Consider the following 72,089-nt stretch of genomic DNA (forward strand, 5'->3'; position numbering starts at 1 on the left):
AAAGGCTAATTTTACATGCCTAAGGCAGCTGCCTTCCAAACCTTAAGGAGCATTTTACTAGTTGGAATATGTTTCTGGCAGGTTCTCAGTTCCATCTTGAATTAGGGGAGGAAACTAGCCATAAGATCAGCATTAGGCCATACAGCAAGGATGTATGAGGGTCACCAATGAGGGTATGGTCTGCATTTTCTCTGGCTCAAAGGTAAGAAATTCAGGAAAGATTTGGGCCAGAACAACAGGGGAAAGATTCTCCCCTAGCCCTTTTTCCCATCAATGTTGACCAGTGCAGGAGAAGCAGGTGACAATCCTGGAGTGGCCTGGCATTGTGGCATAACCTCTTCTAGTTCAACCTTTATCTCTGGTAAAGGCTGCCTTTCCCATTCACCCTGGAGAGAAAGAGAAAAAAAAATGGAGATCCATGAAAACAAGTTGGTTAGACATTCTATCACCAGTTCATTTAATTCAGTATATGTATGTGGATGCTCTTGAGGAATTCCCCTATGACTCTTGGGACTGAATTTGAGAAAGATTATCTAGTGAAAAGAACAGTGACTAAAGAGTTCTATCACTGATTCACTTCATCATTATTATGGGTCTTAGTTTCCTTCTCTACAAAATGGATGAATTGGATTAGACCATCTCTAAGGTTCCTTCCTTCCATCTCTAAAATTCCATACTCTATGACCCCTTCTGTTTCTGCCATTTCATGTTCTAAGATCTCTTCCAAATCTAATATTCTTTTATTCTAATTCTTATTTTGCAAGCTTCCAAAGACTCTCTTGAAGTGAGCTCATGGTCTTTATAAGTGTCAACCTCCTTCTGTCTAATGAATTTAAATAATATGGGTTGAATATAATCAAATTTTGATCATCTTTTTCAAGGCAGGACAAATGAAGAAGATCGTAGTCTAAGCTTACACAGTTTCTTAGTATCAGAGCCTGGAACCTTGTCTTCCAGTATACTTTCCACTACAAAATACAGGATCAGCTGAAATGTTTGGAATAAGCTCACCCACAGTAAATATGCCCCTTTTTTTAGCAGCCTCCCCCACCCAGACATTAAGTTCCTCATCCTCCCCAACATTTTACTTCAGCACAGGTCACCTGAGGCTGTCCCTCACAAAAGCAATCCCTCCAAGCTGGAAACTTTGGATTTAGCATTAAATAGCTGAGCTCACAGAATGCTTCAGGAAAAGTAGCAGGCTTTAGAATCACCAGGCTATAAAAATCTATGTGACTAATAAGAACTAAGCTCTGTTTTCTTGACAGGCTGGATTGGGATTTGGCTGGTGAATGCATTAAATGTCTCTAAATCTCATTTGGTCTCCAATGGTGGGGAGTGGGGGTAGGGAATCAAACTGAGGCACACACTTTCAGAATAGTTTTTCCTCTTCCTTCTCCCTCCTCCGTCTCCCCCTTACCCCATTCCCCATCCTTATTTTTAGTGTCTGAGGGAAGTGTTTAGGAGCTCAGCACATACCATATGAGTTTCTTAGGAACTGGTGATGATTTTGAGTTGTTGTGGGTTGTGATACTTGAGAAAATGTGAACAGAGAAGACTGTAGTATCTCCTTCCCTAGAGACAATGTTAAACCTCCCTTCTATTCCTCCACAGTGCATCCTTTTGTACTTAGAGTCATCTGGGTACAACTTTTTTTATTGTTTCATCTGGATTATCTATGTAGACCCTAAGGACAGGACTCTCATCTCATACTTTTGCTGAGTACTCTTTGGTGAACAGCATAGGAAAGGTACAAAGTAAAGGAGGCACTTGATAAATATTTTTTACCATGAATTGGAAACAATAGCTACTAACTTTCAAGAGGAGTGAAATAATTTTCACAGAGATCTTTAAGACTTGAAATTTGTGGTTTAGATTTACCAAGAAATATGAAATCAGAACCTCTTGCCCTTCATGTCTGCCACCAAATAGTAACCCCTGTTCTCCTAACCCCCGCTTTTCTCTTGATAAAATGTGAATTGAGAACAATGGCTCAGATTGACAAAATCTTTAGAATTCTAGAAAACGAATTAAGGACTATCACCAAGTGCTGGGAAAGCTGAACTTTCATTTGTTATACTAGGTTAGTTTGTTATACTAGGTTTGTTAGCTAGGTTAGTCTTAGTCTTCACAAAAGAAGATACTAGATTGCACCCAGGCCACTCCCTTTCCTTCAGCAAGTTATCTGCCCAATTCAACAAGCATTCAATAAGCATTTGCTGTGTTCCAGGCACTGTACACTAGGGTTACATAGAAAAAGACAGAATAGCCCTTGCCCTCAAGCTTATGCTTTACTTGGGGAAACATCACAGACACAGATAAATAAATGTAAAACACATCCAGAGTAATTTCTGGATGAGGAGCACTAGCAACCAGAGGATACCAGGATGAACTTCATGCAGGAGGTAACATATAAACCAATTCTCTAAGGAAGTTATGGATTCTTGAAAGCAAGGGGAGGAAAGAGAACATTCTAGGCATGGGGGAATATTTTTTAGGAGGCTTGTCTCTGAGCTTCCATCTCTTCATTTGTCAAAGAGAAGCTGTACTAGGTCAGCTCTAGGATGCCCTCCACTTCCCTCAGGATATTAGTTTATAATAGCTTTTTTTTTTTTTGACAAGACCTCTGACTTTACTGGCATAAGGAATTCCCAATGAAGTAATTTCCTCTACAAATGAAGCTTGGTTATAGCTCTCTAATTCTAGTGAACTGCCTAAAGAGGACACTGAAAAGATAAGGGTCTCCCAGCCAGGATGTGGCAGAGGCAAGACTCTAAACCAGGCCTTCTTGACTCAAAAGCTATCTCTCTATCTACTCAACAATCCTACTTATAAAGAGTTTTTAAGACTGATAAAGTATGTTTTATAACATTGGACACAAGGTACTTTATGATAGCACTCATAAGATATCACAGGACTATCTGTGATGTGTAAGCACAAGATACATGTTGAGTAGTGAGTATTGATGATGACTTCAGAGACCCATCCCAAATTCCCAAGACAAATCCTTGTGGGGTTCTTAGTTTTGTGGGAGTGGAGAACTTGTTTGTCACTTAATGACAGGATTTTAAGGGGAAAGAAATACCCGATCTATATATCCTAGTCTCACCTTGGCTATTGTACCTAACATGATGTCCTTCTTCAAACTATGCATGATCCCTGATGAAACCTCATCAGACCAAAAACTGAGTACAACAACTGCTAGTCCCTAGAGTTGGGGAAGTAAGAACTCATTTGCTTTTCAACTTACTTTTTCATCTACTAGCTCATTCTTTTTAAGTCTGTTTCTCTTGAGTATATTTCCCCAGATTGAAACAGAGCAATGCCCTTTCTAACTCTTGGATTGGGGACTAAGCTAAAGAATGGACTTTTTAATTAAGTTTCTCTACCTTATTCTATTTGGATCCCACCCTTCCTGAGACTTACTGGAAATTGGACAGCAGAGGATTTGTTGCAGTGCATGGAGATGGGGGCAAAGTCATATAGTGACTTGAGCACATTCCGGTTGAAAGAGTTCCAAGGGACAGAAGCAAATTGCTCTTTGACAGAAGACTTGGGGCAGGTGCAGATATCTTCATTGTTAAACCTGGTGGAATGGAGGAAAATCACTGTCAACTGGAAGAACACATTATAGCATTTTCTCCTTATTCAGGGAGAAGGGGGAAAATAGCTATCTAATTTTGCCTTGTAGAATAAGGTCATTAAGAAGAGGGATAGTACTCTGCCATATATCTTTGATCAATGTCAGAGAAGACTCAGGAATAGTTATACTGAATCCTAGGGCACCTAGGTAGCAAAAAGGATAGATCATTGGATGAGGAAGAGCTGAGTTCAAATCCAGCCTCAAGCACTTACTAGCTGTGTGATCCTGGGCAAGAAACTTACCCTTTACTTACCTCAGTTTCCTCAACCATAAAAATGAACTAGAGAAAGAAATGTCAAACCATAACAGATTGAAGAGTCAAATATGGCTGAAATATTGAATAAAACACTGAATTCTTTCTTGTGAAATGGCTTTTCCAAGATAGAGCATCTTTTTTTTTATTATCTCCAGACCAATGATAGTGGGAAGAACACTAGAGTAAGAGAAGAGCTGGTGAGTCCTGATGCTACTACTTACTAGTTGTGTAATTTGAAGCAGAGTCTATTTCCTCCCCTGGAATGGGGAGAGGTGAAGGTGGGAATAACCTGTCCTGATTTCCTCAGAGGGATTTTGGGAGGACCAAAGTAGGTGATGTATGTGATAGTTCAAGGTGAGCTCTAATTAGAATAGTAATAGTCTACCAAAAGTTTCTCCAGGAAAAAAAATGTTTTTGTCTAACCCAGCTCTCTAAACTGAAGTCCTTAACTGATTTTCCCTTTAAATGACTACGCTGAATTTGAATAGAGTTGTAAATTCACCTATTGTTAATCTAACAGATGAAATCAAAGAGGGGAGATAAATGGACCCTGCCCCCAACCACTACTACCATCACAAATTCCACTTTGAGTAATTTTTTTTGCTTTATGATAACCTACTCTGCTCTCAACCAGCATTTGCCCTGCCTTTCTCAATTACCTGAATCTGTAAAATTGGCTAGTAGTGTATATTTCCACCTCCACAAGTTGGAGACCATGAAGATTTGCCAACTATCATATTATGGTGAAATTCAGATAAATTAAAATACATTCTAATTCTAAAATACAATCTAATGGGGTGGGGATGGAGGCAGAAGAATTACCTGTTAACAAGATGAAAATATTTCTGTAAATAGCCAGGGTCCACAGCACTTTTACATAATTCCAACTGTGTCTGTGGGTAGTAGTGTATGTAATTCACACACATTTCTTCTGTGATGCTAAACCCACCCTGGAAGGTTAAAAAAATAAACTAATAATTATAACTCCATTGTATGCAGGGTAATCTTAGATTTTCAAAGCAGGTTCACAAATGTTATCTCATTTGGTCTTCAAAAACAATCCTGTGAGGTTGACAGAGCAGTTATTTGCAGGTTAGAAATCTCATTTGTAAGAAGGTCATATCCTGTGAAATGGTCAGGAAGGTCATTAGCAGCTCTAAGAGCCACTAGTTCTATGGCTCAGACTAGCCTTAAGGACATAAAGACTTCAAGACAACAAGATTCCCCATCTCCTGCCAGGCATTTTAAAGGATAATATAATTAGATGAAGACAGAAATCCTCCCTCAATCAACTCAGACATGAGTTGGGGAGACTTCACTCAGACACATGAAACAATCAGAGAATTAGTCAAAATTTTATGTCATAAAATATTTTACTGCATGTGGTGAAGTTTCCAAAGTTGAGGAGAGAGAGAAAAAGAGACAGAGGAAGAAAGAGAAATGGAGAGGAGAGATCCAATTCACATTAACTCACCACAGTTGCCAGCTCTCTGTATTCTGTGTTGTATGTACAAGAAGTAATGAGCACATCACCCTGTGTAATAAGCAAACAGTCACATTAACACATGTGTCCTGGGGCTGATGCATTTGGACCGGATGTGATGAACATAACTTCCTCAAGTAATCTAAAAATAATGGGCACCCACCAATAAATGCACTGGGCTGAATCAGGAGACCTGGATTATACAATTCTGCCACTGACAATTGGTCTAATGACAAGTCTTTTCCCCAGTCTGGGTCTCAAACCATAGAATCTTGGAACTGAATGCATCTTCAGAGACCAATTCCCTCAGTCTAAAGAGGGCAAAATCATGTTTTAATATGCTATATTTTCAGATGTTTTTCCTTCTCTAACATTCTGTGTTCTAAAGCTGCTTCCAAATCTAAGTATGTTTGATGGTTGAACATTTTTAACTTTAAAATCCAGACCAACTCTAATATCCCATCTTTGGTTTACCATTCTGCTTGCTGAGTTGCCTTATAGCTCCAATATTCTATGATCTAGCATTCTACATTTATCCTTTATAGCTTATAAAAAAAAATCTGGATTCTATTATTTTATGTCTTTTCACTTGGTTTTTGTGGTTGTAACTGAAAGATCTCTATAGAGTCAAGCTGTACTACCCATTTATTAACAGGTCTAACTGTCATATATATGCTGAAAATGGCATTTGAAATCAAACTGCAACATCCTAAGGTATTTGATGAGACTCAACTCCAGCTACCCTCTGTCACTTTCCCCCTCTATCTCCTTCCATAGAAAAATTTAACATTCTACTTCCCTGAATGGTTTAGAGTTTGGAAATGAGATAAAGTGATACCACAGGAAAAACAAAGACTTAACTGACTTAACTAGTTTTTCTAGCTAACAATTTGTAAGTTTTCTCATTTGATACTCACTGGGAGAACAGACACAATTTTCTTTAGCATTCGGATCTCCTAGAAGATGAAAGAGAAGGAAAAAGGAAGGGAAAATGATTAAAGAAGCTGTTCAAGAAAGGCTTCAGTCACTATTTTGGATAACTATTTGGAATTATCACCCAAGAAGACTATAAAAACTGTGCATATCTTTTGACCCAACAATACCAATACTAGGTCTATATCTCAAAGAGATCAAAGAAATAGGAAAATAATCTTTTTATACTAAACTATTCATAGTAGCTCTTTTTGTAGTGACACAAAGAATTGAAAGTTAGGGGATACCCATCAGTTCAGGTATGGCTGAACAAGTTGTGAAATATAACTGTGATGGCATGTTATTGTGCCATAAGACATGGGGGGATAGTTTCAGAAAAACCTGGAAAGACTTATATGAATTTCTGCAAAGTGCAATAAGTAGAACTAGGAGAACATTGTACACAGTAACAGCAATTTCACATTAATTATGAAAGACTTAGCTGCTCTAATCAATACAGTGATCTAAGGGAATTCCAAAGGACTATTAATAAAAATGCTATCCACTTCCAGAAAGAGAACTGGTTGACTCTGAGTCAACAGATCAAAGCATATGCAGATCAAAGCATAATTTATTCACTTTATTTTTTTGCTTTCTTTTGGCAACATGACAAATATAGAAATATGTTTTGCATGACTTCACATGTATAATTGATATCATATTGTTTGCCTTCTCAATGAGTTGGGGAGGGACTGGAGAGAGGGAGAAAATTTGGAAGTCATTTTTTTAAAAGAATGTTAAAATAAATAAAGTATAATTAATGTTTTTCAAAAATAAAGAAAACCTTGATTTTAAAATTTTATAATTTATATATGGCTCTCAAACTTTATTCTGGCACGATTTGGAGTCAGAGGGAAAGATATTTGGTGAGATGGACACAGACAAGATGCTTAATGTCTCCTTTTCTCCTTAGTCTTGTGTTATTTTTAAATCCTTTAAAAGATACTTTAATGCAAGTACCTTTTCTCTGATAATTATCTTCTATCCTGTCTATTTTTTTTTGTATAAAGTTGTTTTTATTGGGCCTAACCATTAGATTGTAAGTTTCTCTTTTTTTATTTATTTTTGAATTTTATAATTTCACCCAATCTTGTTTCCCTACCCCACCCCACCCCCACAAAAGGCAGTCTGATAGTCTTTACATTTTTTCCTTGCTATACTTTGATCTAAATTGAATGGGTTGAGAGAGAAATCATATGCTTAAGAAAAAAAAATAAAATATAAGAAATAGCAAAATTACATTATAAGATAATGTGGGTTTTTTCCCAAATTAAAGATAATAGTCTTTGATCTTTGTTCAAACTCCACAATTCTTTCTCTGGCTACAGATAGTATTCTCCATTCTCCATCACATATATCTCCAAAATTGTCTATGATTGTTGCATTGATGGAATGAGTAAGTCCATTAAGATTGATCATCAACCCCATATTACTGTTAGGGTATACAGTGTATTTCTGGTTCTGCTCATATCACTCAGCATCAGTTCATGCAGAACCTTCCAGGCTTCTCTGAATTACCACCCCTCTTGGTTTCTAATAACATAACATACATATACCACAATTTGTTCAACCATTCCTCAGCTGATGAACATTCACTCAATTTTCAATTCTTTACCACCACAAACAGAGCTGCTATGAATATTCTTGTATAAGTGATGTTTTTACCTTTTTTCATGATCTCTTCAGGGTATAGACCCAGTAGTGTTATTGCTGGATCAAAGGGTATGCACATTTTTATTGCCCTTTGGGAGTGTAGATTGTAAGTTTCTTGAAGACAGGAACTGTCTTTTGTCTTTCTTTGTGTCCCCACAGTGCTTAGCTCAGAGGCTGTGTTTAATAAATACTTCATAATTAACTAACAGATTTTTAAGACATAAGTTCCAGAGTTATGGTAATGTTCCTATATCAGTAAGAGAGAGGAAAAAATATGATCTTTAAACTATTTTAAAGAAATCTGTATATAGAGGAAGCTGGTGTTCAAAGTAGGAAATGTATGTTAACAGGTGCTTTTCTTCCCCTCATACTTCAATACAAAAAGTAACCCCACCAGCCTAATACATACTGTAATTTCCACCACTTCTTGGGTTTAGGTGCTAAAGACTGTGATATTGCTTCTAGAAACTGGTTATTCAAATATGCATATTCCTTCAGGTCTCTCCTTTTACCATACTTAATAAGATATAAGACCCTAGAGGGCAAGGGCCATTTTGGATTTTGTGTTTAGATCACCAGCACCTAACAGATGTCCTTATATATGACAAGCACTTAACAAATGTTTGTTGAATGACTTTTTTCAATTTATCCATTTGATATCAGATATTCAGGACAGCTACAGAATAAGGAAGTCTCTAAGGTGATAAAGGGATGTTGAGCAACAGAAAACCCCAATTAGTAAGGTAAGTATAGGGAAATTTTCTATCAAGAATAGGGGAAACCCAAAATGACAGAACACTGATCATGGATGCCTTGTTAGAATATAGAAGGTCAGGGTTTGGGCCAATCATTCATACCTGGAAATGGGGGCTGTAGTGGTCATCCCTATTCACCACCTCTGTCACACTCCCTTCTCGGGCTATGACCGTGATCACCTTCCTCCCTGTGAGGTGAGTGTGGAGCTGGGAAGCAAAGATGTGAATCCCAGACTGTGGTAAAGCCTAGAAAATCATAGTAGAGAGAAAAAAAGGGTTCAGTTCAATAGTTTAATAAATTGTTTTTGGTTTAAAGCTGCATTTTAGAGGATTCCCAGAATTTTGATATCTAGCTAAATGGAGTATTACTGATCTTGATTACAGAATAATGGGCTTTATTCTTTGTTTCATCAGGAAACATTTAGATCAAGTAAACCTTGTTAATGCTATTTTCATAGCACTGAGTGGGCTTTTAAATGGGAGTGACCAGACTGTGTGGGGGACTCAGAGAGAGCATGCAGGCTACACCATTACCACTTTTAATAAGAACTCCCCGTTTGAATAGAAAAATAAGAGTAAATTTGATCCTTGTTGTTACTATGCTGCTAAAAGACAGCTCACTTCTATTTTGAGAGTTTGGCATGAGAATGGTGGCAGCATTTTCATACAGGCGGATGGTGAAAGGCATTTCAAGGCAGTAGATCCGGTAGATGAGTAGCAAAGGGAATTAGTTCCCCAATGGGTGTAGCATTTTCCAGAGCATCCAGGAAATGTAATTTGTTTTCTCTTTCTTTCCCAGACTGGATGATTCAGTAATGAGATTTTTTTCCTTCAGTGGTGACAGTAGCAGCTATCCGAAGAGACCCTTTTCTCACTCAGCTCACCTAGGGACCTTTTGTGGTAATAATGGGATACTCTACATAAAACAGTAAGAGACTTATTCTAGAGGTTTTTGATCATATTCCACTTATCCAGCATCATCTAGGGATGCACTGTGCCTTACAAGTGAACATTCCAAATAATTGAACCTTATCTCTTTAGGGGAAAGAATTAGACAAAGACTTAGGACACTTGGTGGGGTCCTACCTCTGATACCAGCCTGCTGTGTGACCTTGAACAGTTTGTGCCTCAATTTCCCTATCTTTCAGCTCTTACATTATGTTTTCTTTATCCAAGATCCTTTCAGTCACTGACAAACTGTGTTCTGTTCTCCAGGATCCTTCTGACTGACATTGTGTTCTCTGTTATAAAGTCTCTTCTGATTATAATATTCTGTAATTTTATGACCTCTCAATAGTATCATTCTATAGTGGAATCTGACTTACTAAATGAAGGAGACTTAGATCAGAGTATTCTAATTCTTTGGTGTCAACTCAACAAAAACTATCCCAAGAAATAGCAAAAAAACTAAACCCCATAAGGATCCTTGCAGGTCAAACAAAATTACTTAGAAAACCACATATTAACTTTATCTACATTCTACTATATTTACTTTTTGTTAAACATTTTCCAATTAGACTTTAATCTGATCCAGTCATATTGGTCAGTGTTTCATAATGTTTGAGGGCTCCATATTTGACAGCTCTTTTATACAGCATTCCTTCCCTTTTCCATACAGAAACTTTCCATTGATTTGCCTACCTACCAGATAGAGGGGAAAAATTCTGGGAGACCACATTCAGGGATTGCCACCTTTACTTTAGAGCTGAATCCCTTATAAATCTTTGTTCCACTGGAAGAGAATTTGTTCCTAAAAGTCCAAATGACTGTTAATTAAATAATCTCTGTTATCAACCCCACAGCATAGATTTATATCTAGGCTCAAGTTGGAAAGAGGGAGATTAGTAATTATCTTGTCCATTTAAGACAAAACAAGAGGAAGGTAGATTAAAGTACACAGGAAAGATTTAGGTTGAATCCAAGGGAGACCTTTTCAGTAATATCATAGTTGTAGAATTTGTTCTGATAAGATCTTTAAAAAGCAAAACAAATACATGTTTGTCCCTGAAGTGATCTTTCAAGAAAGAGGAGGTCAGGGAGTCATAAAGAGGTCTGGTATAGCACATATGAATTTGTTCCAACTGTGTTATTTTTCTGCGAGATGCAGGTAATAATGCCTTTGGGTCTTCATCATTCTGAGAGTATCTAAATTGCATTCACCAGTCTGCTGCTCTAGAAAGCCAGGCTTCCTTTGCCAGTTTTGATTGAATATGAAAAGCATCTTGGGCTAGTCACCTTACTTCTCCATTCCTTAATGCTTCCATTTGTAAACTAGACACAAGGTTATTTTTCTCACAGGATTATTATGAGGAAAGTGATTTGCAATTACTTTTTTTTTTTTGCAAGGCAAACAGGGTTAAGTGGCTTGCCCAAAGCTTGCAATTACTTTTTAAAAAATATTTTACTTATTTATTTTTCCCAACTGCATGCAGAGACAGTTTTCAACAACCACTCTTTTTCAAGGTTTTGAGTTTCACATTTTTTCCCTTCCTCCCTTCCCTCTCCCTTCCCCTCTTCCCCCAACAGAAAGCAATCTAATATAGATTATATGTGTATAAGAATGTTGGATATGTATCCATATTAATCATGAGCACTTTGCAATTCTTATAGCACAATATAAATGTTTGTTAATAATGTTTTTTCATCTACTATCCCAAGGAATAGCAAGAACTATAACACACATACCTCAGGTCATTTCTCCTAAATTAGGGATTTCCAACCTGGGGATATTAGAAACTTCTCAAAGGGGTACAGGGAAGATTTGACAAATAACTATATTAAACTTTATAGCATATATGAAACTATAGAATTTATTTCCTTCCATACTAAATAAAGGATTTGGGAAGGTCTATGGAAAGGCAAGAGGTATGAGGATCAAAAAAATATTGTGAATCTCCACCCTAAACAATTTATGCCTTATTTATTCATTTGTTTCTTTGCTTCTAAAACTGCCTCATTAAGCTCTCTTGCAGCTTTTAACACTGCTGATTCTTCTGTATAATCTGCCCTCCCTGGTTTTTCATAACACTACTCTCTTTTTTTCTCTCTCTTTCTCTCCTTCTCCCTCCTTCCTTTTCCTTTTCAGGAATTCTTTGCTAGATCACACTCAAATACTGCCCCTTTCCCTCTCTACTCACCCCTTGCACTGCCCCTATGTATGTGACAATAACCTAGTATTCCACCCTTGATCCTCTCTCTCTCTCTCCCTCTCCCTCTCTCCCTCTCCCTCTCTCTCTCTCTCTCTCTCTCTCTCTCTCTCTCTCTCTCTCTCTCTCTCTCTCCCTCTCTCTCTATCTCTCTATCTCTCTCATACACACACACACACACACACACACACACACACACACACACACAAACACACACCAGCTCCCATGCAGATAATTCTCAGATCTGCACATCTAGCCTTCATTTCTATCCAGAACTTCATGCCCATATCCTCTAGTTACCTTTTGAAAATCTCCCTCTGTATATCCTATAGAAATCTTAAACTCAACCTGTCTACAATCAAATTTGTTGTTGTTCTCCCTAAACCTATTTTCCCTTCTAACTTCCCTATTTATATTGAGGGTACCACCATCTTCTAGTTCCCTAGATTTTCAAGCTTTGAGTCATTCTCATCTCTTACTCTCTTTCATTCTTGCCCCATATTCAACCAATTGCCAAATTTTGTCTCTCTTACATCTTCAACATCTCTTCTATCCATCTCCTCCTTTTCTCCATTCATATATCACAATCAGCCCCTTCTTCAGGCCCCCATCACCTCTTGCCTGAACTATTGCAATAACCTCCTAACTTTACTTTCTGCATCCAGTCTCTGCCTCTTCAATCTAACCAAACAGAAAAGCCAATTTGCTCTTCTTAAAGCTTGATGATGTTTCTCCTCAAGTTAAGAAGCTTCAGTGACTCCCTATTGCCTAAGAAATACCATGCAAACACCACAATTTGTCATTTGCAGCCTTCATAATTTGGCTTCAATCTGCTTTATCTAAACTCCTTACACATTACTCTCCACTAAGCACTCTATTCTCTAGACAAACTGATCTACATTCTGCCTCCCACTTAGTTGAGATGGATAAATGTTGCCAACTTGGAGTAAAAACCTTCCCAGACTCAAATTCAAGCCTATTTTTTTTTGTTCATATCTTGCCCATATCCAAATCAGCTCATGAGAACCAGGGTCAAAAAAGGCAAGAATCCAGAAATACTCACCAGTTGAGTACATTTATCAGTGCAATATCCAGTCAAGATAAAGTCAGTCTCTTTGGGAGGAATAGCCATCATGGGGGTGTATACGAGGCCCAGTTCCATGATTCCAGCATCAAATGGCCTCAGTGTAGCTGTGTAATATAAGCGGAGGCCTGAGGAGTCATGGCGGCCTAAGACAGGGAAGGCACATCCTTAGTTTAAAACTTCAACAGAAGCAAGCACCATGCAAGGAAGGGGAAAAAATAAAAAAATAAAATGAAATGAAATAAAATAAATAAATAAATTAGCTCCCCAGTTCTTCATGTCAAAGAAATAGCTCAATTTTTTTATTTGCTGGTTGACTGGGTTTTTTTCTTTTCTAAACATATTTTATTACTTCTAAATCCTCTTATGTTCCCCAGCTGCAACAAACAGAAGCAAATGTCTATGAGCAGCAGTCTTATTGCCAAGGATTTGAAGATATTGGGATCATAGAGATTTTAGAGTAGAAGGGGCCTTAGAGGCCTAGGGCCAACGGCTAAACAAGTAGTATAAACAGCCAGTGCTCTGAGGTCTCAGTAGATTAGAATGACTTTATGGAGGCTATAAAGCCATGACAAGTAGGTAGGATTGTAATGTTTGAGGAGGGTGAGGAAATGTTCTATGGGGGATGCTAAGAAATGGGGAATGAAGTGAAAATAAAGACAGGAATGTGCAAAGTGTGATAAAGGGATGGAGGAAAAATCCAACCTGGCTGGAGAAGAGGGTTCCAGAGAACCCTTGGAAAGGTAGCTTGGGGATGGCTTGTGAAGAACTTTAAATGATAGTTCAAATGGGGTTTAAGGTATGATCTCCCAAAGGACCCTGTGGAAATGTGAAAGTATTATCTGGAATAGGATGATGGGACAAGGGTTATACTGACATGAGTGAATTTATCATATAGAGAACCAAGGGTAAAAGGTAAGAAGAGTTCTGAACAAAGGTTCAACTGAGCAGACCTTAATTGGGATATTATGAGTTGTAACTAGGGTGGAGCAGCCCAAGATATTTAGAGAGTATCAAATTCAAAAGGATTGTGCCAAAGGCAAGTTCCCTATTGAGAATTTAGAGGGATTGGCTATAGGTCCATACCCGATAATAAGAATGACAGGAGATTGGAGTTCCAACATCATCATCCAACATGACCATAATCCCTTTTCCACTCATTGTGGCAAGACCCTCAGTAATGGAGAACTCTTTTGGCAAATGCTATTCACTTGTTCTTTCATCGAGGGCTGGGGGGAGTCAGAACCAGGTATACTCTCTTTTTATAGACTTTCTCCCATGTCAGTGACCTAGCTAGGAAAAGGTCTTGTGGTTGAGAACAGCACACAACCCTCAAATATTTAAACCTCTACTCAGGAACATGAGGGTGCATCATTGCTGTAGATTCTTACCAACCCCAGCCCAGGAGTGTCCCAGTCCTTTCCCTTTGTGGCTAAGCATCTCTAAAGAAAAGAAGAAAACAAGGGCCCAGGGCTTACCATAAGGTCATGGAGGGCTCTATGGGTTCACTCTCTCTTCCTCTACCACTGATAGCCCAGTAACAACTTCCTTCCTTTTCATTCACATGGTCAGTTTGAGACCATGCAGGAACATGTCCACCCTCAGGGATCAGGAATATTTCAGTAAACTCCCACTGGGTAGATCTTCTGGAGGATCCTGGATTTCTTCCCCTCCCCATCTAGGCTAAGCCTTCCAGGTATCAGTAATAAGAGGGGTAAATGGATGTCCAGAGACTAGGCCAGTAAGAGAGAGGAGGGTGGATGGAGAAGGATGGTGGCCTTTCCCTGTCATCTTCATTCCTGGAGAGGTCACAGGATGCCCACCTGACAACAGGTTAGTAAGAATATCCAGATTCTCAAATGGATCTGTGATCTCATTAATTCAAGAAAATTTTCTAAGAATATTGATCACAGTTCTGGCAACTCACAAACAAAATAATTAGTTAAATTAGGAAACTAGCAGATGGTCAGATGGTCTGCTGGGCTAAGGCCCCTCCCTCCCCCAATTTCTCAGCCTATCTCTCACATCAGTGTTCTGGTTTTTCTGCTTCTCCACTCCTATGCCCTACACAATTAAAGGTGCCTTTCCTGCCTCATATCCCAGGAGTAAAAATTTCTAGTTCTAGCCTTGCTGCAAAGAACGATCTGAAGGAACAGTATACCTGGGGCTCTGATGAGATAATATTTAGAAAGTACTTATCACAGTACCTTGAATATATTAGGTGCTTAATAAAGGTTTATTCCCTCCTTCTCTCCCTGGGGGAAAAAAGTGCATCATCTCATCATGGGATTTGCTCTCTCCAAAGGAGAAAGTTCACCAACTTCACAGTATTTTTAGGTCTAGAACAAGATCAACTGAATAAGGTATCTAGAGAAAGAAGATCCATAGAGCATAGAGCAGCTAGGTGGTGCAGTGAATAGAACACTGGCCATGGAGTCAGGAGGATGAGAGTTCGAATCCCACCTCAGATACTTGACATTTACTAGCTGTGTAACCTTGGGCAAGTCATTGAATCTTGATTGCTTCACATCCAGGGCCATTTTCAGTCATCTTGATTCAATTCTGACCACTGGACCTAGATGGCGCTGAAGAAGAAAGTGAGACTGGTGACTTAGCATGTCACCTCCTCACTCAAATCCAATCCATGTGCTTGTCATGGCATCAGATGATGTCATAGTCTTCTTTGAGAAAAATACAAACATCATCATCCATTGAGAATGAGACATCCATAGAGAATATGGACCCCTGAAAGATATTAACTAACATATATATAGTATTTTATAGGACTTTAAAAATTCAAAAATTCTTTGAATATATGATCTCTTTTAAACCTTGAAATAACCCTGAAATTAAGAATTATCATTCCCATTTCACAGATGTAGAACCTAAGACTCAATGAGGCTAAGTGACTAGCTTATTATCACACAATTAATGTGTGTAAGAGGCAGAATTCAGACCCAGGTCCCTTCTGACTCCAAACCCAGAGTTCTTCACATTGCACTGCACTATAGTAATAAGTACTAAGGAGACAGGATATTTTCTTTGTCCTCTTAGTATATACCCAGTGAAGAAATATGAGACAAAGCTAAGAAAAGTCCATTTCTTATATCCCCTGGACTTATTTAATCAAATTAATGGAATTACAGATCCATTTGAGTATGCAATGAATTGACCAAGTCAGGACCCAGAGTATATAGGAGAAAGTACACCATTTTCCTTCTTGGCAGAAATGGGAGATGATAAGTATAAAATACTCCTTATACATCAGATTCGATTGTTACATTGCTTAGTTTTACTTGAGCTGTTTGTTTTATTCTCTTTCATTCTTTGTTACAAGGATGATTCCACAAGGAAGAGAAGGGTATGTTCTGAAATGAAGGAATGGAAAATCCAAATATATCAATATTTTTTAAAAAAATTAATCTGAAAAAATATTTAAAAAATTAATCTTCATGAACTAGAAAGAAAGTTGCATACTGGAGAGGTGGGTTGATAGTGGTGGTGAAAGCAAGTATACAGTTACTTCTTATAACCCTGTCCCTAAGCCATCTTCCCACCAGCAGCTTAAGTAAAATCAGAGCTTTTTAAATCTGAAAGGGATCATAAAGATCATATCATCCAACTGGCTCCTTTTTCAAGAGAGTAAACTGAAATCCAAGGTTGAATAGCTGACTAAAAGCAGAGCAATGTCCAGAAATTGATATTCCTGGCTAATTTCTCTGCCTTATAATTTATCCCCTTTAGGGGACATCTAGTTCATTTGTCCAACTCACCCCATATTGGCTTGCTAAAATGAGAAAGGGTTAGCTATGTTGAATGGAGTTGTGTCCTCATTTGATGCTCCCTACTAAATCATCCTTTCTGTCAGCCAGGATATTCCTAGGGCAAACTCCAGGTATGCCTCAGAGGGAAAAAGAAACTCACACTTTCCTCCCCTCCCTTCATTCAAACTCTTTTTAAAAAAAAAGTCCAAATTCAACCATCTCCAGTATTTCCATGTTAATTACATCAGATGGATAATAATAAAAAAGATATAATTGGTTTAAATTCAGAAGAGAATTAAATAATGAAATAATTGCTAGATTTTTATATTTATAGCAAAGTAGCACATTTTGAGATTTGCAAAATGACATGATCTTCCCTATATGTGGCAATAGATCCATAAATACACCCAGATAGCATGAAGAAGCAGGCTTTCCTGTAGACCTAAGGAATTGGGAATTTTTAAAAAGCATCTTTCCCTTTTGATTTTAATTGAACAAGATGCACAGAATCGTTTTTTTGGTCAAGTTGGCTCATAATCTACTTGTGGGCTGTAAGATTGCTTATTAATGTCAAGTGAATACAGATGGAAAAGGATTTGGGGGCTCATCGAATCCATATATTCAACCTCATATCAGTGACTAACACTCTTGTCCCCTCTTCCACTTAGGTTATAGTCTCTTGGAGATTAGGCATCATTTCTTATTCATCTCTGTATCATCCCCCTAACCCTCCATTGCTTGGAATTATGTGTCATAGATAACGGTTTAAATAGGAAAGAGGGAAGTCTTCAGGCTCCCATCACTACCCATGTCATACCTTCCTACAAAACAAGTTCCATAGACAAGGTGCCTAACCTGAAGAAGACAACACAAATACCAACAGTCCTAGGAAAAGGAAGAAAGTTGAAGAAACACCAAATCAACACAAAAATAACTATTCTTTGAATCACAATTCTGCCATTTAATTCCTGGATATCATTAGTCAAGTCACTTGTTGCTCTTTGTTTCAGTTTTCCTCAATGTAAAACGAGTGGACTGAGCTAGACAGTATCTAGAATACATTCTAAGGCTAATGTTCTATATTCCAAGACCCTATCTAACCCTTACATCCATTGTTCTTGTGCCCCTTCTAGTTCTGATATTCTATGCACAATGTAGACCTGATATCCTATAGTCAAATGTCCTTTCCCAATTTTGTTAACTCTTCTATTACTTAACTGCATAAAATCCCCACTACCAACAACTGATGGTTTGGATCCCAGAAACCACTATTGTAATACAGCTACCTCCAGGAGAGAACCTAAGGGTTGAATTATCTGTCAAACTTGGTAATACCAGCAAGCTCCTTGGGGAGATTTCTTTAGTATAGTCATCTTTTTTCAGAGCTCTTCTTTGTGTTATCATTTTCTTTCTTATGTCCTCTTCATATTTGTATGTCCCATATTCTTCTATTAAATTATAATCTCTTTTAAAAGCAGAGACTCTTTTAAAAAAGTCTTTGCAATACCAGAGCTAAGCATAATGTCTAGCACATGGTAGATCTTTAATAAGTTGAAGCAGAAAGACTGGAAAGGGATATAAAGAAAAATTAGATCAGTCCCTCTCCTTAAAGAACTTAGAGTCCAGTAAAGTGATGACAGCTACATAAGAATACACAACAGATCATGATGACTGCCATAAGAGAGCAAGAGGTATGATAAAGAGAGAGAGCATCCACTTAGTTTTAGAGGGAGACAGGAAAGATCATGATTTCGTGGATAAATTGTCATTTAAACTGGTCTTTGAAATAATAGATAAGATTTCAAATTAAAGCATCTCTGAGATATACTTCATACCTCTCAGACTGGCCAATATGACCAGAAAGAACAATGATCAATGTTGGAAAGGTTGTGGGAAATCTGGGACATTAATATATTGTTGGTGGAGCTGTGAACTCATCCAACCTTTCTGGAGAGCAATTTGGGATTATGCCCAAAGGGCAACAAAAATGTGCATACCCTTTGATTCAGCAGTACCACTACTGGGTCTATACCCTGAAGAGATGATAAAAAAGGGTAAAAATATCACTTGTACAAAAATATTTATAGCAGCTCTGTGGTGGCAAAAAATTGGAAATTAAGTGAATGTCCTTCAATCGGGGAATGGCTTGACAAACTGTGGTATACATATGTCATGGAACACTATTGTTTTATTAGAAACCAGGAGGGATGGGAATTCAGGGAAGCCTGGAAAGATTTGCATGAACTGATGCTGAGCAAGATAAGCAGAACCAGAAAAACATTGTACACCCTAACAACAACATGGGGGTGATGATCAAACATGATGGACTTGCTCATCTCTTCAGTACAATAACCAGGGACAATTTTGAGCTATCTGCAATGGAGAATACCATCTGTATCCAGAGAAAGAATTATGGACTTTGAACAAAGACCAAAGACTATTACCATCAAATTAGGGAAAAAAGCATTATATTATTAAGTAATTTTACTATCTCATACTTTATATTTCTTCCTTAAGGATATTATTTCTCTGTCATCACATTCAACTGAGATCAATGTATAACATGGAACCAATGTAAAGACTAACAGAATACCTTCTGTGGGGGATGGGGGGAGGGAAGCAAGAATGTGGGGGAATTGTAAAACTCAAAATAAAATCTTTCTTTAAAAAAAAGAAATAATGGATAAGATTTCATCAGGTATAGAGACAGAGGGAAAACATTCTAAGCAGGAGGGACATCTTGAATAAAGACACAGAATTGGGAAAGTATGAAGCATGTTTGTTGAAAACTGGTAGTTTAGTTTGACTGGAAGCAATGAGCTGGTGAGGTGGATAGAGTGCCAGTCCTGCAGTGCCAGGATAGAGTGCCAGCTCTGGAGTCAGAAAGACTCCTCTTCCTGAGTTCAAATCTGATCTTAGACATTTACTAACTGTGTGACCCTGGTCAAGCCACTTAATCCTGTTTTTCTGAGTTTCCACTCTTTAGAATGAGTTAGAGAAGGAAATGGCAAGCAACTTTATCATCTTTGCCAAGAAAACCACAAATGGAGACACAGAGAGTCAAACACCACTGAAAAACAAAAACAAATAAGTCCAAACAGGGAAGTAGCAGAAGATAACTTACTAATTCAAAGCAGCAAATAAGACTGAAAAAACAAATTAGAGTCAGCTTGTAGTAGATCTTAAATGTCAGTTTGACAGTTTAGATTTTTATCTTGTCAACAATGGAAAATCATTGAAGATCTTTGAGAAAAGGAGGAACATGATCTGTGTGCAAGAGAAATTGGAGTCATAAAATCAGGGTGTTGGACTAAAGGTCCTTTCCAACTCTAGTGTCCATTGAGTCTGTGAATGAGAAGTGAAGGAGGTGGCATACATATGCAATTGGGAATAGGAAGAACTTGCAAATTCTTTTTTCCAAAACCATGGATACCAGATTTGGAAATGTTGTTTCCTATGGTTAGAGCAAGATACTTAGCAGGGATTGCACATACATTCTGCTGTTGACTGTGACCACTGACTGGTCCTGGTATTACATCATCTCTGAGAACACCACATTTCTCCATTATCTATATATGGATATATTGAAACCATAGCAAGTGGGTGTTTATAGGAAAAACACAGTTGGTGCTGCTGAAGTCCACTGTTATGTTAGGACTAACATCCCACTTCAAAACTAGTCTTCTAGTGTTGACAGTTTATATTGCAATCCTGTTGTATCACAGATGTTTTGTGCCTTTCAGAGCATTTTCTGAACTTTTTTTTACAAATAATAACCTAAAGATAGCTTAGAGTTCTGGCTGATGCCATAAAGTGAAAAAAAAGGGGGGAAAGTGTTAGGGGTTGACTTTGTTTTTAGTATGGATCAAAATTTAAAGGGGAAAATTAAGTCTTGAAATGGCCAATTATGGATCAGCTCTGACTTTCCCTGTCATCCATCTGTAAGAGAAAGTGAGGGAGAAAATATATTGATTCAATATGCTTAACCAAAAGGATAACATTTGAGAATAAGAAAACAGGGTACTGGAAGGCACAAGTTCTGTAAAAAGAATAGAACCAAACACTGACCTTTTATCTCAAGAGGGTTGTGATAGTGAACCTCCAGGCGTAGATATTTTGAAGAACCTGGGCCTCCGAAAGCAAGACCAGCTTCCTCTGGGTAGTAAAATGCCTATAAGATTAAGAAGACAAAGGGAGGATGAATATAATGAGAAATGATGAACAAATAGATTCACATGTAATTACCAAGAATCCCAGAATTAGGTCCATAAGTCATCCTACTCTGTTTAGCTTCTGAAATCTACAGTCTATAAAGGCACAGGAGGAGTGAGAATTGAGGGAGTTGTCTGAAAATGGGGTGATTTCTACCCACATTGAACAACAGTTCTGTTACCCATTCCAAGCCTAGATAGAAATTTGGACACAAGAACATGGAGACCATAATGAGTCTTCCCTCTAGAAGTCCACCTTCCCATACCCCTATACAGGGCAATTTCAGCTAAATTGCTAAGTAGGCAATTTGCTGTTACTTCTCCCATTTGGTCTCATATATGTGACTAGGCTGTCATATTTATGGCACTATGATCCACAGTACTATGGGGAATATTGAGATGAAGAAGACATAGTCTCTGCTCTCAGGTACCCAATAACCCATTTGTTTTTCCTATTCATTTGCTCAACAAGCACCACCCAGGTGCTTAGCACTGTACTAGCCCTTAATGTGGGACATAAACACATATCAAATAAAGTCCCCACAAGACTAATTCACATGAAACAGTAAAAGTAAAAAAGAGAAGCAAGAAAAGCTGCATTTTTAAAGGACCCTTGAAGACCAAGGGCTCCATGAACCAAAGGAATGGTGAAATTAGAAGCACACAAACTAGTGAAACAGATATTTGAGATACCTTTTGATATCTTTTGAGTTTCTTCCAAATTTCATCCTTTTCTCCCCTTCCCCTAAAATATAATTTCCTTGAGAGCTGAGAGTGTTTCATTCTTTGAATTTTTACCCAGCACAGTTGCCCCCAGGAAGGTCAGGTGTTTAAAAAATGCTTGTTGATTTACTACACATTACCATTTGTGTTTCCTTTACTTTGTGGGTCTATTCTCTCACTTGCTTGTTAGGCCTACCCTTCCCCTTACTGTTGGGCCCACCCTCTCCCTTACTTGAAGTAAAACAAACAAACAAAAAGACCTGAATTCAAATTCTACCTCTGCCTCTTAGTAACAGTGATTATGTGTGAGCCACTGGTTTTGATGTTGGGATATTTAAGTTCAAATCTCATCGCTGTCATTTACTACCTGTGTCACTTTAGAAAAACCATTAAAGATCTCCCAAGGTCCTTTTTAATTCTGTTCTCAGGTACACTAAGTCTTTCTGTGTCTAGATTATTCATTTGAAAAATAAAATAAAATAAATTAAGTTTAATAAGCACTTCACCCAGTGCTTTGCAATGGCAAATGTTTAATAAAAACCTTTTCACTGATTGATTTATTCATTCATGAAGATAACTAACAAGAACAACAATAATCCCTGTAATATTTTCCTCACAATTACATTGTAAAGACTAAATCAAGTGATATATGTGCAGAATTCTATGAAACTTAAAGCATTATGTAAATGTAAGTTGTTGTTATGATTATTGGTGAGAAAAGTATAGAATTGGCAGGGGGTGGGGGGAAGAGACCTTAGAGTGAAATGAGAATGAATCATCATTCCAGCCCATCTCCTTACACACCTTGGCTCCTAAGGCCCAGGCAGCCAACACATGTCTGCAATAGTTCAGCCGTTCAGGTTTCATCTTTGAATCACAAGGCCCATTGAAGTGGGGAATCGTCTCAAACTCCGCAGCACATTGAAAGACCTCCATGTGGTGGACGAGGGCTTCATTGCCTTTGGTAATGATGGGCTCATACTGCAGAGATCACTCAGAAGACAGACACAATGAGTCACAGAGTAACCTTCCTATTCCTGACCCTCCTCCACCCTTGAACTTTCTCTAAGACTTGCCTTCCTGGTAGAATAAAGATCCCTTAGATAAGTGTCACCCTTGTCTCTCCACTGCATTTTCCTTTATCTTATCCAGAAAAAGTCACTAAGAGGAACATTGCCTCATTTCAATTCAATTCATACACAAGTCAAGACAAGACATCACATTTTATTGTCATTGGTCTTCTTTGAAAACAAAAGTTGAGCCACAATGACAAACTGAGAGTCCACAGACTAGGGTGCTAGTCCGTGTTCTATCCCAGACTCCCCATGGAACTTTGGGTAAGTCATTGCACTGTGTGCCTTACCTCCCCTGAGCAAAACTTCTTACTGGTAAAATGACAAGAATAGACTAAATAATCTCTAAGGTCACCACCAGTTCTAACATTTTGAGATTCTACAAGAAAACAGATGAATTAAGATGGAGTAGGTATCTATGACATAGTAGTTGTTGGACTCCAGAGACTGAGTCCATTGAGGGCAGATGAGTATGAGACATGAGCGATGAAGGTGAAAATATGGCCATAAAATGGACTTTAGGCAAAGTTATTTGCCTCAGAACTCTACAAAATGCTAAAACAGGAGTGTTGTTATAGTTGGACATCTGAGTTTTTTGATTCTGATTCTACTCTAGTTAACCTTCAGTGGTAAAAGCAAACTTTATCTCTTTTGCATGGGGGAAAGAGAGGAGATAGGGAATCTTCTTCTACCCAAAAGCTAATTGTAAGGGTATCTAAGGTTGGTTGGTTGGTTGGTTGGTCAGTTGGCTCTTGTCCTTCATTATTGAAGAAGGCCAAAATGACATCACTATGTTTGAGACAAATGACAGTGTGTCCAATTGTGTCTGTTACAATATGAACTCAGAATGCTCAACCACACATAGGCACAAATAGTTCACGTGAACACTTGGGGTAGGTTACTTATGTATATCACATTTCCTTTGAACTGTTCTAATTCTGCCTTCCTCATTGAGTGCAGCCCCCTCATTGATGAGGGCAGGCCATGCTGGGTGATCCTGCACCAGTGTCTCCCATGCTGTACAATCAATTCTAAAGTTCTTCAATGAGACCTTCAGGGTGTCTCAGTATCACTTCTTCTGACCCTTTTGTGAATGCTTGCCCTGTGTGAATTCTCCACAAAACAGTCTTTTTGGCAAGCATATTTCTGGCATTCTAGCACCATGCCCAGCCCATCATAATTGCTCTCTGTAAAGGTTGGAATACTTGGCTGAACTATGTCATTACCTGATCAGAGTATCCTCTAACCCTAGGGGTCAGGTCTCAGGATTGATTTCCATGGACATTTTAACCCCAAACCTCTTCAGTTATAACCCAGCTCTAGGTTATCCCACCCTCTGCTACAGTTCTTTCAATGAGAAGCCTTTCCTTATTGCTTTGATTCTAGTATCTTCCCTCTTCTTGGTTATCCTGTGTATTTATCCTGTATATTGCTTGTCTACCAGTACCATGCTAGGAAACTAAATCACTTTCATTTAAATTGTCTTGGAAAATTCTGAAGATCCTCTGGCATGATAAGATGCCATATACTGAGGTCCTTTCTCAAGATAAATTGCCAAGCATTTGAAAGTTATTAGTGTGTAACTCTGATGGGCTAGCCATGTTGTTTGAATGCCAAATGTACTCTTGCTCAAAAGACTATTTTACCAAAAACTCACACAGGGCAAGCACTCATAGAGGGTTCAGGAGAAGTGATCCAAGGACATTCAGAAGGTCTGTCTTAGAACTTTGGAATTGATTGTTCAATATGTGAGATATTGGCACAGGACCTCTCAGCATGGCATGCCCTCATTAGAGAAGGTGCTGTGCTCCACAAGCAAGGTAGAATTGAAGCAGCTCAAAGGAAACATGAGATGAATAAGTTTAGAGAACCCACCCCAGGTGTTCACATGGCCTATTTGTGATTGTCCTGTGGTAAAGCATTCTAAACTTGTACTGGTCTGATTAGTCACATCGGATACACTGTAATTTGTCTCTAATACGGTGCTGTGATTGTTGTGGTTTTCTTCGATAACAAGGGACAAGAATCAACCAACCAAGCAATTTGTTTGTATATATCATATATATATATATATATATATATATATATATATATATATTTCATATACTTATCCTATATATAATTTGTTTGTATAAAATTATTTTATATATCTGTATAATATATTCTGTTTACAATCTATTTGTGGTTTTTGTATATTGTCACCACCATTAGACTGTGAACTCTTTGAGAGAAGGGGACCCCAAACATTTAGTATACTCCCTAGCAACATGGTAGGCATTGAACAAATGCTTATTGACTGACTATCCATTCAAAATTCCATCCACTCTTAACTGCTGTTTAAAAAAAAAAGAAAAAAGATAATACAATTGTTTTTCTTTGGACTTTGAATGTTGATATCCATATTTTCTCAGCAAGAGAAATAGCAAAACAAGGATTATTTGTTTTGCCTGTTTTAGAGATAAGGTCTATAGAGATAAGATAACTTTTTTAGTAGATCATGGGATGGGGGGGAGTGGTGTGTGAGTGTGAGTGTGTGTGTGTGTGTGTGTGTGTGTGTGTGTGTGTGTGTGTTTGTGTATATGTGTGTGTATGTGTATTTGTGTATGTGTGCAGATCCAGGGCAAAGACCATGACTACCTATCTTGGAGACCAATGGACAATTTCTGAGGGTACTGCCTTCCTTCCCTTCCTTACCATGATAATATGATGCCGAGAAAAGTGATCTGGGAGTTCGGTTATGTAGCACCAGTATGTTGTTTCTTGGTTGGGAATTATGATTTCTGGGGCTCTTATTTCCATGGTGTTCAGATCAGGGGGCATTTCAGGGATGGAGATGTTAGGCTTCAGAAGTTGTACTCGTTGAAGTCCCTTCTTAATGACAGATGTGTTGATGGACTCCAGGGAGGAAAATGGCTCATCAAGAAACCCATACACCAAATGTATGGTGCCATCCTGCCATGGAAACACAGAATGCCAGTGTCATAAATACACTCATCATTGGATCTCACAGCTCATTAGTATCCTGCCCTTGGGATCCTTCCCTCTGATTTGCAGAGAATGGAGAGCTCCTCCCAGAACCTTCATTTAATCAACATACCCAGACCAGTCATTCTTTCATTTCTCACCCCAATGAACTCCTCCGAAGTTTTACATCAAGCCCATTCCCTCTTCTTCTTCTTCCCCCAACTCCCCTCCTTTTTCAGCTTCCTTTTGTGTAATTTACACTGTAAATTCCTCAAGGGGTAAGGACTTTCTTTTTTGTATTTATATTCTATCATTTATCATAGAGTCTGGCACATCACAGACATTTAATAAATATTTATTGACTTACTGATAACCTAGAGACTGATATTAATTGTCTATTTAGTCTACCTATGTGATTGAACCTGTCTTCTCCACCCCACAACTACCTCACATAAACAAGAATTACTTGGGACTTTCATGGTTCCTGATTTTCTAAAGATGCAGATCTGAATGGTCTGGCATGGACAAGGCCTGAATGACCACCCTTCCTCTAACCACATACTATCTGTGCCAAATATACAGTAAAATCTTTGTGTTGCCTTCCAATTGTTTTATGGAAATCTTATCTCCTCAACTATATTATCTCATTGAATGAAATAAATGAGATCTTACAGACCCTTTTTATTTTACCTTATAGGAAACCAAGAACTAGATAGGGGACAGGAAGAGGTTCCAGAGAGAGTTATTGGTTGGTCATCTCCCAAAGAACCAGTAACTGGGTCTTTTCATTTTTTTCCATATGTCTGTGTATTACAGCATGTAATAAAAATGCAGTCAATATCTCATTGAACTGAAAGTACATTGGAAAGAGAATTGGTTCGGGACTCAGGTCTGGATACAAATCTCACCTTTGATACTACTTGTATAACTTTGGACCTGTCATTAAACCTCCTTGGACCACAGTTTCCTCATCTCTAAGAGGAGAGGGTTGGATTAGATGAGGTCCCTTTCAACTCTAAACTGATGAGCCTATTATCTTAATTTAAATCTTCACCTTCTTGCTTTTGCAGCTGTTGAGCAACTGGGGTGAGAGGGGAGAAAAGAGAGACTGAGATTCAAAAATGGAGTGGTGGAAAAAGAGACACTGACTCTCAGAGTGAGAATGAAAGATCAATTTTTATCATTTTTACTGAGTATATTAAAAGCACAGCTATTTTATTTGAAGTATTACTTAGAAATTACATCATTATATTTCAGTAAATTCTGTGTATATGCCTATCCCATTACTCTCTTCCACATGCTTTATTTAGTCTCCAAGAAAAATGGATTACTTACAGTTCCCTGAATATATGCTACCTTTTGTCTACCACTGTGGCTTTGCTGCAGACAATGGATAGGGAGCTGGGCCTGAAATCAGGAAGACTCATCTTCCTGAGTTCAAATCTGATCTCATACACTTATCTGTGTGACCCTGGGTAAAATCATTTAACTCTGTTTCTCTCATTTTCCTCAAATGGGCTGGAGAAGGAACTAGCAAACTGTTCCCATATCTTTGCCTAGAAAACTCCAAATGGGATCACAAAGGTTAGTTTCATTTTCTCATGTATCTGCATATTACAGCATGTAGTAAAAATACAATATTTATCTTATTGAACTGAAAGTACATTGAAAGAGAGTTGGCACTTAAGCCCATTGCCTTGCAAAAACTAGAGAGAGAGAGAGAGAGAGAGAGAGAGAGAGAGAGAGAGAGAGAGAGAGCGTTGGCTCTGTACTCAGAGGGTCTGAAATCAAATCTCATCTCTGATGCTTACTATTTGTATAACTTTGGACAATTCATTAAATCTCTTTGGGTCTCAAAATCAGACACAAATGAATAAGAACAAGTAGCTTAGCTAACACCACTTCCTATAATGACAATGCCCTCCCTCCATCTAGTCAGTCTCTACCTATTCAAATCCTACCTATCCCTCAAGTGCTGGTTCAAAGGGTCCCTTTTCCATGAAAGTTCAATAGTCCCCTCCATGATTCCTCACTTTCTGAAACTGTTGACTCCTGCTGAGCTTCTATAATATTTTGTTCCCACATCTCCTACACACATTATATACTGCTAGTCATTTAGGTATGTTCCTTATTTCCCTTTTACACTGAAAGGTCCTTGAAATCAGATAATGTGTCTTATTTCTCTCTGTATCTCTGTCACAGAGGCCTACACATAGTAGGTGTTCATTCATTCAACAGCCATTTACTCAACACCTGTAATGTACAGAGCCTTTTTCTGGGCCCTGGAGGATTTATGAAAGTAACTGATACAGGTCTTAAATGACTGGCTCTTTCAATCTACCCAGAGGCATATGACACATACAAAATAAGGATTAGAAGGCAATATAGACTCTATGTAAATATCCAAAGGATTAGTGATTTAATCATGGAGAGATTGTAAACTGATTTTGAGTAGGGATTGTTTCACTCTTTGTATTTGAACCCCTAGCACCTCACACAGTGTCTGACAGAAAGTAGGGGCTTACTAAAGATTTACTGATTGATTGATCAATTATTGTCAAGAGTCCTTCCAGCAATATAGATTGCAGTTAGAGGCTAAATCCTAGAAAGCTGGTTGAGTCACATAAATATCTTATAGCTAGTAAATGTCAAAGGCAGGATTTGAACCCAATTCTTCCTCTCCTCCTTCCTTCCTTTATATTTACTTCTTATATGTATTGTTTATGTTGTTTCCCCTAGTAGAATCCTTAAGCTTTTTAAGGGAAGGACATGTTTTGGTTTTGCCTTTATGACTTTTGCCTTGGCATACTGTAGGTTCTCAATAAGTGCTTATTGAAATGACTCAGATTGAATTCCTGATTCTAAGTCTGCAACTATCTACTACACTGCTGCCCACAGTATGCAAGATAATGATATACAGGATAGGATGGAATAGGATAGGAAAAGATGGGACACGATAGAATAGAACAGAACTTAAAAAAGGAAGCAAGTGTTTTCAAAGAAAGGAGAGGAGAGGAGGGAAAAAAAGGAAAGAAGAAAAGAAAAGAGAGGAAAGAAGAGGAGAGGAGAGGAGTGGAAAGACCTTTTCCCAGTATATGTATCAGAGATGGAACCCTATAATGTTGAGTTAAATTATGGTTTAATGGGAAGATCACTGGATTTGAAGCCAAAGAACCTGGGCTCAAATTTTGCCTCTTTCACTGAGTATCTTTGATCACTTAACCTCTCAGGGCCTCAGTTTCCACATCTGCAAAATGAGGAGGTTATATTGGATGATCTCTGAAATCCCTTCTAGCTCTAAATCTCTTATGCTGATTTCCTATGAAAACAAAATAAGATGTGTTCCTCTCCTATAACTGAAAGTATTTAGAGAACAGGGGGAAAATGGAAGAAGACAGAGAAGACAAACTACTTTGGTGAGCAAATATATTCATTCAATTAAGCCTGAACTGTGTGCAGAGCACTGGATGGGCTTCAAGTATGAAATTCAGATAAGACAAGATTCTCTTTTCTCATGAAACTTATAGTCTAGTATGGAGCTAAGACAGAAACATCTATGATTATACTAACCAATATTACCTGATGAGTGGAGGAGAGGAGAGCAGGGTAAGGTCCAGAAGAAGGTCATTATCAACCCATTGAATGAGTAAGGCTTTGTGAAGAAGGTACTATTGGAACTAAACTTTAAAAGATAAGTATTCAGTAGTTTATTCAGTAGTTATATAGAGAGAGGGAAAGCCTTAAAGGATAGATTTTCAGTTACAGAGAGGGAGGCACAGTCTGCATGGAGGTGAGAAAGCTGGGGGTGGGGAGGGCAGTTCAGGGGGACAATGTGGAATAATTTGTTTGAAGAGCAAAACTTATGGAGGGCAAAAGAATGAAATATGGCTTATCAGGTAAGGATCTGAAGTTCAATTAGAAGCCCTAGAACCATGCTCTGGAAACAATTAGGATTACGTGGATAAGGCTTAAAAGATTAGTTAAGGTACTTCTCTGCCAGGCTACATTTGTATGTTATAAATCAATATAAAGTGTTGCATTTTCCAAGAAAATACCCTCCAACCCTATTAAAATGATGAACTCAAGCTGGGCTATCTCTCAACCTCCACACTGTCTCTGAAGGGCCATTTTCCTATGGAGGGATTCCCAGGAGGTTTCCTCAAATCTTCAATTAATTTCTCACCTGCCCAAGAAGAGAACTAAAGAAAAGTCCATTGGCAGCAATTCTTTGAATGGGAAGCCAGGCTTAATCATCATTCTGAGACAGGGGTAAAAGTATAGCCTGAGGCTCAGATTGTCATCCCCAACTGCATCTTTCCTCTGCAGAGAAAGGCCCTAACTCACCTCAATGAGATAATCTCTAGGGTCACAGGTGCTGAAGGGCCTCTTAAAAAGAAGGAAGAGTCCTCCAGAAGTCTTCTGTGCTTTCAAAAGCTGGTAATCCTGTTGGGAATCAAGATGGATCTGTCCCTTTGCATCACTCCATGCATCCTGCCAAAAGAAACACAGTCAGAAAACAGGGGACAGCCCTGAAAATAAGAGGCAGGTAGGTGGTGCAGTGTGTAGAGTGTTGGAACTGGAGTCAGGAAGACCTGAGTTCAAAACCAGTCTCAGACATTGACTTGCTGTGGAAACCTGAACAAATCTCTTAGCTCCACCCTCAGTTCTCTGAACTGAAGACTGCACAGGGTTTCTGTAAAAATCAAATGAGACAATATTTACAAAAAATGCAAATTTTTAAGGATCTCACAAGTATAAAACCAGAGAATTGCTATCTGTTCTAGTTCAGTTTTTTGTTGTTCAGTTGTGTCCAACTCTTTGTGACCCCATGAGGAAACTGAGCCAAACAGGGTTAAGTGACTTGCCCAGGGTCACAGTTAGGAAGCATCTGCTTCCTAAGGGCAACTTAGCTGTCATCAGATTCAATTCCTCCATTTTACAGATGAAGAACCTGAGACTCAGAGAGAGAAAAAATGATTTGTCTAAGTTCTCACAGAGAGAAATTATATTAGAAGCAGGACTAGAACCCCAATGTCCTGACTCCAAGTTCATGCCATTCACATGGTAGCATCTTCAATGAAACTGTGAGTTGTAATGGAGAGAAAGTTGGATCTTGAAGCCAAGAAAACCTCAGTTTCATTCTCAATCAGGGCACTTTATAGTTTTGTGTCCATAGGTAAGTAATTTAACTCTTCTGAACATCAATTATATATGTATATATGCATATACTTGTATGAATATGTACAAATATATCTATACATATTGTGTAAGTGAATATAAGATTAATTTGCATGAGAGTTTCCTATTAAAACAAATGTCAAACCCAGGCTATTTATTTCCTACTTTAATAATAAATTCAGTCAAAAATTTTTCAGCTAAAATCTCTTAAATATTCTTTTCTCCCCTATAAAGTTAATTCTCTAAATGTAAGAGTATATATATATATATATATATATTTAACTTTAAATATATTATTATATATTATATGGTATATAGTATTATATTAAATGTTTTATATATATATATATATATATATATATATATATATATATATATATATATATATATATATATAAAATGATACCACTGGTCTAGAGTACTTAGAGTCATATAACTTCTTGAGGGTCACATAGGCATCAAGGCAGAACTAGAACCTACATCTTTCTATCTCCAAGACCAGTTCTCTCTCTACTTTGGCCATATGATATGTACGTTATTGGGCAGCTTGGTGGCACAGTAGATAAAATGCTGGACCTGAAGTTAAAAAGACTCATCTTTATGAGTTCAAATCCAACCCCAGATACTTACTAGTTCTGTGACCCTGGCAAATCACTTAATCCTATTTGCATCATTTTATTCATCTGTAAAATGAGCTGAAGAAGGAAAAGGCAAACTCTGTCAGTATCTTTGTCAGGAAAACTCCAAAGAATCAGACATAACTGAAAATGACTGAACAACAACAAATATATATTATGTGATGCTATTGCTCTTGCTATGGTATGTCTATATAACATGTGCATGTGTTATTACTATATTATATGTTTCTCTATGTGTTGTTACTGCTATTATTGTTATTGAAAGACAGCTTGGCATAGTAGAAAAAGAACTGGCCATGGAGGCAGGAAAAAGAGGGTTCAAGTCTGCCTTTGACTCATACTGACTGTGTGACTCTAGTCAAGTCAGATGGTCTCTCAGTTCTCTAGGCCAGCTGTATCAAATTCAAATAGAAATGGAGGCAACTAAATAATAAGTAAGGTCCCCTGGGTTGCATATTCATTTAGTAAACCATATGTTATTATTATCTATGCTTCTTTACATTTCTATTTATTTTGTTCAATATTTCCTGGTAGCATCTTAATCTGATTCAAACTGCAATCAGGAGGGCAGCACATTTGACATCTGTGATCTAGGCATCTCTCTTTTGATTATAAGATGCAGAGACTGAGCTGACCTGCTTTCAGAGAAGACATTTCCTCCTCTGGGAATTCTCTATAACAATAAAACACAAATTCCTATTCATGTTATTATTAAAGAGTTAGCTGTCTGGTGATTGTTATTTGAGAGGGCCCTGAAAAACTCTTCTGGTCTGAAAATATTTCCCCAATTCCTGTCATAATGCTCAGTACATCACCATTAAAGAGATTTTCTTTGTCAGCTTCATTTCATCTCAATGCAATTAAACTAACTGTCACAAGTATGGTATGATGGCTCTGAAACCAGGGACCTGTGTTCAAAGCCTACCTTTTATATTCACTCTCTGTGCAATCTTTAGCAGAACACTTAATCTCCCTGAACTTTACTTTCCTCATCTGTAAAACAAGGACGATAAATAAGAATGTTGGAGATGAATAGAATGTGTGAGTTTCTTTCCAACTTCCAGTCATGGGGTTCATCTCATTGAACCCAGATACATAAGGAATTCCCAGTATGGGACCTTTGACTTGGCATCCTCTGAAGGTCCTTCCAGCTTCAGATTAATGATCCTAATATTATGTACAAGAGAACATGCAGGAAATTTATTGTTATTGTTCAGTCATGTCTGACTCTTCATGACCCCATTTGGAATTTTCTTGGCAAAGATACTGGGGTGGTTTGCCATTTTCTTTTCCAGCTCATTTTACAGATGAAGAAACTGATGCAAACAAGCTTAAGTGACTTGTTCAAGGTTACACAACTAATATGTGTTTGAGGTCAGATTTCAATTCAGTTCTTCCTCAGTCCAGGACCAGTACTCTATCCATTGTACCCCACCTAGCTTCCCCTATGCAGGAGATACAAAACTAGGTATGACACAAAGCTTTCAAGAAGGAAAGAATTTATTGGGGTGAGGTAGCCTGGGTGTGGGGAGGGAGAGAGAAAGATCCAGGCAAAGGACTATGAGAAATTTGAGAATGGAGGGACATGCTAAAATCCCTAGGGTAGGGGGATTCCTTCCTTTGGAAGGAAGACCTTGAAGGAAAGCAGACACTTCAGCTTTTAACTTTGGAGGTGGACTTCCAACACAAAGGAATAAAGTAATCAAAGACAAAGAGTTGAGAGAGGGCAGGGGGAGAAAGAGAAATGGAGGGTGCAACTGGAAGAGAGAATTTGTAGAGGGGAATAAGAGAAGATGGGAAAGAGATAGTTATATATCAAGTGTCAGGCAAATAGAAGTGTTCCTACTGAAGTTTGACCCTGGTTATAGGAACAGAATTCTAAAGGTAAATATCAGGGAGTTTTCCTCAGGAGGATTCCTGTTTTATTCACTTCTGAAGTTAAAACAGTATTTCTGCTCTTATTACATGGCTAAGTATTGTGCTCATTTTTCCAGTGATTTCTAATATTCATTTAGAGTAATGCCAGGGACTACTTTCCATGCATCCCTAATTGGAGCACAAATTTTGAGCCAAGGTCCCCATCAGCGTATTGGCAGCTGCTATCATCTGTCCCAGAGTGCAGGGAAAATGTTCCATAAAGACCCCATGCCAGAAACTAAAGCCCTTCACATTCAGAGGAAACAAACCCCATCTAGGAATATCTAGGAAAGGCACAGCCTTTCAGTTTTGCTTTTAAATTACACTTCCAGGGACCAAAACACATTTTCTTATTTTTAAAGAGGGAAACAAAATATTTTTTTCCAAAATTTCACAAGGACATATTGCTGAGATGCAAGAGGATTAACTTTAAGTACCCCCCAAAAGTCTTTAGAGATTTCAGTTGAAAAAATCTAGAATGTCTCTGCTGAATTTATTGTTAAAGGAGGAAATAAAAGGCCTGACATTTGTTTTAATAGGAAATTGTTGTGCAAATTAATCTTGGAGTGTGTAGAAAGGTTAAGTGGATTTGGATCTTTTAACAGTAGCACAAAGAGACAAGAAGAGGGAAAGCTGCCAGAAAGGGAACAGTAATCTTGTCATATTTCTGTCACATCCCCACAGAGCCATTTGAAAGAACATCAGGTTGAGGGGCAGTCAAGGTTCCTGCTGCTTTGGGGCCAGGGGTGGGTACAGCAGACCAAGGCACATCCGTTTCCCCCTGCACCTGGTCACTCTCCACAACTGCCCCGCCCTGCCTTGTCCTTCCCTGTCCTTCTCTGACCCATTGTTTCAAATCTACCCTTCCAAGCAGTCAATAGAAAAATGACCAATATCAAAGTTGGCTTCAGCTCACTCCTAAAGAAGTGTGTCTGGTTTGTTTTAAAACTCCCTTAATGTCTATTTTCATAGAAAGAAAAAGCTTTAAAACCATTGAAAGCCACTAATTTTGCTTATTCACTTGCTGAGTAGGTGGCAAGAAACATTTAAATGAAGTCACACAGACTAGTTAAGTAGGGTAGATAACCTATGGAAGATTCCTTATGCTGTGGTGGGACTTGTTGAAGGGATAGCCAACAGGGAAGGGAATTTCTGCAGTGTTCTCTGCTCTTTAGTTTAAGTTTGGATGATTTTCAAACATTCCTGAGCTAGTATTGGCCATGCCCCTTATTGTTATATAAGTGGCAAGAGTTTGGAAGCTCTTTAGGTCTTATTTGCCTTTGAGATGTATATCTTAATGCACAGGACAAACAATTTTCTTTGTGTGTGTGTGTGTGTGTGTGTGTGTGTGTGTGTGTGTGTGTGTGTCTGTGGCAGCTAGATGAGTCTGGAGTCAGAAAGACCAGTATTCAAATTTGGATTTGAGGCCATCAGAGTTAAGCGACTTGCTCATGGTCAGAGCTAGTAAGTGTCAAGTGTCTGAGGCTGGGTTCAAACTCCCGTCTCCGTGCTTCTGAGATCAGTGCTCTATCCATTGTGCCACCGAACTCCCCACCTCCAATCTTCCTCATTTATATCTGGCCACTGTACCCAGATGGTTCCAAAGGAGAAAGTGAGGTTGGTGAGTTAATTCAGCATCCCCTCACTCAAATCATGTGCTTGTCATGTCATCACCTCCCTGTTGACATGATCCTCTTTGGGGACAAAGGACAAACATCATCATTCAAATCTGACTCCAGATATTTACTAGCTGTATGATTCTGGTCAAGTCACTAAACTGTCTACATAAAACTAGAGAAAGAAGTGACAAATCACTCTTTGCCAAATATCTTTGCCAATAAAATTCCATAGACAATTGGTCTCATAGACATGGGGTCACAAAGATTTGAACATGACTGAACAATAATGATAATAAAAAGCCCTTACATAGTACTTGAAGGTTTATAAGGTGCATTATATTTATAACGGCATATGATTGTCATAATAAATTAGCCAAATCAATGCTATTGCTATCACCATTTGGCAGATGAAGAAAACTGAGAAAGGATAATGGACTTGTCCAGGAGCATATAGCTAATCTCTACAACAAGATTTGGACTTGTCTTTTTGACTTTGTGTGTGTGTGTGTGTGTGTGTGTGTGTGTGTTTGTAAAAAAATGGATTAGATAAATGTGAATAGTTTCTATATGTCCTTGCACTGGAGTTGGGATATGCTCTGAATTGGATGTACATGTATTCTTTTAGGATCTTACAAATCATTTATCTGTATGGGTTTAGGGTTTATTGTTCTTTGTATTTGTATGTATGTATTTGTTGAGTGTGGGGTGCTTTATGTTGTGTATATTGAAGCCAACAGAAAGACACTCAGGGTATCTCTCACTCAACCCATACCTAACAAAGGAACCCTTCTACAACATACCAAGCAAAGGGTCATTTAGTCTATATTTGAAGACCAGGGTGGAAGGGCACTCCATTTCCCTTTGGATGCTTCTAATGTTCAGAAAGCTTTTCTTTCTATTGAGATCAAATCTGCCTCTACAGTTTCCACCTATTCCTATCATCTGGGGTCAAGGAGACAAGTCTAATCCTGGATATATTTGAAGATGTTTTCATGGCTGTCCCTCCACCTCACATTTCCTATTTTCAACTGATTCTCCTGTGGCACTATTGGACCACCACTGGACAAAATCATTTTGACCCCTGAAGACTTAGTTAACTCATCTGCAAAATGGGAATCAAAAGTCCTACACCAATCATTTAGGCACATGCTTTAGATTAAATGCATGTGTGTTGCCCATGTTGTTAGATGTGTGTGCTTCCCATTTGTTTCTCCATCACCATTCTGCTGATGAGTCAAAGTCTGTAAAAATAACTACTGTCAAAGCAAAGAGAGGATGAACTTTCTCACCAGACTAACTTGAGAAGCTAAAAGAAGGGCTATGAGTAAATCATTCTATTGCTTTTAATACAATTATATTACAATGAAGGAAAGAAGGAAGAAGGGGTGGATCACTGAATATCAGAGAGAGGAAAAATATAGAAAGACAAGACTTACCCCAAAATAGGAATCCTCTCCATCACTCCAGAGCACGACCAGATCTGCATTCTCAAATTCACCCCGATCAGACATCCCAAAAATCACCCCATATTTTAGCTCCTTGATTAGAATTTGGAAGTAAATCACCTCCTCTGTATAACTGATATTCCAGGATAACTCCAAGATGCCCTCAGGGTCCAAAGGGACTTTGTAAGGGAAATGATTCTCTCGGGGAGCTGTGCCCTGCAAAGCTGCTACCAGGATAATGAAGAAGATGGCCACCATGGTGCAATACATGGATGCCACCTCTCGGAGTTGGAGGCTGGGACACCAAGCTCTTCTGTGGCTGCCAGGGGTTTGCATGATTCTGGTGCACAAACTCTGATTCTCAGTGGTCATTTATGCCTTAGTCCTATGAGGGGGAAAGGGGAGACAGGTCTTGTAATTACATTTGCCTGCTGGGAAATTTAATTGTCATGGTGACCCCCCCCCCCTTACCTTGCTCCAGGCTAAACGCTTTTCATTCTCTACCCCTCTTTAATTGACTATAATGGTGCATGGACATCATCAGAGAGAATTAAACTAGACTGAATTGCTTTCATTCTCTCTTAAATATCCTTGAATGGCTAGACCAGGAAACTGCTTACTTACCCTCAAACTGGGCTTATTTTGAAGTCTATAAGCTATGAGGTATATATAATTTTACCCCTGATACCCTAATGTTGAATAATCTCTCTCCATCTCTATCTCTCTGTCTCTTTGCCTCCACATATATATGTTCTTTTTCTCCAGCTCTCTCTTCTTTGCTCCCTCCTTTGGTCTTCAAGCTTAGCTCTCCATAACTCAGGGCCTAACAAAGCTTCAGGTAGGATTGTGTTCTTTGGTTCATAGTCAGCTGATACTATTTCTGATTATTCTCTCTCCTGTTTCCTTTAAGGTTTCATTATACTGCAGATGTGGATAACCCTAATTATTAGGTGTTCACCACTACATGTTCTGTGCTCTATTGCTTTTAAACCTCAGTCTCTTAAGCCCCTCAAAATCTGTTTCTTTGCTACCTAGTCCCAATAGGGGTCATTCATAGTTCCTGGAGGCAGAGCTTTCTGAGGTCTGATCTTTGGAGTACAAATTCATAACTTGTTAAGAATGGTACAGTGGAAAGCATTCTGAATCCAGATTCATAGAGATGAGTTTCAAATCCTAAGTCTTCCACTTGCTACTTGGGATCTTGGGAAAGTCATTTCTTTGAGCCTTAGTTTCCTCACCTATAAAACTAGAGGTTAGAATATATATATATATAATAGGGTAGACTTGGATTTAAATCTTGCCTCAGACACTAGTTATATAACCCTGACCAAGTTACTTAACATATTTTCTTTGTTTCCTCTTCATCATCCTTTAGGGATGTTGTGGACATCAAATAAAATATGTCAAGAGCTTTAGCTGGCCTCTGACATCTTTTCCAGCTCTAAATATATGAACCTACCTGTGTACCGGATATCAGACATTGGTAGTTCCCACAATTCAGCTTCTCTCCTAGTCAGACTAGCTCACTGTCTCACACACATACCTCAGCCCTGAAATGGCACTTCTTGCCTATGTCTGCCTCAAATGAGGTGAAGTCTTCCTTGACTATTCCAAATCTCCCTGATCTTTCTCACATCTGAAATCCTACAGCAATGATCTCCTCCCTCCTAGCACTTTCTCACCCAGAACCCTTCTTCATCCTCAGCTTGTTAGAATTCTTAGGGGGGACATGTTGAATACCTTGAATATAGGGTTTTCTCTATTCTCTCTCCTGGTGATTTGTCAGCTACGTAGACCTTTCTTTGCTTGAGAGTGGCCAACCATGACTCCAGTAGTCTGCCTGATAATGAAGATTGCTACCCACCTCCTGACCAAGATGTCTGTCAGTATAGGATGAAATATATTTTTTGAACATGGTCCAATGTAGGAATTTGTTCTGTTTGGTAGTGTTTTATTTGATAGAAGGATTTTGGGGTTTTAGGTTTGTTTGTCTGTAGGGATGGAGAGGGGAGCTAGTGATAGTGTTGTCAAAAAAAGAAAGAAAAGAGGGTCATTGAAGCATTTTTAAATGCCTTGGAGCAAATAGGGGAAGCTCAGAAGGAAGTACAGAAGACAGCTTTGAAAAATAATATGTTGAATTTATTATATAATCTTTTTGGAAAAAATAAGCTATATGTAATAGAGACTCATGTTCTTATATATAATCTGCTATTCCTACTCTGCTTTTTACATGGGAAAGTTTGTGGTTGGGTTATTTGTTAAATTTAGAATTAAATAATTTTTTAAAAAGAGATCTTTCTTTATCTGTTGTTAATATTTCCCTTCCTTGCCCCCAACCTTCTAGTAGCTCAGTAAAGATTTTAAATTAATTCCCCAATTTATGTGCTATTTCTCCCAATAAAATATAAGTTCCTTGAGAACAGGAACTATTTTCCATTTTGTCTTTGTGTTCTCACCATTGAAAATGTTCCAAACAAAACAAGTATTTATTGAGGCAATGAGAGGGGAAATAGTGGCAGAGGGCTAGACTTTTTAGTCAGGCAGACCTGAGTTCAAAACCTGATACAAATGCTTAGCCATGTGACCCTGAACAAGTCATTTATCCTCTCAGCCTCAGTTTCCTCATCTGTAAAATGGGAAGAATAATACCTGCCTCTCAGGGATGTGATGATCAACTGATTCAGAGAGAGAGGTTTATAAACTTTAAGGTTCTATAAATGTTAACTATTAATTAATACATGCCTATTGAATGAAAATATTGTTGGGTTTTTGATGTTTTGCTCCTCCTGAGATGACTTTTACTCATGGGATCATATATCTGCTAAGTATACAGCCAGGATTGAATGGGTTAGTCTTGTCTCCTCACTTCAACTGTAAACATCTCAAAGACAGGGATCACATGTAAAATATAGTTAAGTCATCTCTAGGGTCATTTTCGACTAGTTTCATGATACTTTAACTATTTCATATTTATTCTCTCTCCTCTTCAGTCCTTGGTAGGGGCCAAGACCACAAATAACAACCATAGAATCACCAGTTCTTATTTTTTTGGAGGGTTGCAAGGGTTAAGTGGCTTGCCCAAGGTCACACAGCTAAGGTAATTATTAAGTATCTGAGGCCAAATTTGAACTCAGGTCCTTCTGACTCTAGGGCCAATGCTCTATCTACTGCACCACCTAGCTGCCCTGAATCACCATTTATTAAGCATCTATTGTGTACAGAGTATACTGTGCTAGACCCCAAGTTTGCAAAAATTAGGTAAGACACATGCCAGCATGGAGTTCACAACTTGAGAGAAGAGCCACAACTAGAGATAACTGTAGTACATACCTAATAAAAATGCATTAAAGAGCAATAGAACTAAAGTGTTATGTGAATTGAGGTAATAAAGATGATTACACATAGGGGAGAAGTTGTTCATGGACAAGGCAGGCTTGGTCAGGTAGGAAGAAGTAGAGTAGAAAAATGTGGACTTGTGAGGGAGGATAATTGAACATAATAAATACTTATGGAGGAGCAGCTAGGTGTTCAGTGGTCAAAGTGGTAGGACTTGGAGTCAGGAAGATTCATCTTCTTGAATCCAATCTGACCTCAGACACTCTCTTAGAGCTAAGTCACTTAACCCAGTTTGCCTCATTTTCCTCATCTGTAAAATGAGCTGGAGAAGGAAATGGTACCACTCCAGTATCTTTGCCAAGAAAATCCCAAATGGGATTATGAAGAGTTGGATATGCTGAACTAATATTTATGGACCAGTTTTTCACTGGCTCTCACCTCCTCATTCTCTGATTTACAAGGGCCCTTAACCTGGGATCCATGTACTTCTTTTGTTTTGTTTTGTTTTGTTTTTAATGTCTTGATCACTATTTTTCAGTATAATTGATTTGTTATATTTTATTTTATGTATTTAAATACATTAGGTTTCACCAGACTGTCAAAAGGTCCAAAAAATGGTTAAGAAACTCTGACTATGAGAAAGCTGAGTCACAGCTATCCAAAATTTGATCTTTGCCATGGAGAGCCAAGCCTTCTGCAAATCTCTTTCCCTGTCGCCTCTCCTGAGATGACATCAAACATAGTGATTACAGAGGGTCAAGTTAGTCTAGACTCATGGAGTTTGTCTTTAAATAAATATAAAAAAATATTAATTTCACAGACTGGTGCTCAGCCATGGATTGACTTGACTTTGTCCCTAAGGGAGCCCTGACTTGGAGCAAGTGGGACTGGAGAATTGGTTTTTGTCTTGATATCTTTTTCTAAGAAAACAGAACAATTGAGTCTTCTGTGTGATCATGAATCTTGGGGAAACTCAAGCATTTCCCAAGACCCTTTTCAACCTTAGGCAAAAGAACAGGTGGGAGAGTGGTTTGGTAGAAAGACAAGAGATTTTAGAGTCCTGGGTGCAAATATCACCCTTGATATCTACTACTTAAGTAACTTTGGACAAATAAATCACTTAAATTCCCCAGACCTGAGTTTCTTCAAATGTAACATAAGGGGGTTGGACTAGATGATTTCTAAGGTCCCTTCTCATTCTAGAACTGTGACTTGTCTCTGTTTTTATTCTGGATTCTATACTCTTGACTATAGAAGGGAGGGAGAGAAAGATGGGAGAGAGCTACAAAGTTAGATGACATCTTTTGCAGAAATGGGTCCCCAGTATCTTAGAAGTCGTTCTCTATTCACTATTGTCTACTGGGACCCTCAGCTTCCTTCAAAGAAAAGCTTAGGTGTCACCTCCCTTGTGAGGTCTTTTCTGGTCTCCTTGGCTGTTAACATTCTTTTTCTTGTTTAAAAATAGGCTTTATTAATGTCTTTTGTGGGTTTTTTTTTTAACATTTAAAGTCATTTCTGGATAGACTCTCTTTCCCCCCTTGAAATTACTTTATGTTGTGACAAAATTACTAGTCTCAAAATTAGACAACATCTAATTTTGCATTTCTCTCCCTTCTGAGATAGTGAGTCATTGAATCCTTTGTGAGGCCAGAGGCAAGCTTCCCCATTTGAACTTTCCCCTTAAACTAAATAGGCCTTTGGGGTGGGTTAATGACCACATCCCAGAACTTCCTTCTTAATCTGACATCTTCAAAACCAAGTACTTATTTGTACTTTCCATGCTCCAAATCCACTTATTTATCTAGGTACCATCTTTGTAATCCTATTATGCTATAAACTCTTTGAGGGAAGGGATTATGCCTTCTTTATTTTGATATTCTCTCCCCCCTGTACATTATATGTAGTAAACAGCCAATAGACAATTGTTGAAAGTATATAAGTGACTTACAAACCTACTATGGATTCAAAGTCATTTCTCCAAGGTATTCTACATTCTCTCAACTGATTCTAGTTGAAATCAATAGCTACCCATTTAAGTGAACTTGGTCAGTTTGGGGGAGGAGGGTGGGTTATTCCCATTTGCAGCTCTACTATGATGCCTGGGAATAAAACGTCTACCCTAACCAGAGGGCATCTAGAAGGCACAGTGTAGAGTGTTGGGCCTGGAGTTAGAGAGACCTGGGTTCAAATTTGACCTCTGATACTTACTAGCTGTGTAATCCTGGACAAGTCACATAAGCCTGTTTGCCTCAGTTTTCTCATCTATAAAATGAGTTAGAGAAGGAAATGGCGAAGTACTTCAATTATCTCTGCCAAGAAAACCCCCAAATGGGGTCAAGAAGAGTCAGATTTGACTGAACAAAATTTTCCCAGTCAACATCCTGTAAAAAGCACTATCCTTTCCTAGATTGATCTAACACAATACTTGATCTGGCTCATCTTTTCTATCAATATACTATCTGTGGGAAATAATTATTTAATAATTTTTATATTACTTATTTATTCAAATACTCATAAGTAGCTCAATGACCCTTTGTCATATGAATTTAACCCAAGGAAATTAACAGTGGATCAAAACAAGATAACACCTAAGAAATTTGTGACTGTTGTTTAGGTGATCAAATACTGGCAGGAAATGTAAATGTTTTTATTTTCTTTTTAATTCCCTATGCCTAGCCTAGTATCAGGCATATAGCTAATGTTCAATAAACATTGATTGATTGATTGATTGATTGATTGATTGACTGATATGTGCCTTGCCAGCATGTGTAAGCAAATGCTTAACAACCAACTCTCCAGAAAAAAATAAACTCACAACATATTTTTCAGTTTAATCTGCATTTTCTCCATGAATTTCTTAAGTCTAGACAATCAGCAAAATGATAAATTAAACTCTGATTTGTAGCATTTGCAATTTCTAAGCTGTAAAGATTCATGCCGAAACTGAACTACCAGGCTTATGATCTGAATCAAGACTGCTCCAGTACACACTGATGGGGCTCAATTCATTTCAATTCAAGTCAATTAACATTTAATAAATGTTTACTGTGTTCTAGACACTGTGCTATGTGCTAGGGATACAAAGACAAAAAAAAAAACTTGTGACCTCATTGAGCTTACATTTCATTGGTAGGGTACAATTTAGGTACAGATTTATATACAAGTTATTTCAAGAGAAAAAATAGGAATTAAAATTACTTTAGAAATAAAATAAAAGACAGTATATTTTTTAAGTAGAGGGGAACAAAATTTTTTAAAATGAAATTGTCTTTATAATTTATTTAAATTAAAATATTATTTAAAAATAAAGAGGAAAAACCAGTGCTAATAATTGGAGGGATGAGGAAAGCCTTCCCATGGGATATGGTATCCAATGGATGTTTTGAAGCTAGGGAGTCAGGGAGGAAGAAATGAGGAGGGAGTACATATGGGATGTAATGGGGTGATGTGGGGGACCAACCTGTGCAAAAGCAATGGAACACCAAGTACCTATAGACCAATTTGACTATAGCAGGTGCTAAGTGACAAGGGAAAATTCTAAATAAGACTGTATCATACACAAGAGAAAACTGCTGCCTTTTGTTCAATGTTTTATTTCCTTTTATACAGTGTTCTTTTAAAAAAATGCATGAGGAACGCTGCCTGCCACTGTTGAGAACGATGTGCATTGTTCAATTACTCCCCCAAAAGAGAAGAAGGCAGCATGGTTACTTGTGGTTAACAATCACAACTATAATCATAATATTTGCTGTGCACTAACAACACACAAGCACTTGTTAGCTCCCCAATCAGACTTGGAGCCTGCCCACTTCACTCCAACTAGAAAATAAGAGATGCCCATCACCTTGCAGCATCAGGGAGCCTTTGGTTATGCCTTCCGATTTCTTTGTCTGATTCTCTAGTAATGAGAGAAGTGAAAAGCTAGAAGAGAAGGCAGCACAGCCTCATCTCAGCTCTGGCCATAAGCAGCTTCAACAGATACTCCGGTCCTTGCCTTTCCACCAGCTCCCTGGACAATGGATTGCGGATCACAGACTGCCCTCCCTGCAAATATTAGGCAACTGGAGGTTGGAGGCACAAATAGAACGATTCAGCTGATATCCAAGCTCTATAGAAATAGACAGAAGAATCCCCTTCCCCCACCCCCCCAAGGTGTGGGACTTGGGTGGGAAGAGTGGTTTATTGAACTTGGAAACATTCCCAGTATCCAAGACAGTGCATTGCATGTAAAATGTCACAGCGTCATAGATTTAAAGCTGAAAGGGACCTTAGAGACTATCTAGTCCAGTATTCTTATTTTACAAATGGGAAAACCAAGGTCAAGAGAGATTTACCAAATGTAGTGAATTCTCATTTTTCTTTGTATATGTCACCCACTTGGTAACTTGATTGGAACTAATTCTTGTCCAGACTTATTTGCATCCAGCAGCCAGGGACAGGACAAAACTTGCCCAGGATTTGAAACTTAATAAATGTTTATTGAATGAGTGCCCTAAGGACTGAACAGCATTTAAAAATAATGGATTGCATCAGATCCTAAATTGTATATAATGAAGAAGGGGAGGGGAACATCCTAGTGGTCCAAAAGGTAGAGGAGGTTAGAAGAGTCAGCTAATAATAAGACTTCCTCGCTGGATATTGGTGTCTATATTTTTAAAGGAGCAAGGGCTAAACCTGTGGGTCTAAATAATAGTATTAAGTAGCTGTTACTGACCTTAATGGTTCCAATTCGGACCCCTGGTCTTTCCAAAGCACCCATCAGTATACGCCAAAATGCCATGCTCACCAAGCTGTTTTCTTGATACAACTTCGCCCTGACCTTTCAAGCTCAAAGTCATATCCATTTTGCTGACGTTGAATCACAGCCGTGAAAAACCAGCAACCCCCAATTTCCCCCAGCTTTCCTTCTTCCCTCAAAGCCCAGGTCTCCTATTTCAGTCCATATTTCAGTGAATATTACTTTCAAAGGCAGCAGAGCTAGGCCCGTCTGGCAGCTGCAATATCTAAAAGCAAACACTGTTTTCAATTCAACTAAGCAAGAGACTTGGGGGTAGTGGTGGAGGGAAAACCTAATTTAAAATCAATTTTAATATTTTAATAGGCTATCTCAGGGTCCTTTTGCTTTCTTAGTTTCTCTCTCTTTTTTTTTAAGCCCTTCTTCGACTCCAACCTCTTTTACATATTTAATTTTGCTCCCATAACCATTTGAGTGCAAGACCCAGACTATGTCTACAATACTTATTGGACTGTTGCAAAACCATCCCAAGGGTGAAAGCATCTAAGTGCTGAGCTGAGCCCTGGTGTATTGTAGGTTAGGATATTACAACAGTTCCCTGGACCAAATGTGCTATTTTTTTTCTTCTACACACTCAGATGGGCCATTCCTCATCCTTGAAATACATTCCTTTTTTCTTTTCTACCTTGAAAAATCCTTCTTTTCAAGAAAAGTCAGCTGAGATCCTAACATCTCAACTGCTTTAACCATCTCTCCCTTCTCAGATTTTTCTAGAGCACTCTTCTCTAGACCTCTCCTTTTGCCCCATCATTCTCATCCCTGATTCATCTTTATCTGAATACAACATATACAACTGACCTATAAGTTCTTTAAAGGCAAGAACTATCTGGAATATGGTTTGATTTTTTAGTTTTTGTCTTTCTATCCCCAAGAACCTATTATATTATACATCTAATACTGTTTTTATATAAAGGAGACATTTAATAAATGTTTATTGAATTAAAGCTGTCCTGCACCAGGTACCAAGTATTGTGAATTCTCATTTATCTTTATATATGTTACTCACTTGGTAATTTTTTGGGACTAGTTCTAATCCGTACCTGATTGCAAACAGCAGCCAGAGATAGAATAAAGTTTCTTTTAAAAAATTAATTTTTTTCAGTCTTAGCCTTTTATTTATTCTCTGGGCCTCAATTTTCTCATCTATAAAATGGGAGTCAGTGGCAGGATTGAGAAAAGAGAAGGTTGGACTAAATGACCTCTCAGATTTGTTCTAGTCCTAATAGATTTTAGATTTAATGATCTTGGTATGGATTCTCTTTCCACAGGTATAGACTAAAACCACTTTGTGACTTAGTGGATCATTTTATGAGCTGCTATTGCTATAAATAAACAAACAAATAAATGAACAAATTTAAATCCATCTTCTGATGACCAATCTTCTGCTAATTCTTCATGAACGTTTCTAATCTGAGCTAAGTCAAAAAGTTTTTGCTAGGTCTACATTTGTACACAACCTTCCCAATTTTCTAGGATCACCCAGAGCTTAGATTCTACTGGCACAGTTCTTGAAGACTTGTGTTACAGTGATAAGGTATAGAAAAAAGGTTCTCTGTTATTCAGGGAATTCCAAGAAAGCTGGTGGAAGGAAATAGCTATAGAAGCTAAAAGGAAGTTCATCCTAGTAGAGTTTAAAAGAACCTCAGAGTTCAACTTATCCAGCTTCTACTTGAAGTAATAATTGCCTCTTAAAACCTGCCAGACAAATCACCCTGCCTCTGCTGAGGACCTCTAGCAACTCTAGAAAGTAATGAATTCCCCTGAAGCAGCCCATTCCATTTTTAGACACCTCTAATGGTCAGGAAAGTTTTCCTTTTATTCAGTCAAAAATCTGCCCCTGATAACTTCTGCCTACCTAGTTCTGTACCTTTGAACTGACCAAAATCATGATTTCTTTCCTCTACATGCCATCCCCCCCAGATAATGTGAGAAATTCTTTATTAGGCTAAAATACCCCAATATTTCAACAGTCCTCATATAACAATGTTTTGAGTCTCCTCACCTTTCTTGTCACCTTCACTCTATCTTTCTTCCTTAGGGAAGTACCCAGCTTTGAACAATATTCCATATATTTTATGGCAGCCCTTAACACCACAACCTGTAGCCGACAGTGATAATGAAATTGTTCATCCCCTGCCAACAACACCTGCTGACAGTTTATATGTACTCAGGGAATAAAACCTAATTTTGAGCTCAGGCTAAACAAAACACAATTAGGAGGAAGTGTGTTTTTTAAAATTGAACTAGAAACAAAATTGTAAAATGTAAAGCCAAATAGTTTTTTCTTTTTATTTAGAAGAGGGGAAGCAGAGTTTATTTTTATTAGATGTTTTGAATTATCTGTCCCTTTGTTTTTAGGGTTTTTTTTAATGTTTAATTGATACTTTTAAAAAATCACTTTTACTTCCCAAAGATAATCCACTGATACTCATCACCCAATGGAGGTTCCCCCTAGAACCAATATCCACAAAATCAGAGAATGAACTGGGATGGACCTTATAGGCTACTGAGTACAACTCCCTTGTTTTGTAGATGAGGAAACTGAGGCCCAGAGTCATTAGGCAAGGATCTGAGGTAGGCTTTGAACCCAGGCCTCACTGATTCCAAGTCCAGTGGACTGTTCACTAAGCTAGGTAGCATCTCAAAAATAAGTGCGGTCAGACAAAAGAGATCAATATATCAACAAAGATTTATTAAGTGCTTCCTAGGTGCTAGTGATTAAATGATGAATAGATAGGCCATGTCTGAAAATAGATGTTTCATTCTATACCTGGTAGACCATCACATCACTGCCCTAGCAGCATGCTTAACCCTCAGTTTTGATTTGTCCCCTTCATTCTTCTACATTATTATTGACAATTGTATCTTAACAATAGGACATTAGCAACTGTGTAGTCCAAACTCCTCTTTTTATTGGGATGGAACTGATGCCTAGGAAGGAAAAAAATCCCATCACACAATATGGTAGCTTTACTTCTTCAGAGGAAAAATGAGAGTGCTTTCTTCACAGGTTCCAAATATTGCCTTATATATAATCAAATGGAGTTATGCTGTGTAGTCCAGAATTCTTATCTCAAACCAGAAGTTGGAAACTGGAGAGAAAGTTGCAACCATGCATTCAGGTATGGAAGTCATTGATTTCCATCTATAGGGAATCAATAGATACCCTGCCTTATAACAAGTGTGAATCCTACAAATTGGAAACCTTTTGCATTGAGTTCTATTTTTATTTCATGATCTCACTCAAAAATGTAAATAAATGTAAGCAAATGTAAGCAAAATTCCTGTACTATCACTACCTCTGTCCTTGCTTTCTTTTTAGTTCTTGGGGAAGTCATCTTTTTTTTTTAATAACTAAAGCACAAACTAGATTATTTGAGGAGTCATTTTCTGGTAAAATTAATGCCTCAGCCAAGAACAGGGAGATGGATTAGACAGGTTTTGGAAACAACATCTGGAGGCCACATTGATATTCAGAACAGGCTTCCTGAGAAATGCCTCCATATAAGGTCCAATACCCAGCAAGGATGCTTTCAACCCATGTCCAATTGATATTCCCTGCTTCCTACGTGGTCTCTGTCTCTGCTCTCCTAAGCAGTTTCATAAAAAGAGGCAACAAATTTTGAAGGAAGAAAAAAAATCAGAGTCAGGGAAAAACTACTCAGACTGCTCTATATCATTTTCTTTTTATTTATGCCTTTCTCCACTGAGTCGTCATCAGTCCAGGGTTGATGTGAGTTGTTAAGAAGGAAATAGCTGGTTTATGGTTCACAGAAACAGACAAGTCCTTAGAACTGGAAGAAGAAGAAGAAGAAGAAAAACCCCCTACAAGTCAAAATTATAGAATATGAGAGTTGCATTGGACCCTAAATCTTAGAATATTTGAGAGGGAAAAGAAGGGAAGGAAAAGGAAAGGGAAGAAAAGGCAAAGGAAAGCATAGAAGTACATAGAGAAGATACATGACTTGTCAAAAATCCAGTATAGAAGAATCCAAGTCTTCCAGTCTCTTTCAGATATTCTTTCCATCACATCATTTTGCTTTTCCTTATGGAAAGTTTCCCAAAAAGAATATCAGTTTTTGAGTGATGGGTAGTGATGTCATAGAATAATTTAGAACTTGAAGAGACTTTTGAGGCTTCCAAATCCAATCTCTTAATTTTACAGAGGAGAAAATTAAGACTCAGACAGTTTAAGTCAGTTGCCATAGATCACACAATTAATAAATGTTCAAATCAGAATTTAAATCCAGGTCTTCCAGATTCCCAACTCTAATCCCTATACAGAATTCCAGAGAAAATTCTAGGTTGTTATAGAAATGGCCAGTGAGGGGCAGCTAGGTGGCATAGTGGATAGAGCATTGGCCAGCACACTGGCCCTGGAGTCAGGAGAACCTAAGTTCAAATCCAGCCTCATACACTTGGTTGTCTAACTGCGTGACTTTGGGCAAGTCATTTAACCCCATTACCTTAAATAAATTTTTAAAAAAGAAGAAATGGTCAGTGAATACCTAGCAAAGAAGGTAATGATTACACAGAGCCAGTATGAGTTCATCAGGGACAGTTCATTTAAAACTAACTTTATTTTGGCCTTTGGCTAGGGTTGCTAAACCAATAGATTAGGGAAATGCTGCAGATAAAGTTTAATTAGATCTTGGCAAATTTTATCTCATTCGATAAAACATCTCATACTATTCTCATGTGAAAGACAATTACATATAGATAAGATAATAATACACTGGACTGGATTTAGAACTTCCTGAATGGTCTAACTCAAAGAGTAACTGTGAATGGTTCAAAGATAGTTTGGCAAGTGATCTCTGCCAAAATATCCCTGGGTTCTATGCTTGGCCTTGCCTGTTTTGCTTTTCCATCAATGACTCAGATAATGGCATGGATGATATGTAGGTGATATAAGCTTGAGGGGACTAGTGAATGAACTGAAGAATGAAGTCATGTGCCAACATCTTGTCAGATTATAACCTAACCCAGGCTAAATCTAAAAAGATGAAATTCAATGAGGATAAATGTAAAATTGAGCTCTAAAAACCAACCTCACAAGTATAGAATAGGAGAGGTATGGTTATATGGCAGTTTATCTGCAAAAAAAAACATTTTGGGATTTTAATGGACTTCAAGCTTAACATGAGTCACCAAAATGACATGGTGGCCCCAAAAGATAATGCAATCGTGGACTGCATTAAGAGAGACATAGCATCCAAGAAAAAAAGATGTGTTTGTGTCTGTCTTCTGCCCTGATCAGACTACATCTGGAGTCTTATGATCAGTTCTGGGTATCACAGTCTAAGGAGGATGTTGATAAGCTAGAGAGTATCCAGAGGAAAGCAACCAGGATGATGAAGAGCCTTGAGTCCAAGTCACATGAGAATTTATGGAAGGAAAAGAGAAGACTAAAGGGCATTAAGCATTCAAAGATCTGAAGAACTGTCATGTGGAAGAGGGATTAGCTTTTTTCTGTTTAGTCCCAAAGATCAGATCCAGGTTCAATGAGAGAAAGTTGCAAAGAAGCATTTCTTTAAGAGAAGAAATGATTTGAGAACATTATAGAATTGTTAGAAAGGTTGCAAGGCTACCCTCAAGTGTGGTGCTGCTCAAAAATCTTCTTATCCCAGACCAAGAGGCTATGCTTTGTGATCACAATGAGAAGAAAATTTTTGTGGCTCAATTGTGTCCCACTCTTTGTGACTCCATTTGGGGTTTTCTTGGTAAAGATACTGAAGCGGTTTGCCATTTCTTCTTCAGATCATTTTACAAATGAGTAAACTGAGGCAAACAGGGGTAAGTGACTCGCCAAGGGTCAGACAGCTAATAAGTGTCTTAGGGTGGATTTGAATTCAGAAAAGTCTTCAGGATTCCAAACCCAGTGCTCTGTGCCAACATATTAGCCAGCAATTGCTTTCTTTTGATCCTAGGGTCAACAAAAGGACTCCTCAGATCCAAAGTGACTCTGGTATATGGAGTTTATATCAGATGAAAAAAATTTAATACAATATCAATATCTGAGATATCCCATTAAGAAAATTCTTAACATTCAGACAGGGATATAGTTCTCTCTACCAATTAAAATTTTTGTCTGTCTTTAGCTAAACTTTTCCTTCTACATTTAAAATTACTATAAAGACACAGGAAAAATGCAAATGGAGCACTGGGAGGGGAAGGTGAGTAAGGAGTAGAACTTTACAGGGTATGTCCCTCAGTTCTTAAAGAGGTGAATAGAACCAATGGTTTCAGCTACAGTCCTGTATTGTCAGGTAGAAGTTGGCCATCACCTCAACTGCATCCTCTCAGCTTCTCTGGTGCCCCTGTATCTGATTCTTTACATCTCATTTCATTAAGTTCAGAGTGAATCTGGGATATCATCACATGGTTGCTGTTACTTCTTAGCTCTTGTAGTCCCTGCTCCATTCTCTCAATATGCTCTCTCTCATAAACTATGTCCCTTTAAGGACTCCTGAGAGTGACTCAAGTCTGGCTCAAAGATGACAGCAGTCCTAACTCATCCTAAGGGCAGGGAATAATGTTGTTCTATACTACAAACCCAGAGCAACTATCAGTTCTCAAACTTTCATTAAAAGAGAAGGGTAAAAGGAATGAATATGAAATTAGTCTGGAAAAGTATACTCAAATCAGACTATGAATGGCTTCAAATTTCAACAGTGAGAGCTTTTATTTTTTTCCTAGAAGAAATAGGGAGCTGTTGAATATTCTTGAGTAGAGGAGTGCTATGGTCAGAGTTGGGCATAAAAAAGGAAAATTATTTTGTCAGTTATGTGCAAGATGAACTGGAGAGGAGAGAATGGAAGTGGGAATCATTAGAGGGCTTTTACAATAAATCAGGTAAGAGGATAGGATTTATGAATATATGGAAAGAAAGAAAGAAATTCAAAAGATGTTGAGATGGTAGAATCAGAACAATAGACTATCTATGGAAAAGAAAGAGTGACAACCCAAGGTGGGACTAAAAATCTGAGTGATTGAATGAATGATTGGGTCTTTAACAGAAATGAGAAAGTTTGGGAAAAGATCAAGGCTTTTTGGATTTTTTTTCTTGTGGTGTGTGTGTGTGTGTGTGTGTGTGTGTGTGTGTGTTTTGGGGAAAAGATACTGAATTCTGTTCTGTTCTATGTATGTTGAATTTGAGATGTTTATGGGACATTCAGGTGGAGATGTCAAGTTCAAGGAGAAATTGCCCTCTCCCCAACAACACAGTATAGAGGAGAGAAACTGTCCTCAACTTCAACTGGATGTGGATTCCAAGACTTCTCCAACATGTACTAGCTTTGTGACCATGAGGAAATATTTAACTCTCTTCCATTATTTCTTATTATGAAAATGGAGGTGATAATAACTATATCCAAATTGCAAGGTTCAATGTTTGTAAAACATTCGGCAAACCTTAAAGCTCTGAATGTTAGTTGTTGTTGTTATTATTACTATTATTATTATTATTATTATTATTATTATTATTATTATCATTGTCCTTTTTATCTCTTCGATCATAGTTTAACAAACCTAACATTAATTACTCCAAGTAGTATGCTGGAGCCACCTGGTACTGACTCTCTTTAAGGTTTCAATCTCAGCATTCACTCCTCAGAAATCAGCAAAAACTATAAATCAACACTTGATTGACTATTTTTTTTTAAGGTTTTTGCAAGGCAAATGGGGTTAAGTGGCTTGCCCAAGGCCACACAGCTAGGTAATTATTAAGTGTCTGAGGCTGGATTTGAACTCAAGTACTCCTGATTCCAGGGCCGGTGCTCTGTCCGCTGCACCACCTAGCCGTCCCTTTATCTATTTTATTTTATTGATCAAGTAGACTTAAGAAAGTTATGGAGATGGAAGGACTTGCATGAACTGATGCTGAACAAGATGAGCAAAACTAGAACATTGTACACCCTAACAGCAACATGGGGGTGATGATGAACCTTAATGAACTTGCTCAGGCACAATTTTGGGATATCTGCAATGGAGAATACCATCTGTATCCTGAAAAAGAATTGTGGAGTTTGAACAAAGACCAAAGATTATTTTACCTTTAGTTTTTAGGTTTTTTTTAGGTTGTTTTTGCAAGGCAATGGGGTTAAGTGGCTTGCCCAAGGCCACACAGCTAGGTAATTATTAAGTGTCTGAGACTGAATTTGAACCCAGGTACACCTGACTCCAGGGCCAGTGCTTTATCCACTACGCCACCTAGCCGCCCCTACCTTTAGGTTTAAAAAAAAAATTGTTATCTTATTATGTAATTTTACTAGCTCTTATACTTTGTTTCTTCCTTAAGGATATGATTTCTCTCTCATCACATTCAATTTAGATCAATGTATACCATGGAAACAATGTAAAGACTAACAGACTGCCTTCTGTGGGGGTGGGGGTGGGGGTGGGGGTGGGGGGGAGGGAAGCAAGATTAGGGGAAAAATAGTAAAATTCAAAATAAATAAAATCTTTCTTTTTAAAAAAAGAAAGTGATGGAGAAAATGCCAATAATTCAAATTAAACTTAGAAATGTGTCATACTTAAATTCCCCCTTTCTAGGGTTAGTTGTTGAACATTTGCCAAAATAGTGGGGTTAGTCCCATGACACTCCTTCTTCATTCCAATTCCTGGACTACTGAATTCGACTCAAGAAAGATTGGTTTCCGGGCAGCTAGGTAGTGCAGTAGATGGAACTCCAGCCTTGGAGTCAGGAGGACCTGAGTCAAATCCAGCCTTGGATTTCTTATCTATGTGACCTTGGGAAAGTCACTTAACACCATTGCCTTGCAAAAGAAAGAAAGAAAGAAAGAAAGAAAGAAAGAAAGAAAGAAAGAAAGAAAGAAAGAAAGAAAGAAAGAAAGAAAGAAAGAAAGATTGATTTCACTATGAATTTGTTAAACTCAATTGTGTCCCTACTCTTAAAAGGCAATCCTTTTATTCTTCCAGGGAGAGGATGAATCCCATTGCCCACATAATCTGTTCTAAATATTTTATCTGTCACATTTCCTCCATCATCTCCTCCTAATTCCCTCCTATCAGAAAATTTCCTTTAAAAAGTTTCCTAAAAAATTTAATTTTTAATTAATTTCTTAATTTCCTAAAAAAAAGCCATCAGTCATGAAATCCCTCACCTCTGTTACTTTATAAATGAATACACAAACAAATGGATGAAAAAGTACTTATTAAGCATTTATTGTATATCAGATAATATCTTAAGCACTGGAGACATAAATACAAAAAACAAGGCAGACTGCTTACATTCTAATAGGGGAAGACAGTTCAAATAGGAGAGTGGTAGTCAAGGAGGGTTCTTATCATCATGGATGTCATAGTGATTATGAACAGAGTCTTAGGATAAAATCACTCTATGTTAACCCTCTCCATTTTCTCCTCCATTGATCCACAGTCTAATAAAGAGGTAATTTTCTCTTTGCCAAGGTCAACCATGAGTCCTCAGTCCCCTGCACTCCTATGTCTACTGGGCGTTTGTCCCTTTAATAAATCTCTCTACCTCTGTCTCTGTCTCTGTCTCTGTCTCTGTCTCTGTCTCTGTCTCTGTCTCTCTCTCTCTCTCTCACACACACACACACACACACACATACACACACACATACACACAAACACATAGACACCCTTAAAGCCTCCATTTATCTATTGATTCCTCTGCTGCCTGGAAACATGTTCAGGTCACTCATTTCCACAAAATTATATTCTCAAAACATAAACCTGACCATTTTGTTTCCCTACTTAATAAACACCAGGGGTTCTTCATTACCTCTTGAATCAAATATAAAATATTCTGTCTTTTTTAAATCCCTTGCCAACTTGGCCCCATACTACCTTTCTAGCCTCATCACACCAACATCTTTTCCTGTGAGTGCTTCCCATGAGTTATAGGCATCCATTCTGCTCTTCATATCTAGTTCTCCATTATCCACCTTTAATGCCTTTGTTAACCATCTCTTTTGTCTAGAATACATCTCCTACTCATCTGCATCGTCCAGAATCCCTAGTTTCCTTTAACATTTGGCTCAACCATCACCCTTTTACATGATCCCCAATGCTAGCACCTTTCTCCTCAAATCACCATGTTATCTATTTTGCAAACACACACACACACACACACACACACACACACACATATACAGTATCACTCACTTTTGAGTTTTCAAAGAGCTCTTTTGAGAACAGAAGATGTTTCTATGTTTTCTTTTGTATTCCCAGGCTGATCACAGTTCTTGGAATAGATGGTGATTAATAAATGTTTATGGTAAATAAATGGATGGATGGATGATTGGAAGAACTCTTTATTCAAAGGGGAAACTGAAAAGTCAGCTGGATCAGCATATATCATAATAAGCTCTAAATGCTTCTGTGAACTAAATGTAAAAATAACAAAATTTAGAGGATAATGAAAGAAGCTACCTTTTATGACTATGGTTAAGGGGAGAAATCTTAACCTACCAAGAGATAGAGGCAATCATAAAAGACAAAATAAGCAATATCAAATACATAAAATTTTAAAGTCTTTTTCATGAACAAGATTAATGAAGGTAGAAGAAAACTGTCTAATGGGAAAAATTTTTATAGATAAAATCTAGTATCTAAGCTCTATAAATGATCAATGGATATAAACAAATTTCAAAAGAATGACTAATTGCCAATGATCAAATGAAAACACTCTCTCTAAATAAATAAAAGAGAAATGCAAATGAAAATAACTTTGATATTTTACCCTCATCCTAAAAAGTAGCAAAGATGCTCCCTGGACTCCCTCCAAACTAGAAACAGTCAACACAGCAGGAACTATGCTAGTCGCTTAAGAAGGGCTCTTAGAGAATTTATTTATCCAACCATTTCCCATCCTATTGACCAGTTAAATTTCTTGATTTTCAAAAATTTATCTTTTTTGCAGGATGAAATCAACTCTGAAATTTGCACCTTCCCAGATCATTTCCACCCTGGTTACAAGACTTCATCATACTCCTCATCATCAGAGTAACCTTCCCCATAATTTTCATTTTCTTTTGTTGTCTTTCCCTTTGAGACTGAGAGATCCATGAGGTCAGGAAATGTCTTATACCTTTGTTTTATCTCCAGTGCATGTCACACAGTGTAGCACTTTATAACTTTATGAATTATTGACTATATGAAAATAAATGCACTAAAATATTGTTGGTGGAATTGGGGAGGGATGCAAACTATCTGGAAAAAGGGGGGGGGAATTATGAGATAAAAGTGATCAAACTGTTCATGCCAATGGATATAGGAATAACCAAACTGTTCATATACTTCAAGGAAGAAAGATCCTATATGTACTAAAATATTTGTAATAGCAACCTTGGTGGTAGCAAAAACTTGTAGCAAAATGGGTACTCAGTGACTACAGAATAAGCTGAATAAACTGTGGTTTGTGAATGTAATAGACTATTGCTATGTAATAAGAAATGATGACTATTAAAATATCAAAGAAACATATGAAAGATTAGTGTGAAACTATAGTGGAAACAAGCAAAGTCAAAAAAACAACATGCACAATAATGCAATGGCTATAACAGTGTATGTGAAAATTTAACTTAAAAAAGTCAAATCCTCATTGAAAAGCCAAGAAAACTCTCTGAGAACAAATTATGGCAGACAGGCAAGAGACAATCTGACCAGAATGTTGATAAAATTGCAAGAACTGATCATTATCAATTGTTTTTCTTAAGTATTTTCTTTTACACCAGAAGAACTAATTTTCAAGTGGAGTTGGAAATGTGTATACATATATATATATATATATATATATATATATATATATGTATATATATGTGTATGTATATGTATTTATCCAGAATGATCATGATGTAAAGAAAAGAAGAACTGATAAAATTGGAATGGAAATGTTTGCTTTTTCTAAACTTATTTCAATGCAAGGGTATCTACTGTCTGAACTGCTGGGAACTGTTCCTTGACCCTGTCAGGGGTCAGTCTTTGAGTACATCTTATAACAAAGATGAAAATTCCCAATGTTTTCTTTTTGACAGAGTCTGATCTCTCAAAGCACCCCATCCTTTTCTAGGTCCTGGTGTCTGAATTCTAACCCTGCACCTATCAGAAAGAGATTTCCCATCAATCCCTTTGCTTCAGTCTCCACCAAACTCAGTGTCCTTCCCTTTTTGTACGTGCTGCCTATGTCTCTTTTTGCAGTTTTAATTCACCTTTTTGTGATGCCTTATCTGACTTAGTCTCTACATAACTTGATCAGCAGTGGACCAAATTGGATCAGGATGTGCAAAGTACAGGCTACCACCTTGCATTGAACTGACGGGATAAATGTCAGAGGCCCTCAGGCACCAAGACCTGCTCATTTCCAAGGCCTCATCTTTAGGGAAGCAGATGGAGAGCTTTGGGGATTATTGGATTTGCTTTTATGTGTGGGACGTATCTGATTGTCACTGGAAGGGGCACTGACTGCTCCAATATTTAATTTACTACATCAACAGGGCTAAACCTGCTTACCTATAAGAAAGTGTTTATTCCATATGGAGAGCTTTACTACTGGATGGTGAACACTCAGTGACTGAACGTCTTCATTTCCCAAGGTCCTTCAGATTAAAGAATTGATTTCAAACAGGCAAATTTACATAAAGCATGGATTTTATCCCAAACACAGATTTTGGGGAATCTCTCAAACTACACTCTCAGTGTAGATTGAATACAGCTAACCCCATGCCTGAAAAGGAAGTAGTCATTTATGTGTTCTAAATTTGGGATGCACTGTACTCATCTGGACTCAATGCCACCCTCCCTTCTTATCAGAAGTTATTATTACTGTAATCATTAATGGACCCTATAAGAGTAAGAGCATTGTCTCCAATAGATCAATCAATCAACAATGCCCAAGTTAAAATATTTTCTATAGGTAATCTGTTAGTTCTCTCCATTTAGTATATTAATGTGATTATTTTTGTCATAAATTCCTAAATAAAATCTTCAAGATCAGTTAATTCAATGCCCCATCCATTTTTATAGGTATCAAAATTGAGATCCTTTAAAGAGAAGTGACTTGCTGAAAGTCACTATTTAAGCCAACAATTCAGAATGAAATGCAAAAAATATAGAAAGCTCTGACCTGAACATTCTCCTTTTTCTCAATACTCTCTCTTAGGTAACTCATCTACTCTCAAAGGATTTAATTTGGAAGTCACAAATATGACTACCATAACTACATATACAGCCATTATCTCTTCCAAGCTCTAATCCTACATCAGCAAAAAAAATCATCCAAGTCCAAATAGACATCCTATGGGACAGCTCCTCTTCCTCCTATCCAGAGAGTCAATTTTTATAATAAGAAATAAAAATGATTTTAAAAAATTTAGTAAAACTAATAAATAATTTGAAGATTTTTGATATTAACTGTAATGTTTCATACCCATAGACCCTCACTTCTACAAAGAAGAAAGATAGGTATATTCTATTATCTCTTCTTTGGGATCAAGTTTAGTTATCAGATTTTCACAATATTAAGTTAAATTTTTTGTTGTTGCTGTTTCTATTTGCATTGTTGTAGTTATTCTGCACATTGTTTTCTTCATTCTGTGTACTTTACTATGCCTCATCTCATAAACACCTTCCCATGCTTCTCTATATTTATCATATTCTAAGGTTTTGGTGGTACAGCAATATTTCATTTTATTCATATATTCAATTTGTTTAGCCATTCCCTAAAAGATTGTCATCTATTTTTCTCTTTTGCTACTATAAAGTGTTACTATAAATATTATGGTGTATATAGTACCTTTATTTTTTTTTATTGACCTCTTTGGTTAATGAAAGGCCTCACATTAGATCCTCTGGGTCAAAAGGAATGGATATTTTAATCATTTTCATCACATAATTCCAAATTTCTTTCCAAAATTTTGGATCAATTCACAGGTCCACTAATAATAGCTACTAATACACTGAGTAGATTATTAGTATACCTGTCCTAATCTTTACAACTCTTGACTATTTTGTCAACTTTTTTGATCAGAGCAAATGGTTCGGATGATTACCCCTTTTAATATAATATGAGTTCTGGAAGTGCTATTCTCCCTTAATTCCTACATGCCTACCATCACCCTTTCCCCCCTTTGATAGTTAAGCTTTATTGTTCCTTTGAATTTTATTATTTTGCCTAGTTATATAAAAATTTTCTTTGGTATGCTTTCCTATTTTTGATGAGTGGGCTAAAATTCTTTTAGTCATCCAGTTTCTAAATCTAAGAGTTATTCTAGGATTCTTCTAAATCTAATAATTCTTGCCTCTTCATTTTCCTTCCTTCCCCCCTCCCTCCAACCACACTTTCAATCAGCTGTTAAGTTTTATTGATTCTTTATCCACATCTCATATATTCATTTTCTTCTTTACATTCACACAGACACAATCCTAGATCAGGCCCTGTTAACCACCTTAGCTGGAATATTGAAGTAGTCTCTCTCTCCTGTCTCCAGTCTTTCCCATCTATTCTTCACCCAGTTGACAAATACTTCTAAAGGACAGATCTGAACATGTCACTCTCCTCCTCAAAATCCTTCAGTGACTCCCTATTACTGTAGGATCAAATACAAATTCCTCTGTTTAGCATTTAAAGACCTTTGACATCTGGCACCAAATCACCTTTTCATATTTATCTAATATTTCTTCAAATTCTCTATAATCAAATTAACCTACTTGCCATCCTTCACACATGACCATCCATCTCTCACCTAAGACTGTGCAGTTCTCTTTTGCCTCTTAGAATACCTTAGTCTCCTTCAAACCTCACTATAAGATCCATTTTCTATGAGGTCTTTCCTGCTGCTCCCAGGAAGTTCCCTAGAACTCTCCCTGCCAAAAAAAAATTATCTTATATTTATTTTATTTACATTTTGAATCTTTTATGTTTATATGCTGTTTCTCTGGCTAGAATATAAAATCCTTGAGGGACCATTTTGTTTTTCCCACTGTGTCCCCAGATCTAGCATAGAATCGGCAGTGCTCAATCAATGTTAGATATCTGTGTTTCTGTGTCATAAAATGTTCAAGCAAGATGGTATATTAGAAGATAGATTGTTAGAATGTTGGGATTTTTAGGATTTTTATCTAAGTTTTCTTTTTTTTAAATTCATAAACTAAAACAAGCATTTCTATGACAGAAATTAATAATTGAAAAAATTAAATAAATAAATAATGGAAGGTGCACGTGAAACTGCAAGCCTATTATATACAATTTGCTATTCCTTTTAAATGTATAATAAATCTTGTAATTTTCTTGTAAATTTCCTATAAATTTGTTTTTTTCTTCCCTCTTTGACCTCCCTAGAGATGGCTACCATTAGACACAAACCACACACACACACACACACACACACACACACACACGTAAAGTTATTCTATATATACTTCTATTTAGCTGTTCTTTTTCTGGATGCAGATAATGTCTTTCTTCATATGTCCTTTACTTAATCTGGGCATTAGGATGTTAAAGATCATCAAGTTTAAACCCCAGATTGTAATGGCAATTATCGTCTCTAGTATTTGCAATAGCATTCTTTTTTCCTAGTAAAAGAATTTCTTTTTTCTTTTAATATTATATTAACTTTCTTACCAGTCAACATTTATTAAGTGCTGATTTTGTGCCTGCTTAGCACTGCAGATACCAAGAAACATAAAAGACGATCCGTTGATGTAAGAGACTACAGTAAACAATTATGTACAAACTAAAGATGGATAAATTAGAAATAACCTACAGAGAGAAGGCACTAGGCTTAAGAGGGATCAGAAAAGGCTTCCAATAGAAGACTGGATTTAAGCTGGGACTTGAAGGAATTCAGGAAAGCCAGATGGAGAGTATACCAGACATGATGGACAAAGAAAATCCTAAGGTTGGGAGATGGAAAGTCTTGTTGAAGGAACAGCAGGGAGATTAAAGACAGTAGATCAAGATATAAGGGTAGATATAAAGTTTAAGAAGACTGGAAAAGTAGGGTAAGAGCAAGCTATGAAAGACTTTGTACACTAAGTAGAGGATTTTACATTTTCATTTATTTAAAAAAAAAGAAAAGAAAAAAGACCCCAGTAACAAGCATACATAGGAAAGGAAAAGAAATTCCCCCATTGTTATAATAGCATCATAACTTAGTCTTTGTAAGGTATAATCTTGGTGAAGAAGATAGAGTTATTGTGAAGGAAGAAAAACTGCAAAAGGATAGATGCTACTGCAATATTTTACTGTTGTGTGGCATCTTCTTTGTTCAGAACACTTTGCTGCAATGAGATCAATATTTTGAACAAAGATCCTGTCCTGAGGGAGGATTGAAAGAAACCTGCCTTAGAACTCTTCAGAACAAGAGTCAGTCATCCCATCAATAAGCATTTATTAAATGCCTACTATGTTACTGGACCTGACCAAATCACAAATATTAGAACTAAAAATGATTTTACCCAATCCCTTCATTTCACCTAAAGGAAAGAGAGGCCCAGAGAAGGGAAGTAACTTATCCACAGTCACATAGCAAGTTAATGGGAGAGTTTTGAGTAGAACTCAAGGCTTCTGATGCTTAACAAAGCACTTTCTCCAATCTATATTTTTCTAGCAGACTTCTCCACTGATATCTAGTCCATGTCTGTTGTTGTTGTTGCTGTTGTGTTATTTTAATGGTGTCTGACTTGGAAAGAATCCTGGAATGGTTTGCCATGTCCTTCTTCAGCTCATTTTACAGATGAGGGTTAAGTGACTTACCCAGAGTTACACAACTAGTAAGTGTCTGAAGTCAGATATGAATGCATAAAGATGAGTATTTCCAATCAAGTACTAATTAAGGGCTGTCTATTGTCTTTTACCCAGGCACACCCAATGTGACACTTGTGACATTCAAACCTTTTTTTTTTGTTGTCTATATCTAATGTTGTAATTAGCTTTAAACATGATCTGGAACCTAAGATTTCTGCAGAGATATACATAAAATGAAGGAATATGAAGAAAGGTACTCACACTGCCACAGATTTACTATTCTGCCAGAGAAGTTTCACTAGACCCCCCTTAGTTTCTTTCCTTCAAGGACAACCACAGATTTAAGTAGTTATATAAGATACCAACCAAGAAGTCTCTTCCCCACCATCCTTGTTGGAACCTTTGGTTGCAAGCAATTTTCCAGCATAGGGAAAAGATAGGTGCCCTCAATGGGCTTTTTGTCAACAGCTGCTGTCTTCTTGTGAGTAACTAGGGGATGATGCAGATAGGGTGCTGTACCTGAGGTCAAGAAGGCAAATTTTCCTGAGTTCAAATCTGGCCTCAGACACTTTTCAGCTGGGTGACCCAAGGCAAGTCACTTAACCCTTTTTGCTTCAGTTTCCTCATCTGTAAAATGAGTTGAAGAAGAAAAAGGCAAACCACTCCATACCTTTGCCAAGAAAGTCCCAAATACAGTCACACAGAGTCAGACAAGACTGAAACTGAATAAGAGCAAAATGGTCTTCTTACCTACTTCATAGCCTCACTGCCTCTGCTTCCTTGATTATTGTGACAATAATGTCTAAATTTCATTTTAAAGTTTATCTTTAATATCCCTTCAAAAAGACCTGTCAGGCCTCCCTATCTCAATGTAAAGGGAAAAATTAGGTTCAAAGTTCAATAACTCATTTAAATGCAAATAGATGGATAGATAGATAGATAGATAGATAGATAGACAGATAGATATAGATATAGCAACTCTCAACTCTAAATTAATTAATGGAGAGCAGAAACCAGAGATTTCTGGAAATCAATGTGTAATCCAAGTCAGTCATGCTTAGTTTGTAGAAGTTGTCAGATATAGCTGAACTCTTTTCCTCTTCCTTCACTTCCCCCTCCTTCCCCTCTCCCTCTCTTTTTCTTTTTCTTTCCCTTCCCTCTTTCCTTCCTTCTTCCTTCCCTTCTCTCTCCCTCTCCCTTCTTCTTCTTCTTCTTCTTGTTCTTCTTCTTGTTCTTCTTCTTCTTCTTCTTGTTCTTCTTCTTCTTCTTCTTCTTCTTCTCTCTCTCTCTCTCTCTCTCTCTCTCTCTCTCTCTCTCACACACACACACACACACACACACACACACACACACACACACACACACACAAAGACTCCAACCTGCCTCAGTTCTGGGATCTCTATGGAGATGACAATAAGATCTGATTAACTTACAAAACAGATAAACCATTTGCAAATAATGAAGAAGTGATCCTTTCTGGATATCTGTATACTGGGGGATGGGGGCCGGGGAGATAGGAGCAGGGGGAGAAAAACTGTGCACAGTAAGTTCTAAAGAGTCAGCTCAAGTTTCATAGTAATATTTGCCTTTCCACAGGAAGCATAAAGATGCATGTCTGTTTATGAATAAGGTCTCTCTTCCTCTCTTTGGGGAAGACTAGCATTCTTTTCATTGGCACTGATATAAATGCTAAAGGATAGAACTATTTCTAGGCATTGATCTGAATGATATAGGAAGTGGCAGTTCTACATTTATTGTTTTCATTTTTGAGGGCCTTCCCCCTCCTCCCAGATCCCTTTGAGTTGCCTTCCTTTGGCCCTGGGAGAGCTTTAGTGCCTCAGCAGGGGTGAGACCTCAACTGAGCTCCCAAGCTCCCAGTCACCTGCAATAGCTCTTGTAATTTTAGACTCCACAGGCTGGAGAAAAGGTATTTGGGACTGAAAAAGGAGAACCGGTGCTGAGATGCATTTTCACTGACATTTAATTAAATAGCTCAGAACCTCATTGCCAAAATGAAGTAGAGGCTTGGGAAGATAGTGATAACAAAAGAGGAGGAAGGTTTTTCTAGGTCTAGGTTCTTTCTTTGCTTTGGTGGTAGGCAGAATCTTTTTCCTTATCAACAAAATTCTACTTTCTTTTTAAAATAATTTTTTATTGATGTCCTTTTTAACATCAACTTTGTCCCCAAGCGCTCGTTTTCTCTCTCTCTCTCTCTCTCTCTCTCTCTCTCTCTCTCTCTCTCTCTCTCTCTTTCTCCCAGACAGATATCCCATAAAACAAATACTTTTTAAAGACAAAAAAGGAGAAAAAAATCAGCAACATTGATCAATATGTTGAAAAAGTCTGAAATATGTACAAAATACCATATTCTTGGACCTTCCACATCTTCTGTTATATACTTGTGAGGGTTCACCCTAGGAGTAGTTTCACACAAGGAAGTCAAGTAAAGAACTGCAGCATGAGACAACAGATGGACTTAGAATCAAGAAGAACTGGGTTCAAATTCTGCCTTAGTCACTTACTGTATATATATGTCATATATATAATATATATAATATATATTATATATATGACCCTGGGTATCAATTACTTTCTCTAGGCCTCACTTCTTCTTCTGCCAAGTGAGACATGGCCTATAAGGTCCCTTCCAGCTCTAAATCTATAATCCTATGATGCATCTCCCATCAACTCACCTACCTAAAGATATTATAGAACGAGAAAACTGTTTATTTTGCCATAAGGATTTGCCATCTCCTCTGAGGGTCTTAGTTTTCTCATCTTTCAAAGGGAGATAATTCCTGCCCTGCCAACAACTGCATTGTGAAAGTAGGCTAAGAAGAGAGGGCCTTTCATGTTTGAAGCAGAAATTAATGTTGAAATTACCTTAATCTCTTCTGGAATTCATAATTTACATGAGATTACAAGTTATAGTTTTGATGTTTTCCCTCTTTTAAGGATCTCCTATTTATTCTATGTAAAGCTTGCTTTGTATATATTTGTTTATATGGTGTCTTCCCCATTAGATTGTAAGTTCCTTGAGGACAGAGACTGGTCTTTTGCCTTTTTTGTGTCCCCAACTCTTACCACAGTGACTGGCACATAGTAGGTAGTTAATAAATGCTTATTAAATTGAATTCTCTCTCTTCTGACTTAGTTGGATTCCTTTATAAGGTCAGTATTGAGAGAAAATTAATAGGACAGGTCATCTCTGATTGATACTCAATGAACTGGTTATATAATACATGCTTTGAGAAAGGAGAGAATAGGCTCCATAATTGTGTGAGTATGAGAAGATGTCCCGAACAATTTACCCATTTTCCTATATTTTTCACATTCCAGACATCATGAGCAACATTACAGTGTGGTTTCATGGCACTTAATAATCCTGGTATTCCAAGTGATGCATATTTGGGAGATCTACTAGGGTATTGTTCCTAGTTTCACAACACAGTGTAGCAAAATGAGTTCCAGTCTCAGAATAAGAAAACTTGGGTTCAATATCTGATTTTCCTGCTTAATTGTGTAACCTTGAACAAGTCATTGAATATCTCAGTGCCTTAAGAGCTTCACCTGGAAAAATAGAGAATTAAATTAAGGGATCTCTGAGATGCCTTTCAGCTGTAAAATGACAATCCCATGAATTCCTTCAACTCAAATCTCTAAGCCTCAGTTTCCTCTTCTATAGTAGAGGGATAATGATAGTTGTGCTACCTATCCTATGAGGTTGCCAAGTGTATCAATTAATATGAGGCAAAAGAAACCATACAATTTTGTTTTATTGATCATTTCTAGGCAACAACTCCTCTGAGGATACCACACCTCAACACCCCCCCCCCCAATCAAGTCGCCTGAACTGATCAAGTGGAGCTCTATTTTGTTAGCTTTTCAGATGTTGGAGTGGTTTCAAAATTAAACATTTCCTTTTCAGGCATCAAGAGTTAACATGCCTACAATGTTCTATGTACATGATTTCATCTGAGTATCACAACTAAACATGCTATGAAGCAGTTACTATAGGTTTTCTTGTCCATCTCACAGATGAGAAAACTGAGACAAACAGTTAATTACTTTCTCATGGTCATACAAATAGTAAATGTCAGAGGTAGGTTTTAAATACAGGTCCACTACGCCAAGCTTCCTCTGAAGTTCAGTGACATCAAAACCATATACTCAACTTTATTAACTTTCCAACATGAAATGTATCTTTTGTGTTATTCAGACATTTCAGTTTTGTCAGACCCTTAATGACCCCATTTGAGGTTTTCTTGGCAAAGCTGTTGTAGTAGTTTTGCCATTCCCTTCTCCAGCTCGTTTTATAGATGAGAAAACTGAGGCAAATAGGGTTAAGTGACTTGTCCAGGGTCACATAACTAGTGTCTTGGATTTTAACTTAGGTCTTCCTGACTCCAGGACCAATATTCTATTCAGTTCATCACTCAGCTGCCTGAGATGGGAGCAATATTAGAAAAGAATGTCAGCTGGAGAAACCTTAATAATCATTTAATTTGACACAATTTTTTCTCAATGAAAAAATAAGGTTTATCCAAGGCAGGTGACCTATCTAAGGTCACACAGGAAATTTCAGAGTCAGAACTAAAATCGAGGTCTTTTGTCAGTCTACCCATAGCTTGGAAAATAGAATACACCAAACCCTTCCCCCCACTTGCCTTTTCCATCATTGGCAAAGAATCAACATGGGTTCTAAAAATAAATGTTGCTAAGTGATTTGGCTTGTCAAAGCATGAGGCTCCTTCTGGAAGCCAAGATCAATAACTTTGAACATTTCCCATCTTTTTTCAGCACAGCTGTGCCCCTACCTGGTAATTAGGCCAAGTCTGCTTCTCCTAACATCACTCTGGTTGAGTCCAGACTCATTTTCTTCTTGAGGAAGCTTCTGTGATGATCTGGTCACATCACTCCTTGCTCACAATTCTTCCATGACCCTCTAATGCCCACCAGGCAAAGTTCAAGGTTATTTTCCTGCATTCAAGGCCTCCACAATGGAGAGTTACTTTAGATTTCTCTTAATACTGACTTCCATTTACATTATGCTCCAGGCAAACTGGACTACTTCCTGACTCTTGAACTTTTCCATATGCTGTTCTTTATGTGAAGAAGTAAAGACAAAGGCAGAATGGGGACAAAGAAAGGCAAGAGTAGAGAGGAAGATAAAAAGAAAAGGATAAGTAAAAAGAGAATGAAATGATAGAAATGATAATAACTGACATCCATATGTTTTAAGGGTTTCAAAACACTTTATACGCATTACTTTATGGGTGCTTCATAGTAATCCTATGGGGTTGGGACTACAGGTATTTTCCTCTTCATTCTATTGTTGAAGAAACTAAGAGATTTAAATTGATTTGCCCAAAGTCACACAACTTATAAGTGGCAGAGGCATAATTTGGATCTTCCTGATTTTAGATTCAAGGCTTTATTATGCTTCCTAAAGATGGAAAATTGTTGTTCAGTTGTACCTAATTCTTCATGGAATAGATTCTGGAATAAGGGAATGGATAGGCAAAGGTTGTTATCCATTTTCCACTACTGGTGAAGTCTCATCTAGGTTAGGGTCCTTACTACTATTCAGAAGGGGATTGAAGAGGAGATGATGTGAGTATTCAAGGTATGGGGTGACATATATTCTCAAGAAAGGACTACTTGTTGAGCTTAATTTGAGGACAGAAGGAATGACAATGAGAGTGATAATAGAGACAGGGGAGGATTATTGAGAGTTAGGGGGAGGAAAGTCTACTAAATAAGGGGAAATACATGAGATTCAACATGAACCATCTGGCTTTAATTTGAAAAGAAATTTCTGAAAGGGGAGGCTATTAAAGCTGGACCTGGAGTCAGGAAGACCTGAGTTCAAATCCGATTCAGACACTTCCTAGCTGTGTGATCCTCTGCCAGTCACTTCACCTTTCTCTGACTTCTCTGACTCAGTTTTCTCAACTGTAAAATGGTGATAATAAAAGCACCTACTTCATAGGGCTGTTGGAAAGATCGAATGAGGCAATGTTTGTAAAAAAAAAAAACTTATTCTAGTGTGTGGCACATAGTTGGCATGATTCAAATGCTTAGTCCCTTCTCCCCCAAAGATTTAAAGGACAAGACAGTTTCTCATTAAGTGAGGATGGCAGAGACAGGTCTCTACAAAGATTTCAGAAGATTAAGTCAATGCTTTCTCCTGGTCCATTCCAGCAGAGAAAAAGATTCAAGGAGGCACAAGCTTAAACTTCTCACCCTCCCCAGTTCTTTCTCTGCCTGACCAGGAGAGAACATTAACTCTGGAGACATTTGTAAACCTCTAGATGGAGGTGCTGATAATCTTGTTCTAATGGCAGGAGCAGAATTCAGAGCTAATGCAAAAGACATTAAAATCTGGTCAGTTCCCTGGAACCTTTGATCAAAGGAGTTTGGGGGGAGGATTTTAAAGTCTAGTTAGGAGCACAAGGAGATAACAGGTGGTGAGGGCATTGCTGATGGAATGAATTGGTTTGCAACTTTTCTTCTCTCCACCCTCACCAAATAAACAACAGTTGTGCAATTGTGTCCCCTTCTCCCCTTCCCAAGATGCCCCGTAATAAAAATAGTAATAGTAGCTTGGAGCAGTGAGGTGGTACAGTGGATGATGATGGACTTGAAGTCAGGAAGACATCTTCCTGAGTTCAAATCTGATCTCAGATACTTTCTAGCAGAGTGATCCTATGTTAGGGACTGTTGTGTGTCAGAATGCTGTGAACCTTCATCATCTGGTGTTTTTGAGCACCAAAGCCTTATTTTACTAAGTGCCATGGGAGTGGGAATGGATTAGAGACTGGGAAGATATTTAAGCACTTGTATTCTGGTGAATAAAAGGAGACCTTGGAGACCTTGGTGCACAAAGGGAGAATTTGTCTTCCTTGTCTCCCACCCCTTCAAAGCTTGCCTGGGGAAGCTTGAGGGAGTCCAGAAAGGGACTCAGCATATAGCACCCATACAGGGACAGGAAGGTGGAGTTATCTGAATGAAGTCCAGGATAAGGACCAACAGATACAAGCAAGAGGAACCAGGCAACATCTCGGAGTAGAGGACTTGGGAGAAGGTAATAAGTAGATGTTACCAGGGGCTGATTTTAAATTGGAACAAAGAGGTGTAAAGCAAAAGTGAGAAGACAAACAAGTATTCAGCATTAAGGAACCAGCAAAAATAAGTTAGCATTAAGGAAAGTGAAAGTGGGAAGAAACAATTAAGTATTTAGCATTGAGGAACCAGTGGGAAGTGGAATCTCTGAGGCAGGGGACCGGGTTTCTTCCTCAAAGCAGCAATCTGCTGCGGAGCACCAGAGCTGTGAACAGGATGCAGAGAGCCTGCTTGCTCTTCTTTTTGGCTGCAGCTGTGGGCCTGACTGTGCTATCCGTGTTAGGCCAACCCAAACCCCTAAATCTACAGGCAACTTTAGAGACTCCTCTTCATTGCCAAAGCATTGATGCAGACCCTGAAGCCACAACAAGTTTCACTTTCCAGACTACAGCCCTAGGGCCCCTCAGCATTGCTCCAGGACCAGAGGGCTGTGGATTGAACACTAACTGCACTTCCTCCGTTGAGAGCAAAAATGTCACATGCTATGGAGCAGTTTGTTATGGTGATGGCTACTGTTCACTGTTCACAAAATGCAACATCTCCAGATTGTACTGTCAACAACTCAAGTAATTTCAAATGCTCTCTCTCATTCTCTGCCACTCCCACCCTCTGCAGAGGGAGAAGGAAAATCTTCCTTTTTGGAACTTCAAAACTCAAGCTTATGTCTCAGATGGAATGCAGGCTTTTCAACAAGGACAAGACACTGGGGGGCTAGGTGGCGATCCTTAATAATTACCTAGCTGTGTGGCCTTGGGCAAGCCACTTAACCGCATTGCCTTGCAAAAACTAAAATAAAAACAAACAAAAAAAAAAAAACCCAAGGACAAGACACCAAAAACTTATTCTAGAAATAAAGGGACCCCCCCCCATGCTTTCTTCCTTCCTGTTTTTTTTGGGGGGGGGTTGAAAAATGACTATGTTTTTCAATAGGCTTTTTCTTTTAGGTTTTTGCAAGGCAAATGGGGTTAAGTGGCTTGCCCAATGCCACACAGCTAGGTAATTATTAAGTGTCTGAGGCCAGATTTGAACTCAGGTACTCCTGACTCCGGGGCTGGTGCTCCTTCCACTGTGCCACCTAGCCACCCCTCAATAGGCTTTTGATTGGGAAGCTTTGTGGTTAATTAGCTAAGAAAAAAGGGGAAGAAGATCTTTTTCTGGGATTGGGAAATTTAGATTTTGTCTTTTGAATGAAGCCTGTGCTTATGGCTAATATTTTGGTGTGTTATGTGTGTATATGTGTATTTATTTAAACATCTATAGGACATTTTACATCTCTCTACTGGCCTGGAGAGGTGGGAAAAATGCTTCTATATTCTCAGATCTGGTACTGGCTAGGGTATCTGTCTCAACTTGGTAAATACTCACCTGGGGAAGATAAGGAAGTCCAGAAAGGGACTCAACATATGATGTTTGAACAACCCTAGAGCAAGTCATTTAACCCTGTTTGTCTCAGTTTCCCCATCTATAAAATGAGTGGGCGAAGGGAATAGAAAAACACTCTTATATCTTTGCAAAGAAAACCCCAAATAGGGTCAGGAAGAGCTAGACATGACTGAAATCAACTGAATAACAAATAATAGCTTCTATTTCTATAACACTCTAAAAGGGACAAAGCATTTTACTCATAACAACCCTTTGAAGTATTATTATCCCCATTTTATAGATGAGAAAATTGAGACCTAGAGAGGTAAAAGGATCTGTTCCAGGTCTTTCAGCAAATAAACAAAAGCAATTCAATACTAGGTTTCTTGTGGCTATTTAGTGTGGTAGTAAATGCTGGAGAATTATCTTCATGATTGGAATGAGTAGTCACGTTGATAAGATTGTTGATTATTAAAAGTATTAGCATATTATCACTTTTATGCCCTACCTTTTTCCCTGGTCCCTACTTCTGGCTAAGATTCAGAGCATTGCGGTGATGATGGTATATCTAAATTGTGGCTGTCCAGTCTCTCCAGCTATATTATGCTTGAAGGAGAATCTTCCAGACTGAAAAAAAGGGGGGGGGGGGGGAGAGAGGAGAATATGAAGGCTAATTGAAATCTGGGGTAAAGGTTCAATGAGTTGATCTGTAGAACCTCACAGATCCTTGTTTCCTTCAAAGGACCTGAGGCAGGCAATGGAACCCAAGCTGGGGGGCAGGGGAATTATTTGAGGGAAAACTTTGTGACTCAGGATAATTCAATGAACTTTGTAAGGAGCAGGCTGCAGATCCAAATTCAAATGAATTCTTTAGTTGTGGGAAGAAAAGTGAGATTCTGTAACAGTCCACCCTGACATCCCACCCAGAGAAGGGGAAGTTGTAGGTTCCCAAGTTGCTAGAAAACCCATAAGACATAGTAGCTTAGACATTAATTACCCCTGTACACTCTGTCCTGAGATATCTGTAGGATCAAATCCTAGTTAATAGGAAATAGGAAGGGAGAAGAACCAAGACTTTTTTCCTTATTGCCTTATCTCTTACTCAGACTTACAGCTGTCTGCAAAGGAACTTAAACTAAGAGCAGAGCAGCTGCTCAAGGAGAATGACTGAAGCTGACTAAAGTATTTTTGAAGGATGCCCTAGTCCCAGTTATGCAACCTGTTGAAAAAAAAGCTTTTTCTAATCATGTGATTAGCAAACTAGGGAAAAATCAGATACATGCCCTGGTGTCTCTACAAAGTGCTTCCATTGTATGTCATCACAACTATCTGGAAGCAGGTTCCTCAGCCTCTCCATGTTGAAGGTCAGCAAAAATGTCTCTCTGCCCATGTGCCAGTTTCTGTTACATAAGCTCTTAGAAGGTAAAGTCTGTGACTGTTCCCCCACACCTGGTACTGGGCCAGAGCAGATCTGTGGATTCAAACCTCTGGTAAGCATCTACTTCTATGGAAGCTATGAAAGTTAATTCTTCAGAAGGAATCTAGGACTTTACATAATAGAATTTTGTCCCTTCCTTCTCCCCAGTCCTCATACCCTTCCTAAATAGAGGCAAATGTTCCCTTTGTTCCATATGTAGAGAGAAGTAACAGAGTCCAGATATGGGTAAACACCATAAAAAGAAAGATCATACAATAGTTTGATGCTGTCCTAATATTTACCGACTGTGTTTCTATTAAGTTCAAATTCCTAAAGAATCAACATTTGGGGAGTATATAGACTATGAGCTAAATTGGGTCGGGAAATTAATGGAGAGTTGGGGTGATGGTTGGGAAGAAAAAGAGGGAAGAATGGGAAGAAAGTTAAAATTAGCTAGAAATGAAAAAGAGTCTATTATTTTTATTTTTTTTCCTTTTTGCTACTAAGCCAAAAAAAAAAAAAAAAACAATAGGGAAAAAAAATCTGACTCTCTTCCTTTTACATTCCTTTGTCTGCTTGGTGGAAGTTTCCATTTCCTAAGCCTATCTAGGCTACTATCTCTTACATATTTACCAATTACACTCATTTCAGTTGTTCAAGAATTTAGAACACTCATAAAAGAGAGAAAATCTTGGGATAGTAATTCCAACCCTCAGTCATGTTTGAGAAAGGACCACATAGCCTCTCCCTACACACAACAGAAAAGAACTTGTTCCCTTTCATATTGCTCGTAAT

The 72,089-nt window shown here is 37.9% G+C and overlaps 1 protein-coding gene across 1 annotated transcript; it reads right to left on the reverse strand.

The window, feature by feature from the left end:
• Positions 1-254: 254 nt before the first annotated feature.
• Positions 255-36,896, reverse strand: DBH (dopamine beta-hydroxylase). The gene is made up of 12 exons (XM_074227653.1): positions 36,516-36,896; positions 30,072-30,218; positions 25,458-25,715; positions 22,495-22,671; positions 20,825-20,927; positions 12,972-13,138; positions 8,865-9,008; positions 6,300-6,338; positions 5,374-5,433; positions 4,722-4,849; positions 3,427-3,586; positions 255-386 (listed from the first exon to the last, which is right to left on the reverse strand). The coding sequence occupies exons 1-12, from the start codon at positions 36,894-36,896 to the stop codon at positions 255-257; spliced, it is 1,896 nt and encodes a 631-aa protein (XP_074083754.1).
• Between the last annotated feature and the right edge of the window lie 35,193 nt (positions 36,897-72,089).

This window comes from Macrotis lagotis, chromosome 1, assembly GCF_037893015.1.
Source record: "Macrotis lagotis isolate mMagLag1 chromosome 1, bilby.v1.9.chrom.fasta, whole genome shotgun sequence".
Lineage (NCBI taxonomy): Eukaryota > Metazoa > Chordata > Mammalia > Peramelemorphia > Peramelidae > Macrotis > Macrotis lagotis.

Bases quoted from the DNA above. Each gene is read 5' to 3' on its own strand.
- DBH (XM_074227653.1), bottom strand. From the start codon at position 36,896: ATGACCACTGAGAATCAGAGTTTGTGCACCAGAATCATGCAAACCCCT. The intron at 22,672-25,457 runs GTAAGGAAGGGA...TGATCTCTGCAG, and splicing joins CTCGGCATCATATTATCATG to TATGAGCCCATCATTACCAA. The intron at 13,139-20,824 runs GTCAGTGTTTGG...TCCCTGTCTTAG, and splicing joins CAACCCTCTTGAGATAAAAG to GCCGCCATGACTCCTCAGGC.